We start from the raw sequence: 60948 nt of genomic DNA, 5'->3' as shown, positions 1-60948 counted from the left end.
TTCAGTTCATGGTCACATAAGACGAATTTAACCCTTTCTGTCCAAGTTGCAGTGTGGATGACAGAGAGCCACTTTACACTCAGCTTAACAGTAAATCCTTTCCCTTGTTAACAGTAATATATGCCAACTTAAATAAATAATACATTGCAATAATATTCTCTTAAATGTTGGTTTACCCAAGGCAGAATCCTCCAGTTCCGAAAAGTGAAACCAATGCTGATATCTTTTAAATTGTCATTTTCTCTGCTGGCTATCAGGGGGCAACTCTGGTCTCTGGTTTGTCTGAGATAAATTACCTTACTTCTCACTTGACATGAGAATATGGTTTCAATCTCAAGTGTTCTTCGATACAGCATGATGTTCATTTATTAAATTATGGTCCATCTAGAGTCACATAGACCACAAAGCAGGGGATGATTTAGGACGGGGCTACCTTTTCACTACGACAGCCTCGCTACCTTCGCTACCAATGCAATTAGCTACTAAGAAGACTTTAACACCTTGTTAACAGCTTCACACCAGAATCCTGATGGATCCAGATCCAGTAATGTTGCTGCTCAGGGTGTCACTCTGCAGCTTGTTTGTCAGATCCACCCGTCGCTCCTCCACAGTCCAAATATGGTCACTTCCTTCACTGGTTGCAAGAATTACAGGCGTCAATTATCCACAAATCAAAGGGCGATCATGATGTCCACTTCTTATATACAGGATATGGTTTACTGTGAGCATATTTCCCTTGAGCCACATGGCTAGGCATGGAAAGATAAGACATTTTCACTCTATGATTATCATGGACAAAATAATTGCGGTGTGCGATATTATCCTGATAATCATCAAAATACACTTCACATTCTTAAAAGGACACTTAAACATACTGGTGTCCGTTAACATTTTGTATTTAGAAACAATATTTCATAAGACTCTCATGTTTATCTTTTTCAATCATCTACCATGCTAGTGAACCAAATAGCTTTTTCAAATAACTGAGTTTTTTATTTTATCCTGATCTGATATATAAAATCTTATATCACCCATGCCTTAGAGCAGGAGTCTACTTATTAGACAGGCTGTGTGTTTGTACCAGAAAGAAAAGGCTCAACATTACTTAGTTATGTAGCAGTTCAAGGTCATGCAGCTTACTCACAAACTTTAAATGAATGCTGTGAGGACAAGTTTCCCATGTGGGGACACAGTTGTCTACTACGGAGTGAAGTGATTAATGTGAGCTGCTCTCCGCGTCCATACTGGAGGTAACTATAGTAAAGTGGACATCAGGACTCGGTGCGGGTTTGGGTGGCGCTCCATTCCTCTACCCTGAACATGAACACCCCTCTCCTCTGGACCAGAGTGCAACCTGCGTGGTGGTTTTAAAGCAAAATGGCGACAGACTCTGATAGAGGCGAAGACGAGCAACGGTGCCGAGTGCAATGACAACCTCGAGGACACGTCGTCGTCCGGAGGTAGGTGTCGCAGCCCGCCGCCGCTTTGATGTGCGCAGGGATACAGAGGCAGGTGTGGTCGTTGGTCGCTGCTGTCGCGGGTCTGAGCCGCTCAGAGACGCTGCAGAGACCCGTTGGTGGGGCAGCTGCAGCTGCAGCAAGTTAATATGGCTACACAAAGTGTTTCTCCGAGACAGTTGTGTGTTGGCGGCTCAGTCTTCGGCTGCAGAGCTGCTACAGACAGCAGCGGACTGTCGCATAAGCTGTCACAATAAAGGCACCGGGGTGGAGGAGGCAGCCTCTGCTATCTAGCTAAACGGTGTAGTGGAGGGAAGTACGTTTGTTGCAACGAGGGGAAAACGCCTGTTAGTTGTCATTGGAGTAACAGGATGAAGTTGTTGTGTGTAGGATGTGTGCAAGCATCGATGCAGAACCTAACTGCTGCATAGTAAACTTGGTGTCTCAAGTGTAATGTCTCTGGCTTCCCCTTCTCACTTTAAATGGCCCTTTAGAAACCTGATGTGAGTCTGAGAGACAACGTGTGGTTGTGGGGAATTTATAAGACCCATAATATATGGAAGTTGTTAGATGCCAAATGTAACGCCAGTGGCTCAGGCAAAGTTAAACTAGTCAACAGTCCAGAGGAGTTGAGCTGCAGCAAGAGAATGCAAAGTGCAAGCACAGCCAAACATGACAAATTATTAAACTGAGCTGGGATTTAAAAGACCTAGTTTTATGGAAGTTATTGAATGACAAAAATACTGAAGATTGCAAGGATTGTCATGTTTTAATGTCTAATGTGTTGTAGACGATATGTTTATGTATTGTTTTGATTTTGTTGGATCTATGAAATTGAGTCGACTCACTCAACGTTTAACTTTGCGTTTAAATTTCGGGCAGGTCACCGTCGTAAAAACATGAATTAATTGGGTTTTACTGGGTTACATAAAGGTTAAATAAAATGGTAAAAAAAAATATTTTAGTGGCTCTCAAAGCTGAAATCACTCATCACAACTCTGCAAACTGAAACCCTGGACACGACTCGGGTCATTTTCTCTGCACCGTTAATTACGTCACTGCTGTCACACAATTACAATGTGTCAGTTCAACGACCAGCAGATGTTTTGTAATAATAAATACATACTGTAAGCCATTTTTCTAAAGCGTAATGCATGATGGTATATAGTGTTCGGTTAGTTAGTTAGATGAATTGTGGTCTACTTTGAGTCCATTATAGGGTTTAATGATTCTCACTATACGTTCGGTCCACTATCATAGTCATCCTGTTAATTGAGACTCTGGCAGTTTGTGTTCTGCTTAAACACGGGGTGATATAATCAATCAAGACCTGATTCATTTCAAATGGTGATCCATCTCCATCCACATCTAGTATATAGTGACCACTCAGACTCTCATATCAATAATGTGTGAAAAATAAGGCAACATCATTAAAAAGATAACTGACAGCAGAGATAACTAGCATAGTGGCAACAGTAGGACTAACATGTCTCCATGTCCCTGTTGTCAGCTCAGGAATGCAGCTTTTGTACATAAATGAGCTCATCACTTCCTGCAGGTGTCTGAGGACGAGCTTACACGGCAGTGGTAGCTTAACAGGCTGGTATTGGTCTCACCACATTAGTATACCACCGAGAGGAACGGAGTCAACCGCTCCACTAAATAAATGAGATGGTTGAGGCATGTTATCCACAAATTGATTATATGTCACTTGACAAGGTCAAATATTTTAACCAAGAAGCCTGAAGTCCCTGAATGCAGCGGCATAGCAAGCAGCTATGTGTTCTCCGCTGGCCCGGCTGGCTGCTTACACAGCTATAAATGAAGACACCTGGGACTACTTAAACGGGAGTACACCGGCCTGAATTAGCAACCCAGCTGAGGAGCAGCTGCAGCGATGAGATATTTTAGTAATCAGGTGGATCTACCCAGAACATTGAGGTCTGCAGGAATATATCAGAGGCCACAAAATAAGGGCGACTGGCTGAATCGTGACTTCCACTCGTTCAATCATCTGCATGAAATGAACAGTTGTTTCTCTTGGTGATGAACGTATTAGGCTGTTCAAGTTTCTGTTTTCACTTGTATAAAATATTAATGCCAGTTACCATTCAAGTTGCAACCAATGGTTCTTTTTTCCATTGTCATGTTACTTATAGACAATAGTGAAAAACAACATCATGTCCATGAATGCTCGTTTTGTCTTTGTTTACATGAGGCAGTGAATCCACACACGGCAAACTGGAACCAGAGCCGTTTTTGGGCTTAAAATATGACGTTACGTTATCAAAATGATTACACTTTTTGTTATTGATTCATTAATTAGTTGACAAATCAGCTGTAATCTCCATAGTGTTTACATTTTAACCTGAAGGATCTACCTTAATAACACTTTCTATTTTTGATATTCATATTGAGGTTTACGTTAAACTAGGAGAAGTTATTTCATGTCCTTGATAACTTTGACATTGAGGTTAACAAACTATAGTGCTGCTGTAACACTACACACTGTGGCAACATGAGGAGCATCTAATGATCGTTTCATCATTGATTAGTCTGTTGTCTTAAGTTACTTGATTTGTCTGACCAACAGTCCCAATTAAAATCGTCATGTATTAGATCCACCACAATGTCACGTTTAAAGTCGGTTCTCCTGTATTCCTTTTACTGCCTTCTTCCCAAACAGTGAACACAAGGAACAAATGCCGGGAGTTGAGTTTTCATTAAAACCAATGATGACTGATGTGTTAACTGCATTCCAAATGAATCAGCGCACTCAGCCTCCCAGAGTTATTATATGACTGTTTGCTGACAAGCAATGTAGCATTAAAAAGGCAATTGTTTTTAAATGGAGTCCGGTGCAGTGCTCACTCCACATAAAACACAGTGGGGCTGCATTACATCACCTCCAGTACACTGGATGAGAACAATGAGGGCAAAACAGCACCAGCTGATCTGATTCAACCAATATTCTCTGATGCAGCAAATAACACAGTAAAAACACCGAATCTGTCAGCACGCTAGATAGAGGAAGTCATGTGACGTGTGCAGCTTCATTGAACCGAACTGAGGTCGGAATGAGTGTTGATGACGTTTTGATCAAAAAAGCAAAATGTTCTTGCTCGTATTAGCATCATTGTAATCACAATGGCAGAGCGTAAACCTAAAATGTGACCGTCTCAGAAGAGGTGATATTGTTGGGAGACAGTGGTGCGTCTCGGCTTGACACCTGAAACTGTAGCTCAGACGTGTGAAATGCTCTGAAACTATAACTGGGTGTGATTACCATTCAAATTAAATCTGAGTTGTCAGTTACATGTGTCAATGCTTCCACTCCTACACTTGGCAGGTTGCAGCGAGTGACACGCTGGCTGTTGATTATTCACCAGCGTGAAACAAAGTCACTGACATACATGTGTTTACAGTACTCTGGTCTAGGCCACTGTTGTGAATTTTGATCGTACCGTCATGGTTTTAATGATTAAATCACTGGTTCAAGCTCAGAGGTCTTATGAGGTAACTATGTAAAATACCTGCTGAATAGTATAACCCAACGCCTGACGTTCCTGAAGCAACCTGCAAAACACTGACTTTACATTCTCAAAAAGCTGTGACTCTATAGAAGTTAAGTTCCACTTTAAAATGCATTATTAATGAGTATTTTGCGATGCTGGCCCTTTAAATGAGGATCATTGAGGACAGGTTCTACACGACGTCACCTACAAACTGTAGTTTCAGACAAAAATGGCAAACATTTTGTAGTTCCAGCTTCCTGATTGTGAAGTTTTGCTAAATTTCTCGAGTGATAGTTAAATATCTTTAGGTTTAAAGGCCTTTACATGTCAGGAGCGTTTTTGTGCGATAGTTTCACACATTAATAGATTTTTTTGTGAAAATGTTGTACCACAAATAAAAGCATCAACCAAGCATGTCAACAGACCTCTAAAGATAGTATAAAACAACACCGATTCTACGTAGTCCGAACCCAGATAGCTCACATTATTTCTCCTTTCAAACTTGATGAAGGCAGCGCAGACCAGACCCACTCTTCTGTTCTTACCTTTCACAATAAAAGCCCAAGACATATACACTGTGTAACTGTTTACCAGAAGGAACTGAAATGAGCTCAGAATGATCTCAGGGAACTCAATAAAAGCTTACAGCAGCCCAGTCTCTACACCAGTTTACCTCCGACAGACTGCCAGACGCTGCTACCATCCGATCCTCTTCCTGTAATCTAGTCAAACATTTTACTGAAAAGGATTGCAACTGACTGTATGTCTATTTTCTATGTGAAATATTTGCAGGTAGTACAACTATTTCACATTTTCATGTTGTTTATGTGTCACTTCGGCAGTGTGTAAAGGCCTTGAGTCTGTTGATGAGACAAAACGAGCTCTGAGGAGAAGTCACCTTGGGCTCCAATCATGATGGATACTCTTTACTGCTTTGTGACACCGAACTATTAATCACTCAACCAAAATAATAATTGCCGGATCAATTAATCATGAAAATAACCATTTAGTTGCAGTTCTAATTTTGCTTTAGCTTTTTGGACAGTTTTTGTTTTTTAGCTCTTTTTCTATTTTTCTTGCTGAATACATTACAATTGAAATAACCCAAATACATTAAGTACCATGCATGTAGTATAAAATGTTTGGCATGGAGATTAAGAGAGGTTGGATAACCCTAATACATTAACAAGGCCATTATAGGTCGCCACCTCGTGATAGGGGCTTTTGGAGCGTTATATGATTTGCTCCGTCTCATAAAGTCATACATTTTGAATCCATATGTTTCACGAGGGAGGATCAGCTCTCAAGCACCTGGAATACACTTAATTGTGCCCACGAGTATCATTATAATTATGATGAGTTATGAGAAGCTTTTTGCTTCTTTACTTTGTGACGGCAGCTCTACTAAGTGCAGAAAAAGTTTCCAGGGTTCATTGTCTGGCTCTGATTCTCACATGATGCAGCCTGATTATATAAAAAACCCTCAAGCAAGCAGCTTTTGAAGCCAGTTTGTGTCACGATGACATCCAAACTTGGATTTTCCATTAATTTCAGTCACTAGTTAATGTTTTTCATGTTCACAAACCTGAAGTTACGTGTAAACTGAGCGGCGCTGTGCTGTGGAAGAGACACGGGAGTGACTAAAACCTGCAGAGGGATTTGTTTTGAAGAAGAGACAGATTCTTAAATCTAAGGGGCCGGCAGGTGAATCTGCCTTTCAAAGGCTGCATGAAACACAAGTCATGAGCTGCAGATGTCCACAGTCCAGCCGGCTGCTCAGCCTCTGCAGATCCCTCTCAGGTTATGGACCATTTCCTCCACTAAGGGGCAGGATATGATCACTGATGCACTCAGCCCTCGCTCAAAGGGATGATGCATCGGAAAGCAGCATCAGTCCATGTTAATACCATTAAATTAAATGAATCATAAAAAGGAATTATGGGTGGACACAAATATATATATTTTATATGCAGAATTGTCATCATAGGAAACCTGAAAGTAAATCATGTACAAACAATAAATAAACATTTGGTCGAAAGAATAACAGATGCTATAATAATAATAATAATAATAATAATAATAATGATGATGATGATAACATAATTTGATATATATGTTATCAACTATATCAACTCAACTAAATCTAGACTACCAGGCTACTTAAAATACTTTGGTCTATTCAAGGCCTGATCCAGCTTCACCCAAGTCTGCAAGAATGTCAAATCAGTATTTATCCCTCAGAACATTTCACAAGTCCAAACAACCTCTATCTCTGAGGGTTCGGATTAGCGAGCTTCTATTGTGCATGAGCTGTGAGGCGGCTAACCCTTTCTCTGATACCTATCTGAGGTTGAGCTCAGCACTTTCCTCATTAATTTCCCACTTATTCTCAGAGTTGGATGTGATATTTTAGAGATTTGTGCGTGCGGGGCACAGGTTAGGCGCGATTATGCTGACGGAGGGCTTTTGCAGCTATGCTCAATGAAATGTGGAGTACAGGATTAGACGTGTAGAAAGTTATATAGTGATTAACCTTCATTTGAGTCCCCTCGGTGATCTCTAGAAGGCAAATCCTCCTGCTGTCAGGTATATTTCTGCACATTGATGAATGACCTTCAAAATGATAGATCGAGGCATTCCTTCTTCTTCTTTATGCTCTTGAAGCATTTGTTTGGCCTTTCAGGTAGTTCAAATGCTTCCTTAAACTGCATACCACTTCGATTTCTTTCAGCTGCACGGCCGCATCGATTCCGAGGTAACGCGAAGGTCCCCCGTGTAGTTTCTGACCACTAGTGGCGCCATGGAGCACAGAGAACTCCATGGGGCGCCTTTATGGCGTCCGTGTTTTATTATCTTTTTTCTACGTAAAGTATCAATCACTGAACATTTACGGAGGCTGGAGTTATCCACACAGTCATGCAGTTTATGTTGTGTGTTTTCTGCCAGTTTCTGTGGCTGCAGCTGCCATCTGTTGGCGATATTAGGTACTGTAGATGATTTGTTGCACTCTGTTGTATTTATTACAGCAATGCTTGAACAAACATAATGGCTGAAAAACTACTGGGATTTTTTTTTTTATATATATATTTACAGATTTTTGGGGGGATTCTGTTTATAGTTTAAGGTGGAAAAATCTACCTCCAAAAATCAAATGAATTATTTGGTTTCCTATCAGTGTGAATGTAGTTGATGAGGTCAGATGTTTGTTTAGATACAAGAAAACCAGAAGGATATCTCCGTTCTTAATTTTGTTCATTAATAACGAGTAATAATCTAGTGGGGTGAGATTATTTAACCAGTTTCCACAAATCCCCTTGTTTCATGAACTATCTGGAAATATGGGTGAAGTAATTTTCAACAACACATAATTAAACATTTAGATTTTTAAGGTGTTTTTGGGGGGGCATGGAAATATACCTGATAATAACCAATTTTTCATTTGAGGAGAATGCACATTTTTGGACTTTTGGATTTTCACTGTGAATGAGTTTCTCATTTGTTCAGGGTTTTTGTTGTCAGCAGCTATTGAATATTATCTTCATTCTCAGCGAACTAAATGCAAAAAAAAAAATCCTGTTAATCTGCTTATTATATAGAAAAAAACAATCAGAGCTGAAATGTCACAGTTGTTAAGCTACATTTAATCAATTACATCTATTGATGCCATAATTTAAGACATTTAACACGATCACGGTTTAGATTTATATCATTTCATGTCACGACATCCTAAATCGTCAGTAATCCTTTTTCTTCAAATGCAGCGTGGAGATGAAGCCACGTCTATCTGCCGCTATCTTCTCTCTCTCGTTTGTTCTCGGACGCTGCAGAAAGCCGGCTTTTCACAACAATGGCGGCTCCCTCCCTCGCCCCCTCCCAGAAAGGACATTTTTTGAGCCCCTTTGATTTGGCTCGATTTGTTTTGATGTGAGGAGTGAGTGGTTTTTAAAATCTCCTTAACTCCCCAGGCCTGGCCCAGCCTCCCACAGGGCTAATGACCGTAGCCCGGATCGTGTTGAATAATACAGTCGCTCGCGAGGTGGAGGCGAGGAGGAAGGCACCGGGGTTAGACGTGGGCCCTCCTTCTACAGTACACCTCCATTGATAAGATTGTATTAATTGGTATGAATAGAGAGGGCTTTTTCTCCCTCTCCTTGTATACATTTACCATTATACTCATTAGCTTCCCGTTGCCTCCCAGCGAGCTCCTCCTTCACATCCCCCGGGGTCTCCTGGGAGGCAATTTGCATCTCTCCATGGTGTCCCTCTGGGGTTATTGAGGAAATATTAGCCCCTTTTCTTCTGTGGCCGACCCTTTGATTTATTTGGAGCTGGGGCTGATAGAGTGGCACTCACATGTTAATGACTGGCGCTGATACAGGCCCCTGGTGCAAGACGACTCATTGATCCGGGTTGAAAAGGTACAATTGACAAGCAGTACTGAATAATCGTCTTACATGCGTCTGTGTGTGTGTGTGTGGACCTTGGGAAATGACAAGGGAATCCCATCGCTGTCAAGGCTGCTGTGCTCAAGCTGTCCACTTTCCCTGATAGAGTTAGATAAATAGGGCTTTTGCTGGCCTCTGAATTCCTTGCGACTTTCTGACAGCCGCAGTTTTAGCATTTTTTTTGTCTTCAGAGGCTCGCTGCCTCTTTGTTCACTGTGGGCTCCGCTGTTCGTGTCATCTCTTTGACCCCCGTGTGATCACAGTGGAGCTTATTTTAGCCACTTGGAGCTCTCTAAACCCGACCGGAGGCTGCAGACGACACACTTGATCCAGTTACTGTTTAGAGTTGTTTGTCCCGGGCTAATAATAGAATTCAAGGTGCCTTCTGAGGGCTCACGTTGGTTGCCGTTAGTGACTGCAGCGACGCCCCTGCTCCCCTCCCTCCCCGCTCCTGTGGCGCACTCATATTATGTTTTAAAGAAAGATAATGAGAGATTTCATCCTAATACCTGCGATACTTGACATGCCTCCGAATTTAAGCTCACTGATGTCTGCTGAGCAATGTGGAGCCTGTCCTCAATTTGGAGAGCAGTTTGACACCGACTCCCTTTCATCTGAATGGTCACATGTCTACGGCAACAAAGTTTGATATATATTAATAAATATATTTCATTTTTTTTCACCCCACCCCCCGTCTCAACTGAAGATGGAAGCATCTGCCTGATCATAGCAACAGCTCCCGCCTTGCTCCGTCTTTGTATACTTTTCAGTTATATGGTAATAATAACATTTAATAAAAGTCAACATCCTAACTGCCGCTAAACAAAAATACCCACCGCCGCAATCGCGGCATCTCCTCTGCGTGTACTTACAACGGATTAAAGTTTATGCATATCACTTGTGCTGCTCATGCATATTGTTATGAAGGCGGAATGCAAGAAATGGAAATGTGCCATTTCAGCGAGGCGGCACAGCTTGCCAAAAGTGGGCAAGTGGGTAGCGCTGGTGGTGATGGTCGGGTTTGTTTTCCTCTCAGTGTTGGGAGACGAGAAGTCGTGTATCTAAACAGAGCAGATATGATGTTTATGAGGGCCATCTGCTTGGCAGCCCTCCTGTGCCCACTGCCCTCCTCAACGTGAGAGCAGCCTCATTAAAACGGTCACATGCCTGAGAAAATTTAGTTTTTACTCCCCCCCTTTCTTTTTTTTTTTAAAAAGGACTAGAGTTTAAAACTAACAAAGCCTTGGGAAATCCCCATCAGACATCCCTCCCTTAATCCATTTAATTTTGAAAGGTATTGTTTAAAGCTTTAAAGTTTATATCGTTTAATCCCCCTCCAACACTACGGGCAGCAAATGAGGCCGTGTCAGCAGCTTGAACAGATATAATCTACTCCACACAACAGAAAATCCTCCTTCAAGACAAGGTTGCATGGGTTTCCTGTGAACTCGCCGTTTGATGTTTCTACCTGCTATTGAACATGACTTCTGTCTTAACCCAACTGTCACTCGCTCCCTGTCCCCTTTTATCACTCCCAATGTTCTCGCTTCACCTTTTTTCATCAGTAAATCTACCATCACAGCCATCTACCTCATTCCACTTCTTTTAGGAGGGGGGTGGGGGGGGGTGTTGTGTTCAGGTTCAGGGGGATTTTCCAAGATGTGTTGAACCTCGGACATAAGATTGTTCAAGGCAATACTCTCACCAGCAGTTTAACCCTGGTCCTGTTTCTATATGTCTTTATTTGGATTTAATGGCCACTGCAAGTGGATGCATTATTTCAACATAATACCTTATTATCTAAATGAAATGTACAATATTCGTTTTTTTTCTGTCTTCCGGTCCTGTTGGCCAGTGAGTCGAAAAGTACATTTTGCTGACTACACCTGCTACTAGAAATGAAAACCTTTAGGACTCTCATAAAGTTCAACAGCGTTCAGTGTGGTTATTTAACAAGTATACAAGTGTAGTTAAACATATCAGGGGAATTTTGAATGAGATTTTCTTCTCAAAACATGGAGTTTCCGGTTTAATTTTGGCTCTCTATTATGTACTCCTGATGACAAAACTCTAGCTTTTGTTCAATATATTCCGGTATTAATGCTAAAGTAGGCTTCATATATAGCAGACTTTTACATATCAAACTATTATTTGGTATAAGTATGATAAAATCGCACTTGATTTTACAAAAAGTAACGCACTTGAATGGAAACCATATTTGTATTGCATGGATTAGCATTTCATATTCTTACCATAAATAACACTATTTGCAACATACCACCTATGGTACTCATGCATTTTTTCCTTTAGTGTATAATTCGAGTCATCTAACTCAGTATATATTGTCACTCAAGCAGTAAATTACATTGTTTAGTTATCAAAGGCTTTGTGTAATTACATTTGTGCAATTCAGGATGACAGGGCTGATAGTGTCTGCTCAAGACGCCGGCATACATAATCACAGCCAAAATCCCATTAGGGAGAATGGAGACCATTATTATGGAAATGACCTTTGGGTGACAAGAATTCAGTGGGATAAAAGAGTGCGTAATCCAGACAAAGACATCGTGTGAAGCCGCTCTTGTTTATTTTCTCCTGTGCAAATTTAAGAAATTTGGGCCGTTTCATGAATCTGCGTTGTCGTGTTTCTAAGTTTCACGTTCTTCTGCAAAACCGGCCAGTTAGTCACATTGAGAAACCTGAGATTTGACGCGTGGCGTCATGCTAATTTCTTCCCGCTCTTCTGTCGTTTCATAACACGGGTAGAACCGTGGGTAGAACCATGAGTAGAACCGTGGGTAGAACCGTGAGTAGAACCGCGGGTAGATCCGTAGGTAGAACCGCGAGTAGAACCTCGGGTAGAACCGCGGGTAGAGCTGTGAGTAGAACCGCAGGTTGAACCGCGGGTAGAACCGTGGGTAGAACCTCGGGTAGAACCGTGAGTAGAACCATGAGTAGAACGGCGGGCAGAACCATGGGTTGAACCGTGGGTAGAACCGTGAGTAGAACCATGAGTAGAACGGCGGGTAGAACCATGGGTTGAACCGTGGGTTGAACCATGGGTAGAACCGTGAGTAGAACGGCGGGTAGAACCATGGGTTGAACCGTGGGTAGAACCATGAGTAGAACCGTGAGTAGAACCGTGAGTTGAACGGCGGGTAGAACCATGGGTTGAACCGTGGGTAGAACTGTGAGTAGAACCGTGAGTAGAACCATGAGTAGAACGGCGGGTAGAACCATGGGTTGAACCGTGGGTAGAACCGTGAGTAGAACCGCCAGGCTGAGATTGTAGAAGAAGAACGTAACATTTTCTTTTCTGTGGCAGGTTCTCTGAGAGAACGTCCTCACCTTGGGATTACTGGAATGTCCAGCTGAATCTGGGTCTGTTTGTTTTGAGCCAGGCTTTTTCACACTTAGAGGCGGCTTCATAAATTCAAACTGTGTCAAATAAATCAATAGATCCCATTAGCTGAGGAAGTTGTGTAGTGCAGTACTTGAGGGAGCGTGGCTCCCCTTGTTTGGACATTTCTCCAGTGTAGGCGATGGCAGAGGGATATAAGGTTGGCTGTTGATCCATACAGACAGCTCCAGCAGTTGATATGGTTTGGCTGACTGGTCCCAGTTGGTTTGTAGCGCCGTCTCCACGGCGCTGCCAGCCCGGGTCTTCAGCTGAACAAGAAGAAGGAATCTGCTTCGACACTCACAGGCTTACAAGCCGACAGCGCCAAACTCAATCCGTGCATTGTCCTCACAACGCTTAAAGTTCGGCTATTTCACCATTAAATAATTGTCTGAGATGTAAAGTAATGAGGTAAAGATCCAGCTTTATAGTGTAGACAGCAGCACTTTGTCTTGGATTGCAATCAACAATTATCTTCACTGTTGATTAATCTGTGAGTGTTTTCTAATTTGTCTATAAAATATAAAAAATGGCCGTTACGATTGTCTAGAGCCTAAGGTGATGTTGTCTCATATATGGTTTTATTTAACCAACAGTCCAAAACCCAAAATATTCCATTTCCAATGAAAAAAAAAGCAACATATACTTACATTTAAGAAGATGGTACTGATGGAATTGCCTGATCAGTTAAAAGACATGTTTTATCAGATCTTACAATTTCTGTATTAAATGAACTGTATTTTTTTTATATATATCAATAAGTCAACAAAATGTATATTCAACAGTCAGTTATCAATTTGAACAGAAATATGTCAGGAAGTAGTCTCAATAGTCAAAGTACAAAACAGCTAAAGCTGTCAGTACTCGTCATCACAGCATCTATTAGTTGGCCAAAACATCCAAATGTAAAGCAAAGAATCTCTCCGTCTTCGGGTCTTCTGGTCTGTCCTTCACACATCTTGGGTTCATTCTCTTCTCCTGATCGTGCACATTTTTACTCTTAAAAAGCTCCACTGGTTGGTTTTGCAGATTTGAAAATGAATATATCCGCTAAGTGTATTTCAGCGGGGTTTCTGACCACGAGGAGACAGACTCAGGTTTGTTTCTTTCTCCCGTGAACCAGAGTGTATTTCACCGCCGTTTCCACATCGCAGCGACTCGGCTGTGTGATGCAACGCTGTCATGGCAGGTGTGTTTCTGCAGTTCTGGAGAAAGCTGCAGTCGGAGCGGGGATTGAACCATCAACACCAGCATTATGGCGAACCCACTCTACCACCTCAGCCCATGCAACGTCCCACGACAGTAAAGTGACCAACGCTTGGAGGGTTATTGTTATGGCAATCTGAACAAATGTTGTCACACATTTATTTGCTCTAAAAAGATTTAAGATTGCCAAAATCACTACTTACTCAATTAGCGAGTGCGATGAAACAATTCAGATTTTTCCAGGCGAAGTGTGCGGCGTTTCCATGAAGTGAGAATGTGCATGTAGAGAATAACGGGGAGATGAAAGAGAACAGGGCTTGACATGCGCCGGGGTTGTGAGGCAGATTCAAAGCCACACTGATGTGAGTACATGGCACGATTCCCAGCCCACCAACTATCAGAGCACGCTGCACAAGATCATGTTCAACTCCATCACTTCAGGTGATTTGTTTTTGTTTTTTTTTGCTGTTTGTACAAATTATTGTTATGAGCCTGCGGTGAATCGTGTTGACTTGTGCAATCTAATGCAATAGTCTAAGAATAAATGCCATCTAAACTTAGTATTATAAGCTCTTCTGTTTGGTTGCATCACATTGTATTTTCTAATATTTTGTCCACCAAGGACAGATGGGAAGAAGCAGCTTTGACTGTAAGCTTCACAAAGATGGAACTATTTGTTGTACTGGGTCTGGATTACATGGGATATGTACCTAATATTATACCAGAATGCACAGTATCTTCAGGAATACGAGAAACAGAGAGAAAAGAAAGTAAAGCAACAAGTCCAAAGACAAAGCTCGATCCATCGCTGTGTTTTCTATTGTCTGACAGCACACAACAATGATGACGCACCTCCTCATTTACATCATTTACCGAACTGACAAATGAGGCGAATGTCTCGGGGAGAATAGCAGGCAGGGTTAGTGAAAGCTCACAGCAGATTGATCTGTGCATACAGCTTAACTGTAGTAAAGCTCATAATCCCTGTAAATATCTCCAGGCAAGGCAAAGTCAGCCTTTTAACATTGACTAAATGAAGTAAATAGAAACAAATACATTCATACAAATTACACTTCTGTGGAACTCCGGTTCGTTCTCTCTCTATATGTGTGTGTGTGTGTGTGTATAGATGTGAGTTGGCTGCTAACGAGGCTTGCACACATTTTGAACCAAGATATTTTGATGGTTTTGCCACCCTGCTGTTTGGGGGTAACAGTGAAGTTCGCTTTAAATGGAGAGCGTCTGTTCCCCCTTCGAACCTTTTACACCACAACAGATGGGGAGAATATGGAGCTTGGAAGGTTTTACCTCGGAGGTGCTAACAGTGAAGCCACTCATTAACACTGAATTTACCACTTCGTTAGCAACGCAGCTTCCTGTAGAGAGCAACCAGCCCTGGATGTCAAACCCACTGAGCATACGTTTTAAAGGAAATCAGCTCTGGACAGCGTCGCACAATCTGTTTATGAGATGCAGCAAGCACTATGTTTAATTCTAACTAGGTTTGTTTCAAAATATAGGACATAAAAATTGAGTTTGTATGGGCAAAGCATACATTGTCTTTGTGTGGGTCTGTGTTTGTTTTTTTTTCTTGACAGATTGCACGCCTGCCAATTTGTCAGGATTCAAGTAACAACAGTCTCACGCTGGGATCCGTGTTGGCACCATCGCAGAATGATAAGACGCAATATGATCTCATTGGAGGTGTACTTTGTTCCCATGGAAATTGGTCAATTTTAGCAGACAACTGAGAACTTGAGGTGGAGAGGCAGGGAAGGTTGTGTCCCAGAGGTATGCTCACATAATGAAGTATCCTCGCCGAGGGTATTCAGGGCTAACAGCAGGGTTTTGTTGTGAATAGAGGTGGTGGAAGACGGTGTTGGGGAACCATAATGCAGCACACAATAAAACCTCTTTTATTTTATGGAGAAAAATACTCTGTTTTTAGCAGCACAACATTATCAGCCTGAAAAGATGATATAGACTTTATTAGATTAATATTTTGTTTTGTAACTGACATTTGCATTATTTAGTGTTCAGATGTTTGCGCTGCTATAAAACAAATATGCGGCTTGTAAGCTGTCACTTGTTTTACTTGCTTTAAATTATTACAAAATACAAATATAAAGTGATCATTTTGTGATCTTGTGTCTGATTTCTTTTTTTCAGAAAGTATGGCTACTATGGCTGATTGGAAGCCAAATGCACAAGAGGACAAAGACGTGGAATGGGTGTCTGACAGGCCAGGTCGTACTCGGGAGCCATTACAGAGTCACACATCGTCCCTGAAGAACAATGCTGCAGGTCTGTCCCCGGATGAACACGAAAAGCCTCTAAATGCAACCCAGCCCAATCCATTTGTATACAGCAGGGTCCCTGCTGTTCCCCATGCAGGCAATTCATTGCCTTCAGGAGCACTTGTTAATGGACCTGGTTCACACTCCACCTCAGAGGTACACTGTGTCCTGAACAAAGGCACCGCTCTATCCAACAATGTCCTGGATGCCGCGCAGCACGCGGAGAAGGACACAAGCCCCGAGGTGTTACCACCACCTAGTGAGCTTCAATCAGACGCTTGGAAGAACACAGCGGGGCCCGCCGTAAAAACACCGGCCACACAGCCAGGTGTCAACACGCCACTGTGTCACTCGGAGGAGAATGAGTCCAAACTGGCCCGTTCCACGCCGTTGGGTGCGGACAGCGCGGAGCAAATGCACATTAGCCAACCTTTGCAAAACCCGACAATGAAAAGCAGATCTCGGCGGGACGTAGAACGGTCAGAAAGCGCCTCGGATGCATATGATGACGGCGAAGTAATCAGGAGGGATTCAGCGAGCGAGCGCTGCTTCTCGCACAGCGACAGAAGGCTGATGCACCAAAGGGACAGGAAGCACAATGCACATGCAAAAAGCATGTCAGGCTCTCTGGAAGAGGTTAACAACAGCTTAAATCACACATCCAGTCGCTCCTGCTTCTCCGACGGTAATGATGTTGAAAATGTTGACATTGCCAACCAAGATGATTCTTTGGGTTCCCAATCTGATGTTAAATATTCAGTGGTGCCACTCAAAGATCCTTCTAGGAACAGAGCTTCAGACCGCATCCAGAGCGCGGCGGCACCGCCAGGCTGTAATGAGGAAAATGACCCTGAAGATGGAGACAATTGTAGTTCAAAAGTGGAGCAGTTGAAGACGGAACAAGTTGAACACGATCCACTTTTCTTTTCATGCACAATATGCAATGTTAATTTCAAGGAGAAAAGGCATTTCCATAGACATATGATGTATCATTTAGGCAAGCATAATCAGGTGAACGTCTCGCAGCCCTTTGTATGCAGGGAGTGTGGGCGTCTGTTCTGTGATAGCAACTCCCTCATGAGGCACATCATTATTCACCAAGACAGGCTGGAAAAACTTATGGAGGAAATCAAAGGTCTCAATAAGAGTGAACTGGAAGTCGGGGGTGCCGCGGTGCAGTGCCCTCGCTGTGTGCTCGGGTGTAATTGCCCTAAAATCTCTGTCCAGCACGCCAAGACGCACGATAATCTGAAGCACTACTACTTCTGTGAGGAGTGTAACTACATTGCACTGACGCAGCCGGCACTCGAAGCACACTTACTCGTCGCACACCTCCACACACAGCAGCCGGAGTCTGGGAGAACCACTCACACAGAGGAAGCGGACCACGGTCCTTTCACAAGCACAGAAAACAACCTGCGATCACACCGTGGTCATTATAAAAACCGTGGTGGTCAGGCCAAAGATGCCGGGTCTAAATCAAAATGTACTCTTGGAGAAACGGCCCATTGTTTTGGTGAAAAAGGGGACATTTACGTTCCAAAATCCAGCAACAAACATGTAAATTCCCCTCAGGTGAAGTGCTGCACCAAAGAGTCACTGTTGCCGTCTTTGTGGCGGGTCGACAGGCATGGAAAGTTACTCCTGCAGCCGGTAGAAAAATTAGATGAGTCCACCTGTGTGGGGGTAGACTCTGAAAACAGTGACTGCAAGGCTTTTGGCAGCTCAAAGCAGGCAAACTGTCCTGCAAACGCTGATGTTTTACTGTCAGCCAGAAATCTTAAATTAGACCAGATGTTCTGTCAGAGGAGCAAGAATGACCCGGCAGGCGGGAGTTTACAAGCGCGAGAAAACCAAAATTCTCCGTCAATGAGAAAAATGTCAGCGCCTTTGCATAACATGATTGACAATATGAAGGTTAACGTATCGCCAAGGCTTCGCCACCAGAAGTCGTCTGCAGATGAGGAGTTAGAGGAAGACACCAGTGAAGCTCCAGGCAGCGAGAACCCGTACGCTCAGAGGTATCTCACAAAGAGGCAGAGGCTTCCAGCCAAAGACCAAAGCCCTCACGTACTTAAGGGTGAAGATGATGTCGATGAAGACTGCAGTGACATAGAGCAGCTCATAATCAAAGAGGAGTATATTGAAACTACAGTGTGTGATGACTCCCCAGAGACATCTTGTGAAACTCCAAGTGACAGCTTAGATGTTTTCCCCAGAACAGGGGTCGAACACAAGCCTTGTCCATACTGCCCCGCCATGTTTGATTCCGGAGTGGGTCTGTCCAATCACGTGCGAGGGCACCTTCACCGGGTCGGCTTGAGTTATAACGCTCGGCACATGGTCACGCCAGAGCAGGTGGCCTTGCAGGACCATCAGCCACGAATCCGCAGAAGGATTCCCTGTGGCACAAAGAAAATTAGAAAAGGTACGAGTATTAGTGATCAGTTGATTATCATATAATCGAATTAACAAACAACTCAACATATGTTTTTAATAATGGAGATAAAAATAGACAGCCAGCTGTGTTTTTGACCTACTGTTCAAATTTGATCCAAGTTTTAGATCTGAGGTCAGTCTGATTGTAAAGACAGTTTGTACAAACTTTCATGCTATTAACTGTAATACTACTGTGATCTCTTAACTTTCCACCCAGCAGCACCATCATCAGGTACACGTTTGAATGTTTCCAGTGATGTTTATGGTTTATCACCAAATAAGTGAAACACTGAGAAAGATTAAGCCTCAACAGCACTTTGTTTTTAGCACTAATTGGCAAATGGTAGCATGTTAGATGGTGAACGTGGTAAATAGTGTTAGTATTGTCATTGTGAACATGTTAGCATGTTGACTTTAGCATGTAGTGATGTTATGTTTGCATGGCTTCTAATGCATGATATTGCAACCTGCAATGTTTTGGCTGCTTTTACTTTGATACAGCAAGCTAGTTAGCAAGATTGCTTTCTTTTACGCATCCTGCTGTTACTCTTTTAGCTCTGTTTTGGTCTCCACCAACTCCTTGTAGAATATCTGGCTCTTGAACTGATCAACGCTCCACTATGTTGACTAGCTAGTCACTACTGAGTCTGCTGTTTGATGCTGCAGCAGTTAGCGTGCAGTTGGTTTCAACATTTTCATTTGATTTTGTTAGTGTAAACCTATAGATTATAACAGCTGGGGTATGTCATAGTTATATCAAAAGTATTTCATTTTTTACAATACAGAATTCAGAGCATAATGTGTATTGCCTCCACACAGCTCTCAACATGACAGCTGAGCCGGTGGCTAGCAGTTCTATAGTCACAGCTCTAACGATGCAAACAACGGCAACAGTACTTCTCTGGTCCGACCTTAGCAGCGGTAACCACCACATGAACGCAGAGCCGTTAGCCAGTGGAGCACAACAGAGAGACTCGTAGCTCAAATACTCACGAGGCCGACCCACCTATGTAAACGAAGCAAAGAGAAGCTCAAATTACAAGGCACAGGTAGACATTACTACACTGTCTCTTTAGACAGCGGATTGTTTGTGGTGATATTAAGGCTCTGGAACTTGTATATAGAACCTTTAAAGATTGAGTCGGTAATTTGGAAAGTACTGAGATACTGAGTATTGAGAAGTACTGAGATTTTGACTTCGAACGCATCGCCTGTACCAAAAAAGTCCCGCCCTTCGTTCAAACCTGTGTTCAAAGCCGCTCCCCTACAACACCAAACGAGCAATGCGCACAATCAGGAAGTAAGCATTGACAGACAGGCCAATTATTTTCTCCGGCCTGATGTTTTTGAATGGACGGTGTTTTTACAGTCCTCTCACGGCCACAGATGACATTTTTACATTTTTGTTTTACGTCAGAGCATTTCATTTATTTATTGCTATCAGTATGTTACAAAGATTTCAAGCAATGTAACATAAAGTGTTTCTGGAAAGAATCACCTACTCAACCTTTAAGGTTTCTGCTTTATAAAGCGAACCAGAACAGCATACCATGAATGTTGCCTTGGTTTTTTTTCATTCCTTCATGTCCGTTTTTGTGATCATTTCTTCTGATATTACAGCTGTTAAGCCAGAATCCGAAAGAGTGCACACATGTCCCTTGTGCTGGGGTTGGTTTGAAACGAAGACCGGCCTCTCCAACCACGTGAGGGGACACCTGAAACGGATTGGTAGCAGTGTTACTAGCACCAGTAAATCTCCGCTGTGCATCCTAAAGGAACTGCTTCAGGACAAGAAGGAACATCAGAACATCATTCAGGTCCTCAACAAGAGCCGACTCCCCTCACGATCCTTCGTCTCCCAGAAGTTAACCAAAAGCAACGGCCTGATCCTGATGCGCATGGGCATCCCAGTGAAAATCCAGTACGAGATGAAGAGACCACGTTTTGTATTGGACAGCTTTGTACCCAAACAGGAGGCAGAGGCCTTCTCAGAAGGGAAGGAGCTTCACGTGAACGCACAGAGAGGCACTAAGGCCTCCACAAGCACTTTAGTCGAACTGCTCAAGATGAAACAGGAAAGTGTGGAGCTCACAGCGAGGAACGACCAAGAGGCCTATGGAACCAGGAAGCTCTGTGATTGGACCAAAGCCTGCACGGAGGAGACACAGGGGACCAGAGTGGAACCGAACTGGGCTCACGGTACGCACGAGGCTCGACTCATGTTTGAACGGTTGAAGTAATAATACAAATTCTAAAATGGGTGGGTTTGCATGTTTAAGCCCAGTACAGTAACTTACATTACGTAGATGTTTAGAGGATGAGGTGGTGCAGTAACAAATCATTCCTAAAACTGTGAAAAATGATCAGCATTTATGTTAAGAAGAGTTTTGGAAAAATAGTATTTCAAGGCACCATGGAAGTTTACTACTAGTCGATAGATCATTCATGTGTTTTTAACTGTTCGGTTGCAGGGAAGTCCACCATTAATAGACACAAACATTCAGTCCTCTAACGTTCATTAATATTTTATCCCAAACTCTGTGTCTTCACAGAGAGCTGCATGCTGCAGGTGGACTCCAGTCAAACAATAGTTCACAATCACCCGATTTGTGGAAAAATACACACAATTACTGTAGATTGAATGTCACCAAAGTGCTTTTGAAGTTGATATAAAAAAATCATGAGATCCTCTTGATGTTTGGTTGGAAGCCCGTCATCCGTGTTTCCACAATTTTGTTTAATGTCCGTCCAAATCAAACTTTCAGTCAGGCACCATGAAAAACATCAGATAAAAGGTAAAGATTTAAAACCACATTGCTTTGTTCAGTTCTTTTTGAAACTGAATCATATTGTGATGATGAATATTATTATTATGGTGTTAAAGTGACAACTGTAATGTTCTCCCAAAGATGGCTTTCTTTCTGTGTCCCGCCCTGAAAACAGATCTAGGTTACAATTAGTCGTGTTAGGGTGATAATGAGAATGCATTTTATTACTGAGTTGTACTTCACATTGTATCACCACCTGGAGTTCAACACAAATTAGATGAATAAACAGGATTTTTTTTCAATATTTATAGTAATTTGTGTTTAAAAAGTAAAATCTGAAGGTTCTTTTGGGATATCTACTTATTTAAATACATATTCCAGTCAACAGCACTGTCATTGCCAGTTTTCTGTCATAGGACTAACACATCTGTGTTTTTTGTGTAGTTTATGAATCCTCTGTGACTCTTGTGAGATGGTGTATGTGAAAATAGCCCCCCGGTAGACACAGGATCGTGTTAAACTTAACCAGTAACACTTTTCAAACGGGAGAGTGCAAATCAGATAATTAGAAGGAAGCCAGGTGGAAGAAGACTGGAGGGCATGCTGGGAGTTACAGTTTTGCTTGATAATGAAATTACTGCCTGAACTCTACTCATCCTCCGAAGCTTTATCCCTCAAATAATACAGCCTCAAACTCCTGATGATCTTAAATGTTGATGTGAGACACAAGTATCAGCTAAACTCTATTAAGAACATCACGCCCTTCAAATAGAAAATATAACCGCATCATTTCAACCTAAATATGTGGATCCACCAGCCTTATTCTCCCGGAGTCTAACTATGATTTTCGATGTTGTTATCTTTCAGGGGAGTGTGATTCCAATGAGATCTGTTTTCAGTGTAACGGCACCTTCCCCGAGCTGCCTGGTCGCCTCCGAGCCTACGCACACAGGAAGAGGATCGCCATTTTTGAAGGACCTTGTACGTTTCTGATGATATGCTACTGCAGAATATCACCATATAAGTCTGGTTTAAGCATAGAAGGGACTATTTGTGATGAATGCTGCATTGGTAGACATTAGACGAATTAATCCGTTGTATGGTGTTGACTACAACAGTAAATATCAATATTGAATAATATTTTGGCTTTGGGCTTATTTATTTATTTATTTATGCCTTTTGTCATTCATAACTTAATGCATTCCCTCGGATAAAGCAGTGCAGTGTTTTGTCTTTTTAGGCTACGATTATAAACAGAAGAAGCCCAGGCCTGGGCTAAAGAAGAAGGTTTTACCCTCCTTGAATGCTGAGATATACACACTCACCTGCAGGTACATAGCATTATTGCATATGTAACTATCTCAGTGAAGAGTGACAGTTCTCTCATATGTAACTGGGTCCTGGAGTGATCATATTACAGTCAATACAATAAAACATACGATGCAACATTCAGAAGGAGACGGTTCTGCTTCAACTCCAGAAACAGTGACCGACTCCCTCTGTTTCTGCAGATTCTGCGACCTCGTCTTCCAGGGTCCCCTGTCCATCCAGGAGGATTGGATCAAGCATTTACAGAGGCACCTTCTGCACACCAGCGCACCCCACTCAGGGACGAGGATGGTCGAGGTTTTGGGTCTTCATCACAAAGTACAAAGGAGTAGTACGCCTCGTGAGCACCCGGTTCCTGAGCAGAGTTTTTCCCGTTGAGAACTTCCAGTTGCCTGAATTTGCACATTGTTTAGAATCAGCACATTGTTTTAGACTAGTCCTGCTAGCGTTTATAGTCATATATAATAGTTTATCCAGTCCGGTTAATAACAGAAGTATATTCAATGTACTGTGAATATTAGGAAATACTTTGTATAGGATATTTGAATGCTATGCTTTGCCTTATCAACTTAGCTAACACAACTTATAGGATTTATCTTTATTGACTGCTGTATACGTTAGCTAGCTGGCCTGGCAGTGCAGAACTGCCATTGTTAGAAAAAAGATTCTCCTGTGTTTGTTATAATCAAGAAAAGTGCCCTTTGTGATAATGATAATGTTTCCATCATAAAGTGGAACAAATGTTACTCACTTTTTATTTGAAACTTTTTGTTTGTCTTTGTAGAAAAGTTAAAAGGGGCGTCGTCACGTCTGTATCGGCAAAATCCACGAGCCGGCGTTTCAGTTAGCTTCACATCACCCGTTTCTTTTCCAGAAAATCAAACAGTGCTCTGGTTGTGACTCATTAGTGTGTGGATGCTTTGTAGGCTTTCACCTCTGTGTGCCTGCAACAGAGGGAGCATCTCTCTTAATCAAAGTGACATTCATTACGTTGGGACAGCTTGTTCTGTCATCGTTCTCCTGCTTAACCTTCACCCAACAGTGGAGGCTCTGATCGTAGCCGCGGCAACAACATCTTTTATAATGAGAAAACTCTCCAGTTATAACAAGAAACTTTTCCAGTGATAACAACGTATCGTTGGAATGATTTTTCTCTCATTGTGGCAGCTCTGTATTGCCAAAGGCCTGGACTCAAAATGGCCGTCTTTTGGTTGTCACGTCAGTGCTGAACGTGTTTGCATGCCCGTAACCTGTTCCCTAAACGCCTCTCGGTCCGTAAACCTGGTGCTTGTTCTGCAGGGAGAGGAGACAGACAGGGAAACGAATGCTGAAGGTACAGAGATGACACGTTGAAGTGATGGTTGACTCCATTACTTTTCATCTTTGTCCCTCTTCTCTTCAGACAGCACGTGGTTGAGTCAATGCCAAAAACCTCAACTCACACTTTTTTGCACAATTTTGATAACTACTTTATTTTTGTTTCATTTCATTTATGAGAAACACATGAGTATATACTATCTATATGAATATGAATGTATATGCTTATTCTAGTAATGCCTGTCCCTTGATTATTTTATGAAAAGCCAAGAAAAGTATATTTACTAAGCTTTAACGCCAACATGTAATTTTATGTATTTATTTTTCCTTGAAATAATAATCTTTTTGAAATTGTAGACATGCAGCGCTCCCTAACATATATTATTATTATTATTATTATTATTATTATTATTATTATTATTAATAATAATAATAAACATTTCGATATAATACCCCTTACTTCCCTACTCAGGCTTCATAGTTTGTAGTGTTGCTCAGATTCTAATGCAACTTTTTGTACATACATGTTTGTATAGAAATCAGTGCCATATAGTTGTATGAGACACTTAATTACATGAAATATTCTTAATCAGACAGATGAACTAAAGCATTTATTAGTGATGCTGTGTTAAGTCATATTAACAATGGGATGTAGATATGGGCGCCTTTTTATAAAGAGGATATGAATATGGATATTTTCTGCTGAGATTATTTATTTGCTGAGATTGTTTTGCAAGAGAATGGTGAAACAAATGTGGCTGGATATTCAAGGTCTGGCGAAAAGTTTAACAGTGAATTCATAATTAAAGGACAGATTTTTATTTATTGGGTTTATTTTTGGAATATCAATATGGAGAGCCAACCAGAAACAACAGAAGGACAAAACGCTGACACTATGATGGTTCGGCCCACAGCTCTTCATAGAACCATCTAAAGTATTGCACTGTACGATCTCAGTGTTTGTCCATTTGATGCTGCTATATCTGTATTAAATAATAAGAATGAAAACGTTCATGTCAATAAATGATCATTGTGCTGCCATCAGTCAAAAAAACATATTTTTTCCTCTTACATGAAGTGCTGTTTATCAGTCTAGATAGTTTTGGTGTGAAATCGGCCGGAGATGTCTGCCTCGTCTCCAAAATAATGAGATGATACGGAGACGATTGTGGCTCTAAAGGGCCAAAAAGAAAAACTCGACAGCAACGCCGCTTTCTAGAAATGATGACATAGTTTGTCATGATAATCCACACACTTATCACAAGAACATGATCATGCTTTATTACTCCAAGGAGAAAATATTTACAGAATGGAGGCCATGTGACCATTTAATGGCTGACCACTGTCATGTATTCTCTAATTATCCAGCAGTCCAATTATACTGACTAGAGATAGTAACAGAAATCAAATTGAACAGAATGTAAGAATGTAATAATCGTAGCTATAGCAAAAAAGCAATATAGCAAGGGAAAAGGAAGGAGAGAGAATAGCAAGAAGGAGATGTTTGAGTTTATGTGTTCGATCTACCCGGAGCTTCCCAAAGGTCAACAGGTCGTTCCCGATCGATGGGTTGGCCCTGCTCCTGCGTCCTCATATGGACATGAGGCGATCCTTACTTGATGCCATGTTGGTGTTTTCTTGTCATGCATCTCTCTCTTCCTGGGACTATCGGGAAGTCACTCTTAACACAGCAGCCATTATATTAGAGAGAGGGCCGATACCTCAAAAACTAGCCAACTCACACCAAAACAATCTAGATTAATAAGAGGAAAAACATGTATGTATGTATGTATGTATATTTTATTTTGAATTCATCATCATCGCCATCATGAAGACGTGAAAATGTTGATACCGGTGGCATTATTTGTGTGACGTGAAGAGTGCGGCCGCTGCAGTAACGATGCTACTAAGATTCTATGGAGGACAGTTGGAATTTGAGTGTTTTCATGTAATCTATTCCTCTCTGTGCTTACTCTGATCCCCGTCCTTCTATATATTATCTGCAGCTGAAGTTGACCCTTTCACACTGGAGATGCCCTCAACACACAGGCCTATTTTATTGGCAGCAATTCTTTGGGGTGAACCATCTCGATTTCAGTGTGATGTTGCACCATTATTCCCAACAGGAAGTGATTTTAGGGCTATGTGCTATTTTAAACTCCACTTTTTAGCGTTACAGGCTGAGTATTTGATGTACCCGGCGCTTGATAGCCACTCCTGGGTTTTCTACTTACCAGTGGCAAAGGGGGCTAACCCTGCAGTTTATCTTGGGCAGTATTTAAAGCAGCGATCAAAGCTGTACAAACCAATTGTCATCATGCTTCTCCGGAGGGAATTTTGAAGTACATTAATGCTCCTTCTTTGGGAAATAATTGTGCCACTCTGTGACTTCATTAGGTCTCCTGGCTGTTTCAAAAGATGTTCTCTCTGGAGGTTGAAAGCCACATCGCTGGCAGACAGCATCCCAAGGGGCCGAATGAATAAAAAAGGAGAGATTATAATGAGATTGAGTTAGCCATGACCAGAATTGGGCTTTTCATTATTCCACTGGCTGGAGAGGGAGAGGGAGAGAGAGGGACAAGGCTGACATAAAGAATTGTGTTGTTGCAGGACCCGCACTCGCCATCTGCCATGGGGGTCCAATGGTGGGCCGCCAATGCATGCTTATCATCACCATGGGTGTCAGGGGGGCCTCCTCTCTGGAGATTGCTCCATTAAAACTCTGTAAGCACAACACAGAGCACCTGCATCTTCTTCACAACTGTAACACTTTGATTTAACAAATTAAAATCATGGAGATCTTGAATGTCTTTGTGTTTGCTTTTTAGTTTATGAATTGAGATCCTAAGTGATTTCAACTGTCTGATTGAACTATTACAGACTTCTTTGTCTGCTAGTCTTGTGTTTTTACCCCATTCAGTGCCCGTGGCAGCAGCGATTCAGAGATCAGGACCATTGATCATGACCTGTCCTTCTGCCAGTTATTCAGAAGTGCCACAGACTGCCTGTGTGAAAAAGAAGAAAAATCAATAGGTTTCCATTATCTGGTCGGGCAGTGTCACTGGCCTGTCAATGATCCTGTTACAGCGGCGGTGCAAGGGTGACACAGGCCCACACTCGATGGCTGCTGACACGAGGAAAACATGCTGACAGGCACCGGGAACAAGTTGGAACACAGATTTGCACTTCAAGCAGCCGTCCGAGGAGGCATCAGGCAAGGCCACACGGCGAGGGGCGAACTCAGTTGGGGCGGGGTGGAAGGGTTGAGAGGGAGGGTGCATGTGTTGGGGGGGGGGGGGGGGGGGGGGGGGGGATTCCCAGCCAGCCAACCAGTCATCCTCCTTCTACTGTCTGACTGTCTAGCTCTCTACCACAAACGCTTTTATCCTCCTATAAATTATTCACCTCTGGATACACCAAAGGAAACGCGGTTGCACTGATTGTGGCTGAGGGGAAATTCATAAAAAGCCAAGGCCCGGTCTACGTCCACTGCTCGGCCACTCCTGTGCAAACCAATGCAGAACCCTACAGTATGGAAAGCATCTTATCATTATACATAAAACACTGGGGCGGCACCTTCTGTTCAAATGATCAGGAAAGATTGTGTCATATCTCAGTTTAAAGGGCAAAGATCATATTCATGGTTCTTGAGTTAGTTTGTCGCTAACATATTAGCTCCAATGCCACAAAGAACACAGAGTCTCTGCATCAGTCAGTCCAGACAGCCGGTCAGAAATTAAGGAAGACATCAACTGTCTCTTGAAAGAACATGAATCAATATATTTTGACAAGGATCAAATGTGCTTCAGATGAACCTTTTGGCCCTCCCAAAACACAGCGTTTCCTCTTGTCAAAGCCTTTACTTTTGTTTGTCTACATGTGATGATCAGATGATTGTTGAGATCCCATTTAACATCATTAAATGCTATATGACAGCGTTAACTCCACACAGAAGTAGCCTCTATAATTACTACACGGATGTATATAGCTATACATACTCCTTTCATTGCAGCTTCTATTGTCTGAGGCCTTGGGATGTTATGTGACGTCACACCCAGTGTTAATATATATATTTTTTCAATTACACGTGCGTATGTGTACATTATGTAGCCACTTGAGTCCATAATGACTGGGGAATTCAGGTTAATATGTTGACAAGGTTTAACAACAGCGGGTCATGTTGCACAACACGCATGGCTGCCTCCGCTCATGCAGCAGCTGACAGGTCCTAATCATGCGCTGCCCTAAAGGCACTGGGGCAAAGAGGGTTTTAATCACTGAATTATAGACCAGCGAGAGGCTTCAAATTGAGACGTAATTAAAGTCAAAGTTGTAATAATTGTTTCAGCTAATTGGGCAGACAAGTGCGTTATGGCGCGATTATATTATCTGGCTGTAATTAACTGCGTCAGATGATTTCTTTCCTTTGGAAGAATTGTGCGTGTTTAAAAAAAAAAAAGGAAAAGACAGTTGGCGCATGAAAATTGATGTTCCAAATAAAATAATTAAAAAGGATAGGATCAGTCTAGCCCACAGCCTGGTGGCAGAGCTACATTTTTAATTTGTTTTCATGTCAAAATGTACCCAAAAGAATAGTTTTTTTTTTTTCACGTTCCAAATAATTCACTTGGCCTATGAATTCAGCTGAGGCACCTCCATCACTTTGCTGCCGCACCGACATATAAACAGGCTGAGCATCAACGTGTCATTTACAGTAAGGGGATTAATAATGCAGCCAACAGTATGCCCCGGCCGTCTCGACGTGCTCGGTAGCGATGCCGCACCTTCGGCAACATCATTATTTCCTATTAATTACTCGCCAAGCGGATGCCTTTAGAAGCGGAGCTGCAGTAGGTGTGACGGGGGGAACCGGTCAGGGAGCAGCTGCCCTGCATCCCGCCGGGCTCAGGCTGACCTCCTTTCGTTTTTTTTTTTTTTTTTAAGCATCACTAAACTAGAGGTTTGACAAGCCGTATATACACACAGGGCTTTTGGATAAGGGGGGAATCTAGATTATGAGCCAGAAATGACGAGTCAGGCATGATTTGGGATCAGAATAAATTGAGGACAAAAAAAAATCTTAACGCGTCTGTTTAGGGGCCTAAGTGTCTGTAGTCATCCATCATATCTGCTTTAATATGGACCTGCATTCACACGCATTCAGTCATATTGTGTCCATCTTTGCACCACACCCTCCTGTTACACACATACGCGCGCGCAAAATGTGCTTAAAATCCCGCAATCATTCACACAGAAAGCGAATATTTACGGTTGTGATTGCATCCAGTAATCACTTAGAGGGGTGTGAAACGGCTCTACGGGATTAAAACGTGTTTACTAACCACTGGGCCCACGAGCTTTATGTGTGCTGACGCCGCGGCGCAGTTTGACCCGACGGACGGTAGGGGGCGCTGCTCATTTCGTTCTGAGAAACCAGGAGCAGGAACACAAAGTGGTTACACTGAAATTAATAGCAGACAATGATGATGAAATAAACGGAATGAAAATAAAATAATAGCTGGAAATTAAGGCTGCGGTTTGAGAAAATACATGTCGTGGATTCTGCAAAATCAAATGCAGAATGTTACATTTTATTTATTTGTTTATTTATGTATGCATTTATTTATTCATTTATGTATGTATTTATTTATTTATAAGTACCTTTTAAAGCTGAGCCGTTCCCGTTCACATTATTGTGATGATTTTACACTATTCCTGGACTGGTATCAGACCAGCCCTCCTGAAGCAGGCTGAAGGACAGTGAGCCCCCACAACCAAGCTGACTTCAGACCTCCTTTAATGTCTCTCACCCCTCTTCTTCTTCTTCTTCTTCTTCTTCTTCTTCTTCTTCTTCTTCTTCTTCTTCTTCTTCTTCTTCTTCTTCTTCTTCTTCTTCTTTTTGTTTTATAAATGCAGGCGATTTCTCTCCGTTTCCACCAGTCAGCTGTGGCTACTGACACCTCACATCCCCGCCTTGCTCTGCTCTCAGGACTCACCAGTCTGCAGGAGACGCGCAGATTGTCTCAACATCACAACAGTAATCAAACAGATCCCTGAACAAAAAAAAAGAGTCTTTCTTTGCCTTTTGTCGCATTTGAGGGAGAAATTTAATTACAACCGCGGGTGTACTCAGGTATTGAAAAAAAAAAAAGAAAAAAAAGGGAAAAAAGAAATAGCAAGCGACAAATGAATATACTGAGCAAATGACAAAACATGAGGGGGAATAACTGACAGATGAAAAGACGGAGGATGTGCAGCTAACAGGCAAAACGCGCCGGTACAAAGCCGAGCGCACCTTTGAGAGCAAGAGTTTGTTTTATTGCACTTCTCCCGGGTTGCATCTCCTGTCGATTTGCAGAAAAAGGAAGGGGGGAGAGATAAGTGAACATGCCCTGTTTAAGAAACAAACATGCAGATTAGATGGGATTCTGACAACACACGGCTCAGACTTCATGTCCCACAGCTCACATATCAACAATGGAAAAAAAGAGGGTTGAAAAATCCACTCAGCGCGGTTGACAACACTTACCGTCATCCTGAGGAGAAAAAAAGTAAATGCAAATAATGAGGTGGCATCTGGAAATAAAGAGTGGAAGTTAAGACAAACTGATATCAACTCTGGTCCGCTTAAGACCCAAATGGGTTGCGCTAAGAATCTTTATTTAGACGGTTCAAGGGTATAGACACAAACATGCAATAATAAAAAAAATACATAGTGTGATAAACATTGACGGATTTGGTACACACGTATTATTATTTCTAAAATTAAACACCCCCAAAAGTCTGCCTTGATATAGGCTCCAGTGACGCACAGTGGATTTGGGCGTCGCCAGCAGGAAGCCTTTCTAAAGAAGAAAGCCCTTACAAGGCATGTGAAGCGTTTACTTCAAGTGCAGAGACTTGTCACCTGCTCCGTGGTACCAGGCTACATGTCAGCAGCCCCCCGACACAACACAACCACGCGGGCCTCCAGCAGCGCAACGCGCCCAGACTCACAGCCGACACACCTCCACACTGGAGCAGTGGACGGACCTTTAACGAAGGGAAACATCACGAAAGTTATATTGTGGATTATGGGTGTAATCATGATTCCATTTTAGACTTTTTCTATGGCACTAGATGCTCAAATAAAAGCAAACAAACGAAACTAAAAAATAATATATGTAAAAATGCTATAGGTCTCACATTTTTTTAGTTAACTTCTGTTATTCTCTACGGCCAGAAACCAAAATAACTTTTTTGATATATCAACTCACCTTCCCCTCCTTGAACACAGCCTTAAACACATAAAAAAGTGAATTCATACGTTTGTTTTCAAACTATTTTAAAGCACATTTTAGAAATATCCTTTTGATTTGACAGATTTTCAAAGAAAAGTGACGTAATACCTAATTTGGTCATGACAGGAAATGCAGGTGTAGCGCGCACAAGAAAAGGGTGAAACACCCGTTTCAGGCGCTTTGTTGCGGCTGCGCTAATTGATTCTAGGTAACCCCAGAATAATATCGCGATAGTTTGACAGTTAGTGGCGGGAAGTTGTCAGAAGGCTGCTAGCCAAGAACTGATAATGGACCGAGATTCTGGGTTTGTTTATGTGGACGTTGATGGGAGCTTCAGACGAGGAAGGACGCGGACCAGCACAAGGTAAAACCCCGTGACAGCCTCCCCACGTGACGTGGCCTAAACGGTCACGTACAACACGTCATCTGACCTGACTTATCGAGGCCAAACGCAGCCTTCCGGTCCGTTCAGGGGTAAGACCCGGCGGGACGAGACCCCCAACAGGTCTCAGTATACACATGAAGAGGCACAAGCTGATTCGGGATAGGAGAGGGAAAATGATATATTTCTACTACGCAATATAGCATTTGTATGTGTGTGTATTTTATGTGAAATGCTGGTTGCAGCCATTTTTGTAGTCTACAGCTGAACTCCTCACTGAGAGGTCACATATCGACATGGAGGCAGTTGTAGTCTGCTCAGTTTATGTGCAGTACTTCTGTTCTCTCCTCTGACATAGACCGCCACTTAAACAAGTGGGATGTGGAAACCTGAACCCTCATGCACTCCACAGTGAACAGACATCACATCTTATATCCAGCAGTTAAACTTTTTAAATGAAAATCTTTTTTCATTGTTACTCCAGCGAGGTTGTTTTTTTAAAATTGTTAAATAATTAATTCCCTAATAATGAATTCATTTTTTTTATTGTGTAAAAATATCAGACAGAATATTATTTGAAGTATTTTTCTTGAAATGCATCAGGAGACAATCATTAGCTCAAAAATGTTTGGGAAAACCGCTCCCCTAGTCTGTGAGAAAGAGCTATAACGGAGAATAACAAGCATATTTGTTGATTTTTTTTCTCTTGAAATTAGAATGTAAGCTTCTAAATGTAGAATGATGTTTTTTTTTGCACCCCAGTAATCCACTAATGAAGCTCTCAGAACAATCCAAATTATTTCCTCATAACCTGTGGACCAGTGTCAAGTCGTCTTTATACTACGCTTTAAATTCTTTTCATTTTTTTTGCCCTATTTCCCACCCTGCAAACTGTAACAGCACGTCGTGGCGGCATCCCTGCAGGCCTGAACATTGCGTTCGGCTGTGCATCAAATCTCCCTGGCAGCCTCATTATTCCATTCTCCTCCACTATCCAAGGTTGATCTAATCGCCAGATCAACAAGCGGGATGTGTGAGAGAACAAATAATGGAGACAAAATGAACAAATGATTAGTATGCTGTGAAAAGTACAATACGTTTCTTATTTAGCATTTAGATAACTCTCTATCCTGAGGAGCAAGCTTCAAAGTTGAACTCAGTTTAGGCGAGGGGGATTAATTCTCTCTGCTGCATGCTTCATTGAATCTCTCATTACCAAACTTTGTCTGTATTGATGTTAGATTTGATTGAAGATTAGAGCATTTAGCAAATCTTGCTTTTCCGCGTGTATCAGGCTTTTTTTTTCTCTTCCAGGCGCGGCACACTGCCTCGCTGGTCAATACCCTCACTTTTATCCAGTGTCTGCTTCATTTAAACTTAATCAACTCCATCAATGAACTGGAACAGCGAAACGTCCCCTGGAACAATAGCTTTTGTTGGATAATGCTTTGGTCTTATTCCCAACCGGGTGGCGATAAACCTAAAATTACACTATGATGAACTATTTCAATCAATATGATAATGGAAATTGGCTTTGGTGACTCTTTGCGGGGCTTAAGGAGGCAGGCTAAAGCCTATGTGACATTAATACATCTCCATGCTCTCTCCCTGCTGTTGCAACCCCCCCCTACCTCACTTTATTGTCCCATCTTTTCAGTGACATTGACTACACCATATTGCAAAGCGCCTGGTAGTTTAATGATCTATCTGCACCGGGGAATGCTTGTGCCGAAATGGATGCACAAGTCGACGGTCTCATGCATTGTTATTTATTATCGGCTCTATAGTTTGTTTCCTGTAGTGGCTCAGCGGGGTGTAGATCAATCACTGATGGCACTGTTGTAAAGCAGCCACTACATGACTTTTGCTGCTCATTTGGACATTTTGTCCTTGTGCGGGATCCGGTGCCTGTTATTGGCTACAGTTCATCATATTTATACTGCTACCAAAAGACCAATTTCATGAGCCATAGCAGGGGAAACGCATGCTCCCCATCTGTTGCATACTAATAAATATGCCACCTTCTGGGACAATCCAGCAGTGATCATGATGATCAACTGCCAAGTGATATGACTTACCATAAACCTGTTTATTTGAAAAGTTTCCCCTCAGCCAATAATTGTCAAATTTATTTCGGCATCTATTATAATTTTCTGTAGTGATTTATAAAACTGAGTTGTTTTCCTTTTCCTCCTTTTCATTATCCTTTCTGAAGGCCGGTGTTGGCAGCGCTATGAAATGGATGCCTTTGTGTTGTTTGACACAGAATTGAGCAGTTATCACTGGAGCTGAAAGTCTCAGCTGTCCTTTAGCGTGGAGTCACTGATCAGCTCAATCTCATATAAATGACAAGCACTGATGGAGATGCTGGTCATGTTTTTACAATCGCAGGCATTTGTATTTAAACCAGCAGCGTTATAATGAAGGATTATTCATGCATGCAGGTTGGTGAGTGCTTCACATATTAATATTGGTCACATACTGGCCAAGGCCCCTTTTTAATTACCGCACAGAGAACTTGGACATGTCATTCTCAGGTTTGCTCATAATATTTGTAACAGGAAGAATTTTGAAAATACGAACTTACTGTAGGAAGTCCTTTTCTTCGAATTCACAAAAAACAGAATTTTGACAGACAAAGAATTCAATCGAAACATTTAAATATGGCAGGACAGTTTTTTTCAACGGGATCTCACAGAAAAACATGAAATGGCCACGACCTTTTAGCAATGCATTATGTGGTAATGGCACATAATTCATAATATTACATGTCGGCACCACGGGAACAATTTAATGCTAACGTTCGGTTAAGGTCACAAAACCACTGGGTGAGGTTTAGGTAAACCATCATGGCTGAGCATAAACTGATTAAAGGTCTAAACCCATCACAAACGTAACTCAATGCTGAGAAATGCTATAAAATAATGTCCTATCAAACTTAGGTGGTGATGATGTCAATGTGTTTACAGCAAAACATCTTGTATTTAAAGCTACTATGAGGATTTTCGTATTGTGTTGATGGTGTTTCACATCAGAGTCCGTTTACTGCAGCAGAGTCTGACAGTCTGCCTGGCACAGTCCTGGTTCCAGCTCTCCTGTGCCTGCCTTCCCTCCAGAGGACCCAACAATATGGTCTGAGCCTCTGTGGAGCCGCCGTTCTACAGCTCCAAGGTGGCAAACAAAGCTAGATCTGGGTCTGTCCGCGGTGTGCTGGTTGCTGCCGGAGTCTGAGCTGAAGTAGTTTCTGATGAACCTGCATGATTTTGTATGATTTTGCCGGAAAGGCACCGATGACGAGCATTAACAATAACTGGAAATAACTGATCTTCTCACTGATGGTCTTGTTTACTTCTGTAGGTCATGTAGAGGCATCAGTATTAAACTGAGATGGTTTCATAATCAGTCAATGCAGCCGTAATAATATAAATAGGTGTGTAATCTTGATGTTCAGAAGATAGTATTATACTGAATGTGTAGTGTGCGGTGAAGTTGAGGTGTGCAGCCGTGCCAGAAGATGTGCTACTGAAACGTCATGGGTGCACATGTTTCCGTTTCCACCAATCAGAACAGCAGCTGATCTCATACGTTAGTGACCTAAGGTGCTGATTGATGACGTGCAATGCTGTGGATTTTGGGTTAAAATGAAAACGGGACTATTATTTGTAATTTTTCAATTTTGATTAATTGAATCTACAAAATGTCTAAAGTGCATTCATATTGCATTTGGGTTATCAAATTTATCTCCAGGTATTCAGTTAACAATGATATAAAGCTTATTCTCACATTTGAGCAGCTGCAGAGAATGTGGACGAACACAATTGTTGTTGATTGATTTTTCCGTGGACGCCGCTGCTCTGTGCGTCGGTTTAAAGTCTTCTTTATGGTGGTGCATTTGAAGCCTTTAACTATTTATCCACAGTCTAATTAGAGTTAGTTTAGCTGGAGGACAGTTCAGACAGAGATGGATACTCCCTGCCTCTCTAACCTCTCGCCTCCTGCAGCAGCCAGTGTCAATTAGCCCGTCCTGCATCTTATGTGACTGAAGCCGCTTCCATGTCACCGTAATCCAGCTAACATGAAATGGCAGATGTGTCGTTTGACACTTTTGAATATGTTGTTTGCCTTTGTTTCCATGTTTTACTCCCAGTGCTGGGAATGATTTGAGAGGACAGACATGCACAACAGATACAGCACCTTGAACATCAAAGGCACGCGCTGCAGTGTTGTAGCTGTGTGTGTGTGTGTGTGTGTGTGTGTGTGTGTGTGTGTGTGTGTGTGTGTGTGTGTGTGTGTGTGTGTGTGTGTGTGTGTGTGTGTGTGTGTGTGTGTGTTTCTGCTGTAACTGCGCGCACACACACACACACACACACACACACAAATGGCTGCTCAGAGTTTGAGTGCACGTCGGCATGCCTGCCATAGGAAAGCATCTGAGACAGCCCGGAATATAAAAATTTACAGGCCTTTTTCCTGCTTTGTCTGTCTTCTTTCCCATTCTCTTAGGTGAACGGGGCCTGAGTGATGGAGCCAGAACCTTTCATCTCACCCAGTGAGTGTAAATAGCTGTCATGTTTGATTGACGGTCTGACGTGCACATGTGTGATGCCCTGGAAGAGGGGAAGAGATTCAGTGAGAACACAGTACATGATGGCTCTCCTGTCTTCAAACCAAAGATGTAATGAATGAGTAATTACACACAAAACCCCCCAACTGTGTTCTACATCTCAGATGAGATTTCTCAGGGTTTATGCAGCGACATTTGCATAAATTCCATAACAGCTTACACTGTACAAGATTGGATCCACATTATTGGCTTTACATCATCTCATAGTAATATGAAACCGGCTTTATGTTCAAGTCTGGTTCTATTAAGTGAAGCCAACGCTGAAGTGCCTAAGCATTCTCTCTGCTGGCCATCAGGGGGTGACTTCATTGGCGGCAAAAAGAAGTCCAATTGCATGGAAATCGATGAGGAAAAAAACCTACGTCTCACTTGATTTATTATCTCGGTAAACATTGTAAACATGAGTTTATGGTCTCAATCTCAAGTGTTCTTCAATTCAGCATGATGTTCATCTAGTAAATTATGGTCCATTTAGAGTCACATAGACCAGAAAGCAGGGTATTTAGGGAGTTGCTACTTCGTGATTGAGAGGTCGGTTATTTCCTGTATTCTGGTCTCATTTTATTAGTCAATTTATAGTGGAAATGTCTCAGCATAGTTGCCACTAGCTTTCATAGAATTCAAGCTACTAAGTCAGAAAACAATTACCCAATAAAGACAAAAGGAGTTTCTTTACCTCTTTTGTGCTAATATCAGGAATGTGATTGCCAAAAGACAAAAAAACAGGAAAATTAAAGGAGTGCAGCGTGGCAGCACCAGACTTCAGACTCCACCCCCCCCCCCCCCCCCCACCCCCCACACACACACACACACACACACACACATACGCACACGCAGCAACATAATTTTCATATTTTTAATGATTGTGGCCTTTTTCACAAACTAACATCTGTGAAAGTTGTGAAAGGATGTCAGACACATGAGGTGGTTTGATGTCAATATATTCACAAATGAGCAAGCTATTGAAAAAGAAAACCTTGAAATGTGCATAATTCAGGAAATGGGTCATTGATAACCATCACCTGCTTAGTTCATTTTCATTTTTCATTTCTTGTTAAAAGAGGCGGTTGTAACTCTTTTTAATGGCAGTGGTTTGAAATTCCTATGTTGAAAAACAAAATAATTAATTTTTCGATTGAAAAGGGTTGTATTGTACATGTTTGCCGGTCCCTAACCTGCCCAAGTAAAGCCTAAACACTGTGTTTAGGTTCAAAAAAGGTTCAAAACACATCCTCTGTCTGAAACCTGCTGTTTTAGCGCCCTTCTCTCCCAGAAGTCTGCTCTGATTGGCTTGTGAGAAACAGATGGTGCACCCTTGCAGAGGTAGTTCCCACGACATGGGTGGAGATACTCAGATATATCAGGGTTTATTCTAATGAGCCTGCAAGTGAGTGACATGGGAAGAGGAGCCAAATCTGATTGGCTTGTTGAATCACATGTTTTTTGATCTAGGCAGCCCACAAAAACTGACTGGGTCATCTCAGTTCACAGTTTGTGTCGGTTGTTGCTCCAGATATGCAAATGGATGCACAAAAGCTATTAAAAATGTACCTTTTTCATGATATGTCCCTTTTTAACATCATCACTAAGAATGTTGGCATGCTGACATTTAGCCTCACTTATACCCAGTATTCAAGTTAGGCCTCGCAGAGCTGCTGGCGTGCCTCTACACGCTTTGTGAGTGTTGTTTGTTTGAGTCCCTCAATTTGCGGAGAACAGGGTTAGTGCCCAACTTAACATAAAGTAAACATATTTCATAATTGGTTAGAATACAGAAGTATGCATAGGCCAGCAGAGACTTGGAGTCCTCCCTGGTGATGCTCTGCCAGTCCTGCACCTCTACAGCAGTCAAACGCATGGCCAGCCAGGAAAAGTTCCCTGGTCTGTGTGATGAATATCACTGTCCTGCTGCACCCAAAATGGACATGACAACACAATAATGTGCCACTGTGTGGACAGGGCTCTCTATCTCTTTGATTTGAAAGACTTAATGTATTGATTTAGTATACATTATGCAGTGAGCTTTGTGACGGCCGTGTGGCTTGACACATATTTCTTTGCTTGGCCTCAGAATGGTAATGCTGATGCATTTTACAATGGGCTTTTGCTTTGATTTAACGCACAAAAAAGCCCATCGCTCTCATCTGCACTCCAATGGGCTGGAAAGGCAGAGAAGGAAACACTTTTAACTAAAGAGAATATATGCATCAAATGAAAAACAGATGAAAAAAATATGCAATTATGTTCCTGATTGGCTTAAGTATTTCTCTGCCAGCATGTGCCAGCTACCACTAGAACCTGTCCCAAATGGGCGGCTTCCAGGCCTGGGCGAAGCCCCAGAAAACGTCACATCAGAACGGTGCCATCTCCCGCTACATCTCCGTTTCCTCAGATCCACGGCCAGTCCGTCCCCCTCTTTCCCCTCTCCTCTTTGCTACGTTCAGACTCTCTCCGCGTCCCAGATAATGGAGCTCAGCTTCTGTCTGCCAAAAGGTCCGTGGCTGCCCGGGAGTAATGACCTGAGGGGGTACTTTGTGACAACCAGGGTATAATAATGCCTCCAGCCACGGACAAGGCAGACCCTTGGGGTCAATTTTTAAATACTTTTATGTTTTCACCGAGGGTAAGAGTCATTTGTTTTTATTGCAGCCCATATACTACGTACACAGTGCAGGAACAACACATTTATTACCCACAACCAGGGATATAACGTGTGGTTAATATTGTTTATTTCCCCAAAATGCAGTTAAGTTTTGATAGAACCATGCTAGTGCTGACCTATCACTTTTGATGAAACATCTTTCACTTTTCAACAGAATTTATCCGGCAAATGTCTGTAGGCCGTAGTCCCTCGGATCAAAATAGTGTTATTGAGGCGCGCAAGGGAGTGTGGAATCACCTGCGAATGAAAGGCCTCTCCTAATAGGTTAATTGTAACAAAAGCACAGGGTCTTGCCCCATTGAACAGAAGAGGATTGTGGAACACAGGCCTGTGGAAATGATGTCAAGCAATGTGCTGCCTGCTCTCCCCTGCAGGGCCAGAGTTAGTCTGTCAGCAGTTAAATGCTTACCTCCCACCCCTCCCCTAACACTCAACAATCAATTTACCTCCTCGGGGTCTATGAACCCAAAGATTTGACCTTACAGACTCAGGCTTTGTTCCCCCCCTCATCTCTCACACCTCAAAGAGTACTTATTAGAACACACACAAAAGGTATTTGGAAGTTGCTTTTTATACATAAAGAACAGATATTATAGTCAAAACACCAGGAATTAATTTGGTGAATGAAACTAAAATGTTCCCACAGATCACTTTTGTCAAGAAACCATACAAAAAGTTACACAGCTGTTGTATTTTTGTTGCTTGATATAATTCTTGTTTCTGATGGAATATGCTGTTTTGCATCAGTGAATATGACCAGGTTCTTAAAGGAATAGTCTGACATATTGGGGAAACATTGGTCTTTTTGCTGAGTTAGATGAGAAGATGATCCTGCTCTCATCTCTGTATGGTAAACATGAAGCTACAGCTAGCAGCCGGTTAGCCTAGCTGAACATCTGAAAACAGGGAGACACATCTAATCCTGTCCTGCACATAATAACAAAATAACAGCCAGCATCTCCTAGCTGTCGCTTCATATTCAGGTTATATGAGAGGGATATTTTGGGAAGTATGCTTTTTAGCTGAGAATTAGATAATAAGATGGATACCAAATTATTTCTGTAATGGAAAATTAGCAAATGAAAGCATCTTTTGTTTTGGCAGATTGTGCTGGAAAGAAGAAACATTCCTGGGTACTACCACTACTGGGTCCATAAAGTCTGCTAACAGGTAGGTGTACAATGCTCATACCGTAGTAGGGGTACAAATACAGCTATGTCCTGATAAATGACTACTTTATCAGACACAAATGAATCTGTCTCACTGACAGAAAACAGAGACGGAACAGCTTCGTATCTGTTTATTTTACTGTTGATTTACCGTTCTGTTGATGGGTACACAGCCCGGGGACATCTCTGTGTCAATCAAAGACTTCAAATTCCAAGATTTATTCAGTCCCCCTCCCATTTGTACAGTAACCAATGGTGAGAGTACACACCCAGCAAGGTGCTAGCTAATTGGGTATACTGGGAATAAAAAAAAAAAGAGGAAAACTATTTCAGAGCTTTGTAGGCGAGCATCATCTGTTTCAGGAGATTATGTTTATGGTGTTTTTGCTTTTAGTTTATAGCATTTTTAGTTTATGGGAGGGGAGGGGGGGGGGGGGGGCAGGAAATGGCGTGAGGTAGGGGGGATGGTATGCAGTATAAACTCACGGCGCAAAATACCTTCACTCACTAATCCCAAATACTGGGATCAAAGTTCTTATATATAATCAAGTTTTGAAGGGGTTGTCATAAAATTTACTACAGACATTCATTGTCCCCAAAGGCTGAATCTTGAGGGTCTTGGTGATCTGTCTTCTCCTAACGCCACCACCAGGTCAAAGTTTTCAGTTATCTAGTATAATGTATCAACATTTTCTGGTTGGAAATGCACAGACGTTGGTAAAAAGATTCATGGTTCCCAGAGGATAAGTCCATGATGGCTTCCTCGACCATCAGGTTGACATATTTGTTTTTAGTGAAATGATTCCATGTAATTTGACCAGACAAGGCAAGTATGTCTGGTTGTTTGGCTAGCATTTGCTAATTTAGACTCTTGTCTGTTTTCTCATTAAATGAAATGACAGTTTTCAGAAAGAGGAATTCAAAATGTCTAACACCTGAAATATGCAAATAGCAGCTCTGACATCATGTGGAAACAATGGACAGTAAAGTTGCTTACATTGCATCATCGTTTAGGTGCTTTTACTAGACAGTAGGGGATATTTCTCGCGAGATTTGTGAGCTATACATAGCTGAGGTTTTACAGACAGCTGTTACTGACTGGGAGCTTAAAAAACCCAACCAAGGGATCGCTTATTGTTACTGACAATGCACGTAATATGGACGTGGCCGTGCGCGACGCTCGTTTATGTGTGACTCGTGAGACGTGTGACTGCTTTTTTTCATCGTAGTTCAGCGGCTACCGCGGTGAAAATGTCCAAGCAGAAACGGCTACAATTACCATCACACAAGTTAATGACGGGCACGTTGGATATGCTGGCTCGTTACCTTGAGCAGCAAGCTGCCATAGCAGCATCACCAGCCCAGAGATAAGACAAAACTCCCGAAGCATTGATACACTTGACAGCTGCGATGTCAGAGATGCTGAAGATGCTGTAGTTGCAGCATGTTGTTCATGACATACTTGGTCAGTCTCCGTTTGCACTATTTGCACTCTGTATTGACAAAGTAGAACTTTGATTTGGTTTTGCACATATTTACACTTGGAAAAAAGAAAATATTAAATTTTATTTATTTTATTTTAACTTTTATAAATTTTAGTTTTAGTTTAAATTTGTGAAAGAAGAAGTTTATTAAAAGATCATGCTTACATCATGCATGTAAAGAGTTATAATAAAATATTTCAAAATGCATGTGAAACTCTGTTAAATTAAAGTCTGTTGGTCGAGTCATATATTTTGTCATTGTAGTTTTCTTAAGATCTCGTCTCGTTCTCGTGAACCCAATATCGTGTCTCGTCTCGAGATATGAACGCTTTATTCTATGATATAAAATCAATCAGTAGATGCCCCTCTTTTATTTTTTTGAAGGTTTTACTTGTTTTTAAAAAGGCGTTTGCTTTTGAGTGTTTAAATGAGACCGCTAAACGCCATCGCGCTGACAAGTCCCCCTTCACGGCCTCATTGTGTATACTCACACTCATGTAACTGTGGTGTAGTGGGTTTATAGCCGAACGTTAGCTTTTTACTTGTGTTGATTGCATTCACACTTCAAAAGTGGTGTAAATCTGTGAATATTATATCGCTGAACAAAACGTGTAAGATGAACTTTAGTTTGCCACAGAGCTCATTTTGTGCAATAATCCAAAATTTTACAGAAAAATCTTTTTTCCAATGCCTTCTGTCGAGGGAACCAGTGCAATGCCAACTTCCAGGGTCGGCCTCCAAAAATACTTCGTCCCTGCACACCACTTATTACTATTTCACTCTCTCTGCTCCTGTGATTGATGTGTTACCACACCACGTTACAGCTTTTGTCTGACTTATAGAGGAAATATAATCAGCAGCATCCACCGTAGAGTGGATATGCAACAGCACAGTGTTTCAGTCCAAACACAAGCTTTTGACATTATTCTCTGGCATTTGGCTGGGCTTGTTTTTCAGCGTGGCGTTAACCATTAAGAGCACACCATATAGTTTGTGTTGGTGGAGTTTTCATGTGCTGAGGGGAAGACAGAGCGGTTGAGGATGTATACACGTGGGGGGAGAGCTGCAGTAACAGAACTCAGCTGGAGTAGGTTACTTGAGGGAACGCTGCGGGAGCGGGAACAGAGCCAAAAGAGCGAGGGAAACATACTTCACTTTATTGATTTTGTCGATCGTCTTAAATGAGGGGCACTCCAGGCCAAAGGCTCACCTCTGCATTTTCTGTCTGTGTGTGCCTGTGCTGTTGGGTGGACAACAAGCAGTAGTTACAGCAGCTAGGAGAGAGGAATTATGTGCAGCATGTGGAGAAAGGTGTGTGTGTGTGTGTGAACCAGTTTTAGTGAAGTTCCTGCTAAAGTTTCTGATTCCAGAAAGTGTTGGGCATCAACCTTTGGTCAACTGTCTGCGAGATGCTCTTCCTCTGTCCGTGGTGTAAATAAGCCTATTGTTTGGATCACATGCATCATCTTGAAGTCCAGAGACGAGCTCGCGTCTCCATGAAACACACCTACACTGCCCCCAGTCGCGGATCATGACCTTTTGCATTACACCAGAGATGCTCTCTACTGTTGTGACTTATTCATCAACTGTGACTCGGTTATGAATGGCTTCTCAAGGCAAATATTGATTAAGTCAAGCGTAACATCACTTGGCTTAAAGCAAATGTCCATAAGCAATTACGGCTTGTAGTATTTTCCATTTTTGCTTTGGCTGACACACTCATTTGTTTTATATTCCCATATGTCCTGTCAGGTGGGACAGGATTTCAGTGTCAATAGTTATTCAATAAACTGTACCCTGAAGTTTTCACCTCTGGCCCTAAAGACACAACATATGAGCCATTGTATAGTTTTTGTGGTTAAACTCCAGTTCATACCTCTTTTAAAGATTTTTATTGAGCGGCAATTGTTCACATCATGTAAACACATTAGAGGTGCATTATAGAGAGATACAGTTCTATCACATAGCATATGTAATTTTACGTTTCAATATCTATTTTAATTTATAATGATATATGTGCAGAAGGCTGTTTTCACATTCACCTGCTGAAGGGGAAGTTTCCCTTTGCTCATCTAGGAACTAGGAACTACCAATTTGGTTTTAAAGCTAGTCGTGGTCCAATTCTGTTACTTGCACAAATGTGGAAACATGAACCCACCAAATGAACAATTTATGCATCTTCCTATTTGTGGACATTCCAATGAGGAAGAGGGATTAGGTGTAATGTTGTGAGCTTTTAACAAGGTAGTTATTACCCAACATAACAAATAATTAATCAAAGCAGGGTATTTCTATAAGCCTTATAATATGTCTGGAGGCGGTCTCTAAATACAGGACGTCTTAATATACTTCTTCACCCTTCTGTAGTGCAATCTAATAATGGCATTAAACAGTCGTGAAACAGAATAGAAAACTCCACCATCTTGTGTTTAACCCATCTGTTGAAATAGTGGAGGTAAACAAATGGCGTCTTCCTATAATATGTACAATAATCCAAGCTGTCCTCAGAAGGGCAATATTTTACTTTTACAAATATAAGAGTTCTCAGCTGCCTAACATTTCACCCATTCGGCTGAAAGTCACCAGATAAGGCTGTTGGCGGGTGGCGAGTAACAACTTGCTGCCGCACTAATGGTGAAACACACAAAGCAAAATGATTAATTGTTTAGGTTTTCTGGCTCCAGTTTCTGAATTGTGAAAATGTTTGCCTTTTTCTTTGTTTTGATAACCAACCGATTAACCTTTGATAGGTTTTGGTTTGTTGGTTGGACTAAACAAGCATTATTCATCCTTTTATGAGAATAAAAATTAGATTAAGGGATGATGACTATAATCTTTAGTTGATGCCTTAGAGCACATTATGCTCTTTTTCTGCTAGTTGGTGCAGTAGGTGCATTTCATTATAATATATTACTGAGCTCTCACTGTTAAGAAAGCTCAACAGTATTTAAGTGCTCAGGTGAAATCCCTTTCAAGTCTTCATTTGGTTCTCTTGCGTTAAATTTTCTGTGTTGCTACACTTTGATGCCTCTGCAGCGTTGTTTGCTGCCATTGTTGTGGATCGTGACATATTTTATAGGGTGGATGTTTAGTATTTTGTTCCTAACGGCAGGTTAAACCTGTAGTATCTTTGCAGGTTTTAGTTCTCCCTGTTATCCTTTATGATTGCCTTTTCTCAGAAAATAACAGTTTAGCCATGTTGAGGGAATGGATATCATTTTTCAGGGTCTTTCCCCTGCATCCCCTCATTGTCGTCCTACTTATCATCTTCATCTGTGTCTCTGTTATAAACTTCCTAAGCTTCCTGATCTTTTTGTCCCTCTCATTTCATTACACCAAATCCCAAAGAAACCACAGGGTGGGATCAGATAGTCCCAGCCAGCTCAATGGTTTTCCTGTTCTTTATTAAAGTGTAATCAAACATCGGTTTAAGTGGAAAATAAATATCCAGATCTAATAAGCTGCTCAGCCGGATCATGTAAATGCAAATTTTCAAGCTGGTTCCTATCCGTCCCACCGAGGGGAGAACAAGCCCCGACAATCGCCTCCTCCACCCGCGATTGTAAATCAAGGAAAATAATGGCTGGATAATGACCAGTTTGCGGTCTCAAGCAGATTGAATGATAACAAAGCGCGTATGTTGCACGCAGCTTTTCATTTAACATCCTATCATGGGGAAAGCCGGCGAACAGCTTGGTGCGCCTCATTAAAGGGGTTGTCGATGCCTTGTAAATTTTGTGGGAGCAAGGGGTAGAAAATTCACAAGACAAACTTCCTGATAGGGGAAGACAGGGTTTATTTCCCCGCCCATAGGGGCCTCCTGCGCCGAGGCAGGGGAGCCCGCAGATCTGAGAGGACCAGAGAGCCGCCGACTGCATTGCAGTCGTCAGATTTCTAATATGAAGAAGTAAGAGTGTGAATGAAGAGAGAAGAAAACCCACTCAGACACGCGCTAAATAATAATTTATAAGACATATAAATTGCTTAGTTTTCTTGTTTGGAGAGATGCTGATTTAGCTGCTAATTGGTGACAGAAACTGTCAAATGGGTGGCAGATAGTGATCGTGGTGGCTTCTGTCAGGATTAGGTGAGAGGGAAGAAGAAGAAGAGAAAAAAAAGGAGCTTTCTTCTGGTGAAGGCAAAGACAACATGACGGCAGTCTCCTCCCTTCCCTTGTCTGATATTTACCCAAAACGCATTAAACAGATAAAAAAGGGAAGAGAAACAATAAGCTCAGGATTATGGACCCTGTCTCTTGCTCTTCGTCTCGTGCTCTCATGTCTTCTTTTTTCTCTCTCCTCTAAGCTGTCTCTGTGATTGATTAACGTGTTTGTTTGAAGAAATTCTGACTGTTTGCTTGCACAATAAAAACCACACGGGCGTAGGAATACGTGCAGGATGTACACAGACACAAAGACAATGAACCGGCTGTAAGCGGAGAGACGGCGAAAAGAGACGGATAAAGACTGACTGACTGATCTCTGGAGGGCATCTTCCTCTAACCCTGCCTTGACTCTCCTCCCTCTCTCTCTCGAGCATTAAAATGAACAGTAATTAGGCTTTGATACTCTGGCAAATGAACAGTAATTAGAGTGTGCTACTGTGGATCCTCTTGCCTGGGCTGCTCATTGAATATGCACACCATTATTGAACGTTAAGATTAGCTCGCCGCTGTTGTGCACAAACAGTGTGGCATGGCAACGGCCCTTTGCAGATGGTGTTAGGGGGATGGTGGAGGCAGCGTGTGTGTGTGTGTGTGTGTGTGTTAGTGTGTAGACAGGTCGCCCAAGCCCGGCGGACCCTCAGAGGGGATTTTCTGGTTATTAGATCCTTGCCAGATCATGGGCCAATTATAAAGAAAACTGTCAGTCAAGGCAAAGTGGCTATGTGATTAGCGGAAAAGGACAAAATCAGGTGAGGAGTGTGAATTTTTCTGGAGGCAGCTTTGATTTGCTAATAAGAGGAAGAGGGGGAAAGGACCGGGGCAGGGTCCCCAGCTGTAGTCCTGCTTTGCTCTCTTCATTTTCACTGTGACCTTCTTAGCACTGCCGGTCTAATCTGCGCTGCAGAGGAGACATAAAGAATGGCTCTCGAGGGGGTTTTTCTGGGTCCAGGCTCTGAATGAGGCACAAGGGGGTTAGCCACCAAAAAATGAGAGCAGTACCCTCTACTCCCAACCGGAGGGACATGAGTAATCAAATAGTTCCTTCAGCGCGACAGGGGCCAAATGCTGCTTAATTACCCTAATAGTTTTTAAAGACTTTTTACTCCTGATAAAAAAAGAGGAAAACACTTAAAGCGATGTCAAAGAGAGAAGGAGTGAAAGGATAAGAGGAGGGAGGGAGAATAGCTTGTCTCTGAGAGCTTCCTCGGCAGACAGAAGCTCTGTCCGCTCCTCTCCCTAATTTCTCAAAGCGCGACAGTGTATCCTAATTTAGTGGCTGGTGACCAGGGCTGACATTGAGGGGCGTGGTAGGGTCTCTCTCTCTTTTTTCCCCTCTCCCCGGGCCATAGTTTCTGGCTGGGGAGAAGCAAGCGCAGAGGGGAGACAGGCAGCACAGTGCCGGCGCTATAATGAAGCGCGGTAGACAGCAGGCCTGACAGCTCTGGCAGGTGATGCATGGGGCCCATGCTAATTCTTCAGCAAGCCAGTGATGGATCCTGAAATCTTGACCACACATCCCATTAGCCCCTGTCTGTGACAGGAGAATAAAGATATTAAAAAATCCGGGAGAAGTTGGGAGAAAGGGGGGACGTGGACAGTCAGTCAAAGGACCTTACGCAAACCTCCAAGTCCTCTGCAATATTTTCAGCAGCAAAGTTATTGATGACTTAACCTCTGGGGGTGCAGGTTATGGGTGATGGATACTGTGCATCCCCAGCATGGAACAGCAGAGGATAACAAGGTAGACAGTGAATCACCTGCCTGCAGCTGATAAAAATAGAATATGACATGTTGTACAGCGTATACACTGCATTATTCCACTGTAAACTTTAAAGACGTAGAACTGAGGCTTCCCTGTAAATAGATTAGTTCATTGAATAGGTTTATGGTCTCAGCTGTTCTGCGCATCCCCACTGCCCTGGCTTTTGCATCTCAGCACTATGAATGGAAGGACTGTTTATTAGGCTGTCCCTGTCGGTTCCCCCCCCCCCCCCCCCACACACACACACTTTCAGGAATAAAAAAAGATGAAGCAAGTAAAAAAAAAAGAAGAAGTGTGGAACTCCACAGCTATCAAGCACTCAGGTGTGTTTACCATATATCTTTTATCTTCCTGTGCTAGGATAAGGCTAATATTTGTGACAAGTTTTGTGCGAAATATAAATGACCCAGCCTCGATACAAATAGGAAAACCGGTGGCGAGGCGAGCCGAAATGCAGCCCCGGCCCCCAGAATCCTTCCTATTTCTCAGGGTTGACAAATAGCACCGAGCGAGTTCCAGGGGAAACTGAGAGGTTACTGTGACAGACAAGGAGCACAATTATCACACCATGATGAAAGAGCCATGGCGAGCGCGCGTCGCGCCGTTAATTACCGTCCTTTTTCCACCAGCCTCTAATGTGAGGAAAAACACGCGATGACAAGTGTGTAAAAGAGCAAGCACTAAATTACTGTCAGGAAAAATAAACGGAGGATCGCGTGGCCTGCACAGTGATTTACGGGGGCAATTAGTCACCGCCCCACGGAGATGCTGAGGACAGCAGTGCGGCGGGAGTGTGTCAGGGAGAGAGAGTGTGAGAGACACCCCTACGCTCCACCCACACTTCTAAAGAAATGGGATGAGAAGTGGGAGAATGTTCTCCCTGCTCTTGGCTGAGTGACCTTTGTCTGGCAGAGGGCCTTCATCCAACTTTTCACCGGCATTAAAGAAGTTGAGAAATAAATGATCAAGCACGCAGCAGCGCGGCGAACATCCTACTTCAAATCAGTGCCATGTTGTCATATGTATCTGTATCATAATAGCATGAAAGAAGTAACATCAATGGGCGATATGGAGCAAATTTAGGTCAGCTTTACTTGTTTTATGCTGAAGTAGGTTGATTACGACGCAGGTGTAAGACAAGCTAAAGCAATGTCTGTCATTGCATTTATCAGTCGAATCCAGCCTTTTTTGTCTTGAGTCGAATATGTCGGCGTGACTTGAATTGCTAAACGTCTAAAATGAGCCGTCCCCCTCCCCACTCCGCCATCAAACATCAATGGGCTCTAATTGTTTCTAAACGTGACACAAGTTAAGATACTTCAGTTTAAAGCCCGTCTTCACATCTCAAAAGTGACGCTTGATTTCTCATCTCGTCTCGGCGAGAGGCTTCTGAGACAGCGGGGTCGCGTCGCAGTCGTAACATGTCCCTCACATTTCATGCTCCGCTATGAAACGAGCCTTTCATCGCGCATTAAAATACCTGCTGTACTTTTAAGGAAGTAAAACCACTGGGAATATGCCCGAGCGGCTTGGAGAGCCCATTGATTTGTAATGGCTGATGACAGATAGTGTCACATCATCTTTGTTAATTTCACTCATTCTGAGCCATTGAACAAACATGGCTTCTTTTTTTCTTTTGAGAGATTGAAGAGAAAGTGATGGGCTATTGTTGAATAAATTTGAAGTGTGCCTTGTTAAGAGATTGTCACACCGTGTGATATCTTACAGACATGTGATGAAATAAAGTAAAGACGGAGGTGGGGAGGGATGCAGTTGGAAAATTATCTTAATATATCCATCACCGCCGACTAAAGACAATTATAGTCGAGCACCTTAAAGAAAACGCTCAAACACAGACTCTTGACTCGTGAAGCTTTTGAAGCGTTCGCTTCACTTAGCGCTGATGCTAATGTGACAAACTGTGTGGGAGGATATTGACATTTTAATCTGCCTTGTCATGCTTGTACACATATTTAGACCGAGCATTTGCACATGCATTTTAGGACGATAATAACACTGCCAGTAAGCGGAGTGTTATGGGCAGTGTGATATGAAGCGGGGGGGTTCACAATCGCCCGGCCATACAAATCCAGTTGGGGCTAGTGAGTGGGCTTGCTAGGTTGAGCCACGTTTCCAGGTCAGTGGCCTTGAGCATGCTTGGTTACAGCTGCCTTGCCCATTCTTATTGGCAAAGGTGCCATAAGACGGAGTTGCGAGGGGCCATAAGTGGTGAGGAGGAAGAAGCTAACCAGGAGAGGACCATATGCATGTGCAGTAGTCTGCTTCCCTCAGGCTCTCTTTCTCTCTGCACATCCCTCACTTCACTGCATTATCCACTCCTTTGCCAGGGCTATAAGTGCCAGGACATCAGACTTCCTCAAGCTGTCAGCCTCGCTTTCCCCCCAGAACAACACAAAGTGAGATTGGAGGAGAATAGGAAAAAAACAGCTGGTGGGAGCTGGAGAGGGATGCGTAGAGAAGCCCAACGCAAAAGGTTTAGCTTCAGTCGTTGCCACTGGCAATTAAAGGAATTTCCCTTTGTGGCTGTCATGGACCTTATTTCACATTTACAACACAATGTTGTAGTCGGAGCCCTTTCAGTTTGATGTTTCTCAAAAGTATTGTCTGTAATTTTAAAAATGTTTGAACTGACAGTGCACTATGACATGTATTTTACAAATGGTCTCCATGTTTTCCTTCTGTATTCTTGATTCTACACGCCCTGGTTAGGACCTGCTTTAACCCAGAACAATGGAGATGGACATTTTCTAATTCTGTGGACGTGGCAGTTTTGAGTAAGCTTTGTTCTCGGGTTGCATGCAATTGCTATGCGCATCTGATTTTTATGAATATCCTCCATTCCACTTAATTACTGTGTAGGAGATTAGCTAGTTAAAGAAATAATTGGACATTTTGAGAAATATGATAATCTGCTTTTTTAAGTAGAATAAGATTAGAATATTGAAAGATGCGGCCTTTTGTCGTATGCTGCTCCTTTTTTATTGTTGCTAGGCAGCTAAGGAATGTGTGCTTACATTAGCTTAATACAAGCCGTGAACCGTATGCTACCTAATAGTTAATAGTGTCCAACCATGGAAGTCAGCATCCCACTGTTATTGTAGAAACATTTTGATACATTATTATATTATTACATGTTTTGTTCAGCAAGCTCATTTTCACCACGTTTGTGATATTTGAAGCATAAAAGCTAACATTAGGTTATTAACAAACTACGCCGCGGTCTCATGAGCACGAGCATAAACACAACGAAGCTGTAAAAGGTCAGGTAGTCGGCATTACAACGTTTTGTAGTCTCATTTTGCCACTTGTATGCAGACTTTACTGACATATTTTGTTTTTATTAGTGAGCTGTCGAGATATCGTTAGGCTAATCGTTTCCACGTTTGTTTCTAATGTTTGTGCTAAGCTAACTGCCAGCTGGCTGACATTAACTTAAGATATGGGTGGTGTCACTCTAATCTTAAATTTAAAATGTTATGTTTTTTACATACCCTTTTGTTTCTTGTATTTGTGTTAATTTGATGTCCCAAAATAACGTAAGCATTACCCTTTGTCAAATTCATTGGATCGACAGAGTTTTTGGTTGCAGAATGTGACCAAAATATGAACACATTTTGCTGCAGTAAATGTGATGTTCATGTTTAAAATATACTGTGAGTATAACAGATTGGTATTTGGGGTCACGGTGAATAAAATACATAGAGGTTGTTTTTTTTCTATTAGCATAACTCTTCACATATCTGTATTCTCAAAATATTTTCTCCAAAACCCACATTGGGGATTAAAATGTGTAATTTTATCAATGTTAAGTGATTTATTATGGAATTAATCCCCCCCCCCCCCCCTCCATCTGGAGTCTTTGTGTTGTGCTTTTCTTGTTTAGCAAAGAAAGCTTTTTGAATATGTATCGGGGCTTTTCTTCATGAAAGAGATGCAAGTGTAAAAACACACTCTTCCACTTTCTCCGTCTTTGTGGCTTCTGGTGTTCTGTGAAAAACAGGATTTGAAATTAGACTCACTAACTGGCTATGAAATAACAGACAGCCAAGGAGAAGAGGAGGTAAAAAAAAATAGGGTCTATGAATCAATATGGGCAATGGGGGAAGGCCAAATGTAATAAATAATACAATAACAAGCCTAACTAATGAGCTGTAGCGACGGTGCAGTTCACAGAATAGTCCCTTTGTATGAATCCGTGCTAATAATCTTGGGGAGCCGGCGGATGATGAAGTGTTGCCATAAGGCAACACCTGTGCAATTAAAGCAGCAGATTCTTTTGCACGTAACATTAATTTCAGCCCTCTATAAAGGCCCGATGAGCACACTAATAATCTAGTCTACTTGACTCCATGTCTAGCTGAAACAGAGCATCTAATTAGGTAAAGGTAATTAATTAGAGATAAACGGAGCTAATCAGGGCCCGTTAGCACTCCCACTTTCTTGGCATTAAGACATGGAGCCTCCTGCTCTCTCATTGGCCGCCCTGTCATCTGTTCAATGAACATGAAAAAGATATGTTTTTAATAGAGGCTCTGTGATCTGACAATGAACTAGCCCGCTCCCTCAAGATCAGCATACTGCTCTTTTTGCTTCTCTAATGATCTTATTAACTGCTGAATTTCTTGGTAGATTACATTTTTTTATTCAATTTGAGGCCATTTCTCTTTAATAACCATCATGGTTGTAACTTGCGGTTTAATTGGGGTTAGTTCAGGTACATAGCATGTACATGAATGTTGATATAGCAGCAGTTACCTCTCACAGAAATATGACTATAACGACAAGTCAATCTCCAGAAAATTAATTGGCAAATACTTTCACATAATTATGTTTCTTCAAGCAAAAATGCCAAAAGTCATCTGGGTCCAAACTCCTATGATGAGGAGTTGCTGCTTTTTTGTCTGTGATACAATTGGATTTCTGGCCGTCAATAGGACAGAGAGACTAATTCAGACATGTCAACTTGCATTCTGGGAACTTCTGATTGGCCTTTTTTTAAAATGATTAATAATTCTTAGTTGTAGCCCTAGACTGTCAAATAATATTCCTTTTAATATATAAATAGAAACCCCAATTAAATACCCTTTAAAAATACAGATATCCAAGATTAGCGTCTCAAACCTAACACGTAGCTTTCCGTTGGCCGAGAGTACAATATTTAACAAGAAATAATAGAAAAACATGAATTGATTATGATTTTGAATTTGAATATTATTTTTTGTCTCGTTTCCCCAATATTTCATGAGGGAACATTAAGCCCTAGACGGCAAACATCCAACTTCCTGTCATTTTTGTTGTAATTATAATATGAAAGGCGAATGGGGGAACCCGGAATGTATGCAGGGATGAAATGGTTGCTTCCGCGTTACATTGATGCAATAGCAGCACGCAGACCCCTGTGCTTCTACTCATGTACCTATCATGTCCAATTTCTTTCCAATAGATTTTCCAGACTGCACATATGTGCAAATACTGTTTGAAAATGGAAACTTAATGGTTATTGTAATGAATGTTGACTTGGCGGATCAGAAAAAGCAGGAGAAAAGGAAACGCGAGGGATCCTGAGAGAAGGAGAGGTTTGTTTAGATGCTCGGGCGTCGTTGGGTTTCATGAGGAGGAATGATTTGGGGGAAACATGATTATTTTTTCCCCCTCTGCTTTTCCTCGTACACAGGGGAGTCGTCTGCTACAAGAAGGCAGGGCGCTCCCTCGACACGCATCATTAGAAGGTTTTTTACAAGCGACAAGCAGGCTATTTGGCTGTCATTGGGATTGTTTGAAGAGAATATGTTTCTGCTCCGTACTCCAGGGAGCCCCACATCAGGAGAAAAGTAGATCACCCCTTGAGCACTTGACACTGCTGTTATGCATTTGTCAATATTAAGGCTAAGAGGTTGGTCCAGTGTGTGTAAATTGGGAGTTTGGTGCCGTCGCTTGCCTCATGTGTGAGTTGACCTTTAACCTGGTGCGTCACTCATTCGCTAACCTTGTTCCCGCTAATTGCCGCATTCAGCCTCACCAGCGCTGTTCGGATATACCCAAAAAATACCAAGTGATTTCTTAATACGCCGCTAGTGCGCTAACAATGGTGCAGCTCGGTTAGTGTTGTTGGGTATTTAGCAATTATTGAGCACAGTTTGCTGTGAATTTGGCTGTTTTATCACAGACAGCAACCACATTTAGAGCTTTCTCAAAGCAGGAAATAAAACGGGAAAAAGGAGTCATTTTAAAAATAACTACATGAGACGGCAGTGAAAAGTGAGGTGGCACATCGCACGGACATGATGGACTGTCATATTCTGAACGTGGCCCATAATGCAACCATCACCGGTCCAAAGTGCAGGGTGTGCGCAGCGTTTACAATTGAAATGAGGCAGAGTGTAGGCATAGAGATCCTCATTATATCATTTCCCTAAGGGCTGAGGGCAGCGCTTCAGTCGGGAGAGAGGGAGACAAGAGCATCCTCGCTGTTCTCACAAAGACAGGGACGAGTAACAGTTTGGTTTCAACACCAATCTGCAAATGGCTTCTCAAAGAAAAAAAAAAAAAAAAAAACGATGGAGACCAAACACAGAGGGGAGAGATTTGTGTCGGTGTCTGCGATTCTGGTTCATTTGTCTGCTGCTCACCACGGGCGAAACAGGCAAACATGGCACACGGGTCACATCTGATTCCCTAGCGGAGACAAGATGGTGAAAGGATGGCAGCGGTGTGAGGCGGCATTGCAGCACTCCGCCTTGTCCAAAAGTATCTGCATCAGTGGTGCTGATTGTGAGGCACCCGCTGGCGCTGTTTAGATAGTTTGACTACATCAAGCTCTCTTCCAGACGGCTCTTACTGGTGCGATTAGAGGAGGGTGAAGATGAAAGGTGTTCGGTGTATTTTTAAAATTGTTGATTTTCCGTGTAATGATAGCTCGTGCAATTAAGCGTTGGCTCCAGGCTCTGCATGTCCTTGTGAAGAAAAAAAATCGTATTTCTGTGTGTGTGTGTGTGTGTGTGTGTGTGTGTGTGCGCGCTTCAGATAGATTTTCTACATTGATATTAGAATTTTAATTTTATGCACCGAACAGATTTTTCTATTGGTGTTCCATAGTGTTGATGCAACTGTGTGGTTGACATATGCGATGTGCATTGACTGATTGTTAATGTATTGTGCAATTAGTCCAGATGTATAAAGTTATGATGTTATCTACCCAAAAAGCAATTGCAATAGTTAGAATCCAGATGGAACAGAAAAGATAATGTAAGAATGAAGTTGTTTTCTGTTTCTTGTATTTATTCTGCTGCAGCTGCTCAAAGTGCTGTAAGCAGAACCAACACCAGCCTCCTCTTATTGTTTATTGAAATGAACTTGCCTGACAGCAAATGTTTCCTCTCGGATTGAAACATAAGTCAGCATTTTCTTTGTTTTCCGACGTATAGTTTTTTCCACAGTATGGATGACAGGACATCGCGTGTTTGTGTCTGGGTTGATGGGGATGGGTGGTGGTGGAGCGGAGGAGGGTCGGGGGGGCTAACCTGTAGGGGAGATTGTCAGAAGTGCTAAATTTGCCATGAGAGCAATTGTGCTCTTCCATGGCATTCACTTCTGCTAAATGTAATCACTTTAAATAATGTCAGTGACATCTTGTGAAGTATTTGGTGGAAGAAAAGGCACTATGTAGGGCAGGCATCTAAGTGTGTGATCCCGACTGTCTGTGCGTTATCTTCTCTTTCATTAGAGATGAACAGCCTCGGGTTGGATTGGCGGGAGGGGGCGGGGGGGGTGGGGTCTGTGTGGATGCAGGGGGTGGGCAGTGGGTACGGAGGGGGTGGCTTCACTGGAAATGGTAAATAGGAGTATAAAGAGGACTCCAGTGTTGCCTAGAAGACAAACGTGACTGATGATTAGCTTAATATTTGTTGCACAATGCAACACTGGCTGAACATCGTGAACATTTATTGCAAGTGCCAGGCACTTTCAGCAAGCATTTCATCACACCCAACTCTGGCCCTGTGAAATCCCTTGTAATTTTACAAACAGTCAGCGTGTTAGAGTAGCAGGAGGGAGGGAAAAAAAGAGAGAGAGCATGTTATCGGCGGCTGCCTGATGTGCCTTCTATACCTTGAGGCACGGTGCTGGAAAATTCAGCGTGAACTTTCGACACTTAAATGCTAAAATGCGACTGATTTGGGATGATAATAGGCGCCCTAATAGAAGCTGATCCTTTGCAATGGCTTGGAGTCTTATAGCGAGCAGCTGTAATGCGATGTGAGTCGACAGTTCGGGGGAAAAAAATGGAGAAAGGCACAGATAGTGAGAGATAACACACAACCCTCCTTGCTGGCTGAGAGGGAAACTTGTCTTGTAGTGCTCCACTATGCATCAGGGTCGGTCGGAGGTAGCGGCACATTGGAGAGGGAGCAGGAGACGGGGCAGGAGACAGTAAGTGGACTTGGCAGAGTGAGGATCCAGGCAAGGGGGCTTGACGGTGTAAGAACGGAGTTGACCCCTCAGCCCTCTGAGATCCACAAATGGACGGAGGCGTTGGACGGGACAGGCCTGGAGTCAGAGACCTGCTCAAGGTTGACAACAGCTGGGGTCAACCTTCAGCAAACCCAACAGTAAACAAGCTGCTGGAGGAAACCTAAAGGGCTCAAATCATGACTGCTTCCATGGCGATTCTTCCCTCATTGCCACGCTGGTTAGCCTCAGATATTTGAGGGCTGCCTCAAACGCTCTTGTGGGTGAACAACCCCATCGTGTGCTGCAGCTACAGCAACAGTCGCATAAATGATGTATAGTAGTATCATCATTTGCTGGTGCAACATTTATTATTTTTTTTCAATTCCAATTCAGTAAATGTTTGTTAATGGGGCAATGTTGAGCCTGATGTTGGCGAACAAATACAATTATGATCCCATTCACTTTCACACAGTGAATACTGCTTATTAATAAACACTGGCATTGGATTGGAACTTGGCATCGGCCGATACCTGAACCCAGAGATTGTCTATAATTATTGGACTTTCGTACCCTGTGTGACACACCAATCCCATTGCTTCCCACTGAAGTTTCTTTTCAAATTAAAATGCTCAATTAATACTATTTAGCAACAATTAATCAAACAGGAGTAAATAGTGCATTTGTTGACCTATTTTTAGCGGTGGATTAATACATGTTGGGTGCTCTTGTGAGAGACAGAAATGGTGTCCATGTTTGTGGTAGTGAAGGAAGATGACCCAGTGCAATGTTTCCACACACCAAAGTGTGTTATAGTGTTTGACAATGATGAAACTAAGTTTCATTTAAATTTTTATTTGGTGAATTGAACCCATAACTCTTTATGGAGGGATACGCAACAGAGAGAAATGAGGTGGAGACAAGGCTGGACCGTATGTGTTGACATAGCAGCAGGCGAGCTGCTCCACGACGGCACATTTGCATGAGACTCGCTGTCCTGATCGGTGATTAATTGAAAGAACGGCAGAAGCAGACTCAATTATTGCGGAGACAAATGTGGCTGTCCTCTGACAAGACGACAACGTGTAAAAAGAAAATAAACTTCTGCTCATCTGCGTTGTTCATCTCATCAACACGTGGGGTGCCATGGTGACCGCGTCCCCGGCAGACGGCGGTTTGTCAAGAGTTTTAATTAGTAATGGGGGAATCTCCAGGGGATGGGGGGTGGGGGATGTGAATATATGCGTTTAAGAAAATATTCTTCCTTTTCATGAAAACTGATGGTCGCTGATTTTGAACAATATAGTATTTCACTTTAAGTTTAAAGCATCCTTCCCACACAGTGGCATTAACACACACACACACACACACACACACACATCTTGCCGACCGTCAGAGAGAGACGGAAGCCGCCAGCAGTGACGCACACGCTCACATTATTATTATTTCTGATGCATTTAATATCCTCGGTTTAAGCTTTGAAGACAGTCTTTAGGGAATATTGAATCTAACCATTCTCTTTTGCCCCCGATTCCTCTCTCAGACAAAACTTTGTTAATTAGCCCCATACCTATAGGCAGAGTTTTCATTTTCTGAGTTTTCCCTGATATTATTAAAGATGCTGCTGACTCTTCCCACCCCGCCTCGTCTTCCTCCTCCTCCTCCTCCTCTGTTGTCTTGTTATCCGAATGTGCCATTGGCGTTTTTCTTTTTTTTACATGCAAATTTGGGCCAAGCGTTTTTGCAGCATCCACCCATGCCATTAATGGTTGTGGCCCACGGTTGGCCCTCCACGCAGGTTGAAGCAAAGTCTTTGACTGTTTCTGAATGTCTCCTTAAGGCCCTCTTAGCCCAGTCCACAGCAGCACTGCCTTTTTAGGAGTTATCACAGTACCCTTGTTCTTGAGTAGTTCAAAGTCTTCACAAATCCAGCTGTCAAACTAAAGTTAGGCATGGGACCTTTTAGAATGTATTTTAGAAATCAATAGGCCTTCCCGAGCCCACCGCCTCCCTTTTCTTTGCTCCTTATTCTCTTAACTCTCCACAAATTCCTTCACAGTCTGACTTCATTCTGCTGCTACTCTTTGCAGATAATATGTAATCCATCCTGTTTTTCAGTAAGATTACAGAACTATGTCAGTGTACTTCTCCAACATATATTCAGGCTTGGGGTAGCTTGATATTCATATGGGGTGCAAAGAAATGTAGGTTTGATATGTTGTTAATCAAAATATAATATATAATTATTCATTTCTACTTTAATCATTTATTATTTATTTATTATCATTATAATATGGTATTTCGCTATAGTCTATATTCTAGAATACTCTAATACTCATCCTGAGTGTGATGAATAAACCTTATGAATATTTTATATATATATATTATTCTGAAAGGTAGGAGCGGAAAGTGTGGATCTGCTCCGGACTGCCTTTTTAAAGGTTGAAGGGGAGTACTAAAGTTTGCCGTCTGGTTTCGGAGGATATGTCATCGTTCCATCAACACAGCAGAGCTCATCCCGTTCCACACAACTTGATTGGTTGATGACTTTACTTGTGGTGCAAAAACTCAGAACAATTAATAATGTTTGGAAAGAGTGTGTTTCTTTTTCACTGCATAATATTTCCACTATGTGTGTATTCATGATGTATGCATGTATTCATGACGGAAAACACAGTTCAAAAGAAAATAATGATGTGCAAAATAATCGCACACAAAAAAACGCCCCCGGTGTGTAAAAGCCTTTAAGTTTATCTTATGTGACTTTCTGAACATCGTTCACTGTGGCTGTAAGCGACAATTACAGGATAATGCTGAATATTAGAACAGTTTAATGATAGTACACGTGACGACGAGTCCTAGTCAGTGAGACCAGACCAGGTCAGGCTGTAGAGTGTGTTAAACTGAACAAGGGGAGTTTTAGTGCTCATGAGTTCACCTTTTCCTTTATGAGTTATGTGTTATATCTTTCAGAAGTTACAGTAACATCTCGTTATAAGTCTGTTCAGGGTAACTTGGTAACTGGTCGGTTAAATTCGAACATATTTGAACTACCACGTCATTTATTTGAATTAATGCAAATACAACCCACGTAAATGACACTGTAAGAAAGTTACAATTGCAATTTGAAAACTTTATCCCCATCTTTTCCATGGTGTTGAATCCAGATAGCTTGTTGATTATTAATCCTTGAGCAACACTTGCTAGTTTTCTCCATTTTGCATGAGCAAAGAGAGAAACAGCCTACTCGTAGACCTAAGAATGGTTATGAAGTAACAGGCACGGCCACAAGGCTGGTGAGATATGGATTTGCTTTTAAACAACTAACTGGTAATATGGGAACAAGAAATGCATTTTTCTCCGAACAGTGAGCAGGCAGCTCTGCAGACTCATGAGGAATGCTTTAATGAAGGGAATCCATTCTGTTTACAGAGCACACACGCTCAGCATTTATTTCTCACATAGTGGGAACCTGCAGCTCATCTATAAGCATTACATTACTAATGGCATACTAATAACATGATTCAAACTATTAACAGCACTGCTACAGTTGAGTGGAATTTAAATTGTTCAGCTGGATGAACTCCCACTCCTACAAAATAGTCGAGTGCCTTTTGAATAATTACATTTTCGGGCCTTTGATTTGCCTCTGACTTTAAGAATATGAAGCGATAACCTCTGGCTATGTGATTCGCACTAAAGGACTGCTTTACATTGCCAAAGGGGAAATGCTAGCTTCTACCCCCTTCACACAAACGGATGTTATTCACAACAATATGCAAAGTGCCAGCACCTGGGACTCTCAGAAGGAAGTCGACTTCAGCATTAAATCACTGGAAAGGCATTATTCAAAGAAGTTCAATATTTTTGTTTTCATAGCATACTAAAACGCATGATTTATCTACATTGAATAGGTAATACAGGATTGCAAATCATAACCCTGGGCGTGTTGTATTTCACATTGAGGCAATTTCCAATATACATACGGTATGCAGCTTCATGACGGTACTGTAGCTGTATGAGGGAATATTTCATGTGTGGGTCTATTGTGTCTGTCTAATGAAGAATAAAAAGTCAAAAGTCTCTGTTGCTCGCAGCTCTAAAAAGAAAAGAAAAAAACGTGGAGCTTTTAAAATTCAGTCTCGCCTCGGTGGCTCTGTGTATCACTTTACAAAGTGCCGGTCGGTTCTTTCTTTAGGCTCTTGTGTGCAGAAGAGGTGTAACCCTTGATGTAGACACACAGAGCGAAGCAGAGGGGAGAGCCATATTTGAATGAGCCATTGCTTCTGATGCTGCACCCAGACAGGCTTTAACAATGCTGTAAAGCATAATGACAGCCCCTCTGAACAGCACCATGATCACAGGCAGTAAAACTATGCAGATGGTGGCAGATGATCACTGCCCTGTGAACAGAATACAAATGACTGCAGTCCAATAGAGTGAACTGTGGATCCCGTTAGGACAAAGGCACAGTAATAGCCGCCTCTGGGATAATACATAGCCTTCTGCTGTGGCTGCTTTTATGGGGGCAAACTTTTCATTTGTGCAAAGTTATTGAAGTTATTTGCGAAAAGCTGCAAAAACTGACAGTGTGCTCATGTCGCCCATTAAATCCCATATGAAGGATAAGTGTGTTCCCATTGTATGTCCTATATCTGTTAATACAGCTGGATATTTACTGAGGCAATTCGGGTTAAGTACCTTAGATACACAGCAGTGTCCCAGCTGGGATTCCAACCTTCTGGTCACAAGTCTGCTCTTTTAAACATCTCTGCTAATTG

The 60948-nt window shown here is 42.2% G+C and overlaps 1 protein-coding gene across 1 annotated transcript; it reads left to right on the top strand.

The window, feature by feature from the left end:
* The first annotated feature begins 1355 nt into the window (after nt 1–1355).
* On the top strand, nt 1356–23380 carry znf644b (zinc finger protein 644b). Its single transcript, XM_084011488.1, has 6 exons — nt 1356–1460; nt 16193–18748; nt 20380–20958; nt 22395–22508; nt 22768–22858; nt 23039–23380. Exons 2-6 carry the CDS (start codon nt 16198–16200, stop codon nt 23232–23234), a joined length of 3531 nt encoding a protein of 1176 aa, XP_083867614.1. The 5' UTR covers nt 1356–1460; nt 16193–16197; the 3' UTR covers nt 23235–23380.
* Nucleotides 23381–60948: the final 37568 nt, after the last annotated feature.

Source organism: Eutrigla gurnardus, assembly GCF_963514095.1.
Source record: "Eutrigla gurnardus genome assembly, chromosome: 6".
In the NCBI taxonomy this organism is placed as follows: Eukaryota; Metazoa; Chordata; class Actinopteri; order Perciformes; family Triglidae; genus Eutrigla; species Eutrigla gurnardus.
The sequence above is the reverse complement of the archived record's forward strand: the minus strand, read 5'-3'. Positions and strand labels throughout refer to the sequence as shown.

What these genes read in the sequence shown, in the direction of transcription:
- znf644b (XM_084011488.1), top strand. Translation starts at nt 16,198, where the DNA reads ATGGCTACTATGGCTGATTGGAAGCCAAATGCACAAGAGGACAAAGAC. An exon ending in GGAACCGAACTGGGCTCACG is followed by an intron (nt 20,959 to 22,394) that starts GTACGCACGAGG and finishes GTTATCTTTCAG; the next exon opens with GGGAGTGTGATTCCAATGAG. An exon ending in CGCCATTTTTGAAGGACCTT is followed by an intron (nt 22,509 to 22,767) that starts GTACGTTTCTGA and finishes TTGTCTTTTTAG; the next exon opens with GCTACGATTATAAACAGAAG.